General features: G+C 51.9%; 3 protein-coding genes across 26 annotated transcripts; all 3 read right to left on the bottom strand.

Annotated features, from left to right (window-relative positions):
• Positions 1–11744: 11744 nt before the first annotated feature.
• Positions 11745–27759, bottom strand: USP11 (ubiquitin specific peptidase 11). Of its 7 annotated transcripts, none has more exons than XM_044389377.3 (22): positions 26726–26858; positions 24322–24377; positions 19844–19953; positions 19537–19667; positions 19154–19271; positions 18648–18793; positions 18465–18526; positions 18240–18339; positions 17697–17870; positions 17442–17600; positions 16978–17202; positions 16759–16842; positions 16557–16651; positions 15405–15611; positions 14685–14737; positions 14253–14510; positions 14109–14179; positions 13719–13831; positions 12824–12973; positions 12631–12746; positions 12356–12444; positions 11745–12267 (listed from the first exon to the last, which is right to left on the bottom strand). In XM_044389377.3, exons 1-22 carry the CDS (start codon positions 26798–26800, stop codon positions 12130–12132), a joined length of 2730 nt encoding a protein of 909 aa, XP_044245312.1. In that variant the 5' UTR covers positions 26801–26858; the 3' UTR covers positions 11745–12129. The 7 variants fall into 7 exon arrangements, with proteins under 7 accessions (XP_044245312.1, XP_048069438.1, XP_026369243.2 ...); XM_048213481.2 differs by having other exon boundaries at positions 14268–14510; XM_026513458.4 differs by lacking the exons at positions 24322–24377; positions 26726–26858 and adding an exon at positions 27425–27759 and having other exon boundaries at positions 14268–14510.
• A 1374-nt stretch (positions 27760–29133) lies between these two features.
• On the bottom strand, positions 29134–43215 carry CDK16 (cyclin dependent kinase 16). Of its 14 annotated transcripts, none has more exons than XM_057311119.1 (17): positions 42364–42762; positions 39129–39212; positions 37727–37934; positions 36988–37121; positions 36761–36886; positions 36608–36664; positions 36397–36511; positions 35619–35713; positions 35467–35529; positions 35092–35215; positions 34774–34894; positions 34568–34665; positions 34382–34487; positions 34254–34317; positions 34000–34090; positions 31811–31888; positions 29134–29639 (listed from the first exon to the last, which is right to left on the bottom strand). In XM_057311119.1, the coding sequence occupies exons 2-17, from the start codon at positions 39132–39134 to the stop codon at positions 29524–29526; spliced, it is 1602 nt and encodes a 533-aa protein (XP_057167102.1). In that variant the 5' UTR covers positions 39135–39212; positions 42364–42762; the 3' UTR covers positions 29134–29523. The 14 variants fall into 14 exon arrangements, with proteins under 14 accessions (XP_057167102.1, XP_044245319.1, XP_044245314.3 ...); XM_057311125.1 differs by lacking the exon at positions 29134–29639 and adding an exon at positions 30415–31725 and having other exon boundaries at positions 34254–34296; positions 42364–42761; XM_044389384.3 differs by lacking the exon at positions 39129–39212.
• A 3325-nt stretch (positions 43216–46540) lies between these two features.
• On the bottom strand, positions 46541–68591 carry UBA1 (ubiquitin like modifier activating enzyme 1). Of its 5 annotated transcripts, none has more exons than XM_048213479.1 (27): positions 65275–65327; positions 60754–60876; positions 60487–60603; positions 60292–60350; positions 60010–60178; positions 59784–59918; positions 58680–58786; positions 58333–58423; positions 58090–58222; positions 57515–57612; positions 57294–57440; positions 56971–57147; positions 56743–56847; positions 56575–56655; positions 56062–56217; positions 53957–54122; positions 53595–53791; positions 51686–51750; positions 51249–51444; positions 50478–50552; positions 50170–50359; positions 48602–48690; positions 48220–48312; positions 47898–48089; positions 47187–47288; positions 46980–47080; positions 46541–46861 (listed from the first exon to the last, which is right to left on the bottom strand). In XM_048213479.1, the coding sequence occupies exons 3-27, from the start codon at positions 60601–60603 to the stop codon at positions 46726–46728; spliced, it is 3177 nt and encodes a 1058-aa protein (XP_048069436.1). In that variant the 5' UTR covers positions 60754–60876; positions 65275–65327; the 3' UTR covers positions 46541–46725. The 5 variants fall into 5 exon arrangements, with proteins under 5 accessions (XP_048069436.1, XP_026369240.1, XP_026369241.1 ...); XM_026513455.4 differs by having other exon boundaries at positions 65088–65296; XM_026513456.4 differs by lacking the exons at positions 60754–60876; positions 65275–65327 and adding an exon at positions 68434–68591.
• Positions 68592–68950: the final 359 nt, after the last annotated feature.

Below are 68950 nucleotides of genomic sequence, written 5' to 3'. Positions count from 1 at the left end.
CTGAAAAGATTCCCCCAGCCTCACTTCAATGCCAAGTGTTCTAAGGTCTAGGCAGCACTTGAAAAGTAGCCCCAGGGGCACCTGGGGGGCTCAGTCAGTGAAGCGTCTGCCTTCTGCTCAGGTCATGATCCCAGGGTCCTGGGATCGAGTCCCACGTTGGGCTCCCCTGCTCAGCGGGGAATCTGCTTCTCTGTCTCCCTCTTTCCCCTCCCCCTCCCCTCATGCGCTGTCTCTGGTTTTCTCGTTCTCAAATAAATAAATAAATAAATAGATCTTTAAAAAAAGAAAAGAAAAGAAAAGTAGCCTCAGCCTGGCTGCCATGGTTGAAGGACAGGGTCAATGCAGAAAGGCATTATATTACTGGGAAAGGTTTGGGGGGGGGGGGGAAGTAGATAATAAAATCATTTTTGGAGGGTGCCTGGGTCGCTCAATCGGTTAAGTGTCTGCCTTCAGCTCAGGTCATGATCCCAGGGTCCTGGGATCAAGGCCCTCTTTGGGCTCACTGCTAAGCAGGGAGCCTGCTTCTCCCTCTGCCTGCTGCTCCCCCTGCTTGTGCTCTCTCTCTCTCTCAAACAAATAAACAAATAAATAAAATCTTTAAAAAAAAAAAAGTAGTTCTCTAGAATTTGAGTCTGGTCCTGCTCTGTTTATAAGGTGAAGGGAAAGATGGAATTAAAAAATAAATAAATAAATAAAAATAAAATCTTTGTTATTTTCTGAAGTCATCACCTGTTGGTTCCCGAAAAGGTTAAAATGAATCATCTCTCTTCCTGCATGTCCTCCACCCACCTCCTCCACAGCTCTTATGATTCCGGAGCAGAAACAATAGTCAATAATCACTGTGGTCACAAGTAACTGATGACCACGAATGCATGATCACGAGCATAAAATCATTTATATTTTAAAATACGCATTACAAAATGAGTAAAATATGCATACACATGGCCAATGCAGGTTACCATGGAGACAGTCAGCTATCCTGTTCCCAGTTTTACTGTTTATCATTGCTCCGGAATGCATCCACCATAGCTATATTCTTCCTAGAACACACGCACACGCACACACACACACGCACACACACGGACGCACATGCACACATGCACACACACACGCGCACACACGCACGCACACGGATGCACACGCACACATGCACACACACGGATGCACGCACACGCACACGCACACGCACACACACACACACACACACAGAGGCTGAGCACAGTCAAATGACGCAGACCTACAAAATTTAGGTTACATTGTTCTTTCATCTGTGCTCTTGGAACCCTGAACACTCAGAGAGCAGCAAGAGCTCTGTGTTTAGAGCTTCACCCAACGCACTGTGTTTACAGCCGCAGAGAATGAGGGCAAAGCCAGGGACGGGAGTTAGGAGCAGCCTTCCAAGTAGACCTAGAGTTAGAAGGCATGGCGGAGACCTCTGGAAAATGGTAACTTCCAGCAAAGGAGGCACCCTACGGCGTTGCAGAACGAGGTCTATCGTAAATAAAGCACCCTTTTGAGGACATTACTGAGCTCTGAAATGTGAATTATTCCTTTGTCTCATATCTTATCATCTAATAAGGCTTTAAAAGGGCAAATATCACTTGTTGATGCTATCCTTTCAGTGAAATTAAAATTTTAAATTTTAAAAATTGTACTTCCAAAATAGAGATATTACTCTTGATTTCTTGGGAATACTTATCACAGAAGGGGCTGGCTCATAAAATTCCAACTTTAGGGGCACCTGGGTGGCTAAGTCATTAAGCGTCTGCCTTCAGCTCAGGTCATGATTCCAGGGTCCTGGGATCGAGCCCCTCATCAGGCTCCCTGCTCAGCCGGGAGTCTGCTTCTCCCTCTCCCCCTTTTACTTAAAAAAGTAAAATAAAATAAAATTCCAACTTTAGGGGCACCTGGCTGACCCAGTTAAGCATCTATCTCAGGCTCAGGCCATGATCTCAGGGTCCTGGGATGAAGTCCTGCGTCCTTGGGCTCCCTGCTCAGTGGGGAGTCTGCTTCTCCCTCTGCCTCTGCCGTTCCCCCTGCTCATGCATTCTCCCACTCTCTCTGAAATAAAGAAATAAATATTTATTTATTAAACAGTGAGAGAGGGAACACAATCAGGGGAGGAGGAAGAGGGAGAAGCAGGCCCCCCGCTGAGCAGGGAGCCCAATGCGGGGCTCAATCCCAGGACCCTGGGATCGTGATCTGAGCCAAAGGCAGACGCCCAATGACTGAGCCAGCCGGGCGCCCCAAGGAATAAAATATTTTTTAAAAATCCCAACTTTATAAAAACACAGGCTTCCCACAAATTCTACTTCAGGAAACTGTTGGAAGAAATGCAGGTGAGGGGATAAAGAGGAGTGTTAGGAGGATACAATGGGAAAAAGAAGAAACATGACAGCATTCCAATAAAAATTAAGAGGTCTGTTCTTCCTCCAAAAAGATCTTGGTGTGTGAGGTGATGGGTGTTCACTAAATGCATTGTGGTGATCGTTTCACAGTATACATAAATTGTATTGTGCTGGAAACTGAAAACTAATACAATGTTATATGTCAATTATATCTCAATAAAACAGGAAAAACCAAAAAATATTTTTATTTTTTAGTTATTTTTTTTAAAGATTTTATTTATTTATTTGACAGAGAGAGACAGCCAGCGAGAGAGGGAACACAGGCAGGGGGAGTGGGAGAGGAAGAAGCAGGCTCCCAGCGGAGGAGCCGGACGCGGGGCTTGATCCCAGGACTCCAGGATCACGCCCTGAGCCAAAGGCAGATGCTTAACAACTGAGCCACCCAGGCGCCCCAATTTTTTAGTTATTTTTAACTAAAAAACATAAAGATTTGGGGAGAACACATGCCTGCTGTGGGATCAGCATTCACTTCCCCTGCGGACTCACACCTCTTTCTCAGAGATTGAGGGCCTCAGATGAAGTCAACAAGCAGTACTTACACCGAATACATTTCCTCGTCACTGATTTAATTCAGTAAAACCCAATAAAAGTCACCTGCTTGATGTGTCTGACTCTGTGGGGTGGTTCCCGGACCTAAATTGCCAACAAAACAATTTCTGTTGCTTTTCAGCTGAGTTGTTTTTTTAAGATTTTATTTATTTATTTGAGAGAGAGAATGAGTGGTGGGGAGAGCAGAGTGAGAGAGAAGGAGAGAGAAGCAGACTCTCCACTGAAGACGGAGCCCGATGCGGGGCTCGATCCCAGGACCCTGGGACCATGACCTGAACCCAAGGCAGCTGCTTAACCGACTGAGCCACCCAGGCGCCCCGAGTTTGCTTGTTTTTGTTTTTTTTTTTTTAAGTATTCTCGACACTCAACATGGGGCTCAAACTCACAACTCCAAGACCAGGAGTCACATGCTTTACCAACGGAGCCGGCCAGGCGCCCCTTCTGTCAAGTTTTAATATCAGAAAAGATGTAAGCTTTTGGCTATGATTGATTATATTATAAACTCTTCCTTTTCCAAAAACAGAAAATAATCTTTTTTTCTTTTACTTTGGCTGAGGGGTGGCTGGCTGGCTCAGTCTGAAGAGCATGTGACTCTTGATCTCTGGGTCGTGAGTTCAAACCCCACGCTGGGTGTAGAGATCACGTAAATAAATAAATAAATAAATAAATAAATAAATAAATAACAAAAGATCACTTCAGCTGAATACAACAGCACAATCTGAAGCTTTCAGTATCTCTGTGCCGTGTGAAAAACAGAGAAGCAGCCCTGTGCTGTTCCATGATGGGAGTTCACTAAACATGCTGAAGATAAGGATGGAGACAGGGAGGAATTACGTTGCAGCAGTCAGCGCAGGTGATGTTCTCTCTGAGTAGGCAACAAAATAGCCTCCTCTTCTGATCCTGGGGCGCCTGGGTGGCTCAGTCTCTAAGCGTCTGCCTTCGGCCCAGATCATGATCCCGGGGTCCTGGGTGGAGCCCCGCATTGGGCTCCCTGCTCAGCGGGGAGCCTGCTTCTCCCTCTCCTTCTACTGCTCCCCCTGCTTGTGCGCTCTCACTCTGTCAAATAAATAACTAAAATCTTAAAAACAAAACAAAGAGCTACACAAAGAGCTGAAATTTCGTGGGGTGGGGGGTAGGGTGGAATTCCTAGAGAAGGCCGGCTTTGTTAAACCACTAATTTTCGGGTCGCCTGGGTGGCTCAGTCGGTGAAGCGTCTGCCTTCAGCTCAAGTCATGATCTGGGGTCCTGGGCTCGAGCCCCGCATCCGGCTCCCTGCTCAGCGGAGAGCCTGCTTCTCCCTCTGCCTGCTGCTCCCCCTACTTGTGCTCTGTCTCTTTTTCATATAAATCAATTAAATCTTTAAAAAATAATAAGCCGTTGATTTTCAAACCTCATGCCAGAACCACTAAGAACTACCATCCCAGAGACGTCCCTCCCCTGACCATCCTAAGATGCAGAGCCTTTCACAAACTAGAACTGGCATTAATCCCACCACGGCAGGGTGCAAAGGGGTAAAACTAAGGAATGAGACGATCTAAAATTATGAAGTAATCTGTAAACAGTTGGCCCTCCCAACATGGCAGACTCCTTCAAGTTATACGACTGCATTTCCTTTTTGTTTTTAAAAGCTTATGCGTGATCAAAATCAGTAGGAGGACTGAAAGGACTTCCTTTTTCTTTAAACAAAACTGCTCTTTAGCGCACGTTAGAAGGAACAGAGTAGTGGAAAGAGTGGGGCTTCAGACAGAAGACCTGGCTAAAAGATACCACTTGTTTGCTCCATGACCCTGGGCAAGGGCAGACTGCCGAGACCCAGCAGCCGCTCCATCATCTGTTAACACGGCGACAATAACACCGAATTCCATAGTGTTATCACGAGGGCAAATGAGAATATAGCTGCGATTCCTGAGGTCCCATCTGCATTGTTGTATTTATGACAGAGCAGGACAGTTCTTAATCATTTATTCGAGTATTTTTGTTTCCAGGATAGGTTCAAAACCAGATTTCATTTTGAAACACGTATTTTACCTTCACTGAAAGTCAGAGCCCTGTTCTGCACGTCCCAAAAAGAAAGGGCTGGCTGAAAGCCAAGGGCAGGAGCTTGGAAAGAGGCAGGAATGTTTCCAAATGGATACAAAATCTGCTGCTTTCAGCACAGTCTCCTTTTGGAAAGAGGAGGGATCCTGTCTACCCCTCCCCCATTTCCAACTGGGCACAGAAAAGCCTATTGACTGAGGGAGAGAGGGAGGGGGCGAGGGAAGGAGAGCAGCCCCTCGGAGAGTATAACTGCTGGAGCAAACCCAAACCAAAATTTTGCTGGGATCTCGAATGGAAAGAATCAAGATTCCAGAGCTGCTCAGAGATTGGGACACCGATCTTCCATGGCAGTGGGGAAAGGAAAAAAAAAGGATGGTCCCTTGAAACCCTGTTTTCAGACATTGTTCATTCCTAACACCAAACACCTATATTCACAATGAAGTTTTCTTCTGTGGTGCTTTTCTATTTCATAGAGTAGCTAACGTCGGCAGCGACCCGCTCAATGGGTGGCTGGCAAAACGCACGTGGGCCGTGACCACCTGTTCATCACGTTCTCTGGAAACTGTAACCGTCAGCCTTATTCATGTGCTCTTCAGTTTTTCTACTTTTCTGTCCTTCTTTCTTGCTTTCTTCTGCCTTCCATATTTCTTTTTAACTTCCAGATTGCTTTCTCTCCTATCTCCTTACTGCACTGAAAGAATGTACAACTTTTAGAAGGTGGTATAAGAAAATGTTTTTAGAGATTTTATTTTTTTGAGAGAGAGAGCACAAGCAGGGGGAGCAGCAGGCAGAGAGAGAGGGAAAAGCAGGCTGCCCCTTGAGCAGGGAGCCCCATGAGGGGCTCCATCTCAAGACCCTGGGATCATGACCTGAGCTGAAGGCAGACGCTTAACTGACTGAGCCACCCAGGCGCCCCAAAATGTTTTTAAAGTATAGATACTTGGGGCGCCTGGGTGGCTCAGTCGGTTGAGCGTCTGCCTTCAACTCAGGTCATGGTCTTGGAGTCCTGGGATCGAGTCCCGCATCGGGCTCCTTGCTCAGTGGGGAGTCTGCTTCTCCCTCTGCCCCCCCACTCATGCTCTCTCTCTTTCACTCAATCTCTTTCTCAAATAAATTTAAAAAATCTTTAAAAAAAACAACTGCATTAAAAAAATAAAATACAGATACTCATGTTTACATCCATTTTTGTCCAGTTATTAAGGAAACTTTCTTCAAGACAAGGATGATGATAGCACAAAAATCTATAAGCATTTCACAAATGTATCACTTTTTTTATTCAATGAATTTAAAGAACCCAAGAGTGTTAAAAGTAATAAATCAATGTATGTGAGGTTTTTTACAGTCCATATTTCTGTCTTTCAGTACCTGAGAGTGCAAATATATCGAGACAAAAAGTTGGAATAATTAATGGGCTAAGCCTTCCTCTCAAGAGGTGAGAGAACGGACAGCTAAGGCAATTTAACAAAGCTGAGGAGAAGTACTTCTGCTTCCAGCCACAGTGGAGCAACAGGGGCGAGACTTATCTTCCTGCCCGAAACAACAATAGAACCAGACAAAACACATGCAACAATAGTTTCCAAAATAAGGGTCATTAGGAAATGAAGGACAGTGGTCCCTGAGAGATAGGAAACACTTGAGAGGAGCCCTATGAATTCCTCAGCTTCGTGCCTCGAGGGATTGTCCAGGCCATGGCGTAGGGAGGGGCACCGAGGCAGAGCCCAGCACACCCCTCAACTCAAGGAGACAGAGCAGAGAGTCCATGGAGACCGCCAGCATGGCTAGAGTCCACAGGACCGCGTAGCCAAGAGGCGATCGAGGCACAAAGGACCCTGGAGATCTGCAGTGGGTCCTCCTGCAACAGTCCACAGAGTACCCATCAGAGCATGTGTGTGAGGAAACTGCCTGGGACGGGGAAAGAGCCATCCGAAAGGATTATAGGGAACAATGCGGAGCATTCACACAGGGTGGGGGACAGAGGCTAATCTAACCAGCAAGACTGGAAACACTCATAATTCACAAGTCATGGGCTAGAGGACTCAGTAGTGGGGAATAATTAGCCTTAGAACAAACACTTCTTTGGAACTGCCTAACAAGTCATAAAAGCAAGACCTGAAAGGATCAAACTGTTTCTAAGAAAATCAGATGCATCACAGAACAAAGATCCAGGAGATTTATAGGAAGACAAAAATATCCAGCAACTAGTAAGATTAAAATTCACCATGTCTGGGATCCAACCAAAGATTACCAGAAATGTCTTTGCGGGGAGATGTGACCCCATAAGAAGGAGAATCATTAATGAATCAAAACCGACTTAGAATTGACCCTGAGAAATTATCAGAGGTCATTAATGGTTATTAGCATGACCGTATGCCATATGTTCAAAAAGTTAAATAGAGACATTGGGGATATAAAAGGGACCCAAACTGGGCAGCTACAATGCCCTAGTTGAAAAATATACTAGATGGGATTAACAGCACATTAGGCATTGCAGAAAAAAATATTAGTCACCTCGAAGGCACAGCCATAGAAACTACTGAAAATGAACACATAGGGGCTCCTGACTGGCTCAGTGGGGGGAGCATGCAATTCTTGATCCCAGGGTCATGAGTTTGAGCCCCACGTGGGGTGGAGAGATTACGTAAACAAACAAACAAATAAGATATTCTATAAAAAAGAAAAGAAAATGAAACACATAGAGTAAAAAGAATTAAAAAAATGAAAAGTGCATCAGTGAGCTGTGGGACAACGTCAAGGAGCTGGAGTATGAGTTACTCCATATGAGTAGCTGGAGTCCATGAAGGAGAAGAGAGAGGGGAACGTCAGAAAAAAACATTTGAAGAAATACTGGCCAAAATGTTTCCAAATTTGACGAACAGTAGAAACCCAAGGGATCCAAGAATCTCAAAGAAACCCACACACAAGAAACATGAAGAAACTACAAAGACATTTCTGGTAATCTTTGGTCGGATCCTAGACATTGTAAGGCGTATTATAATGAAATCGCTCAACAGGAGTGCTAAAAAGAAAATATTCACAGCAGCCAGGGGCCGAAAAGGCCATGCTAGGGTACACAAGCACAGAGATAAGGGTGACAGCAAATTTCTCATTGGACAACAATGCAGGCAAGAAGACAGTGGAGTAACATCTTTATTTAAAAAATTTTTTTAAAGATTTTATTTATTTATTTGAGAGAGAGAGAGAGCATGAGCAGGGCAGGGAGGAGGCAGAGGGTGAGGGAGAAGCAGACTCCCTGCTGAGCAGGGAGCCCGATGTGGGGCTGGATCCCAGGACCCTGAGACCATGACCCGAGCTGAAGGCAGACACTTAATGGTCTAAGCCACCCAGGTGTCCCTGGAGTAACATCTTTAAAGTACTGAAAGAACTAGAAACCGTGTACCTAGAATTCTATACCCATGAAAATATTTCAAAAAATAAGGTGAAACAAAGACATTTTCAGACATTCCAAAACTAAGAGAATTCATCGCCCGCAGATGTACGCTGTAAGAGATGTTAAAGGATGCCCTTTGGGCAGAAGGCAAGTGACACCAGATGGAAATCAGGACGTACACAAAGGAATGAAGAGCAGGAGTGAAGAGAAAATGGTAACCACTGTATGGCATGTTGAATATATGCGATTCCTTTTTTTATTATTTAAATCTCTTCAAAGCAATCGACTGTTTAAAGAAAAAAAAACCCAGGGGCGCCTGGGTGGCTCAGTCGTTAAGCATCTGCCTTCGGGCTCAGGGCGTGATCCCAGGGTGCTGGGATCGAGCCCCGCATCGGGCTCCTCCGCTGGGAGCCTGCTTCTCCCTCTCCCACTCCCCCTGCCTGTGTTCCCTCTCTCGCTGGCTGTCTCTCTCTGTCAAATAAATAAATAAAATCTTAAAAAAAAAAAAAGAAAAAACCCCAATGTATCTTGGGGTTTACAACATATGGAAAAGTGAAACGCATGACAACGACAACTTAAAGGCTGAGCAGGGAGAGATGGAAGCATGCTATCCGAGAGTTCTATATGCGAAGTGCAATCTATCACCCGAAGTTAAAGATGTCTGCTACAAACCCCAAAGCAAACGAAACCAAGAGTTATAGCTGATAAGTCAACAAAAGAGCTAAAGTGGAATCATTAAAAAAAAAAACCTAATCCAAAATAACGCAGAAAGAGAGGGAAAAGGAGAAGAGGGAATAGGATACATAGAACACCAACAGCCAAATAGAGATTCAACTTATAGTTAAATATGTCAACAATCGCATTAACTGACTGATCTAAGCAGCCCAATTACAACACAGATACTGTTGGATCGATTTAAAGATCCAACTTAAGTGTGTTAAGAAACACACTTACAGCATAATACGCAAGGGGAGTGGCATCAGCAAAACGGCAGACTAGGAAGCGCCAAGCTCTCACGCCTCAGCAGAAACATCAAAAACCAAACAGCAAGCGGAAGTGCCAGAACAAAGCGCGCCAGAGCCCTGCAGAAGAGCTCTACAGCAACGGAGCAAGCATCCATTCAAGAGAAAGCCGTCTTCAAAGTCGTAGGAAAGTTTTGGGCATTCTTACCCACCCTCACCCGACCCTCTCCCTGGCACGGTGGCAGCCATGGTCTCGAAGTGGCAGCCCGGTTCCCAGTTCCCTCCCTCGAACCGAGGGGACAGAACAGACTTTATTTGTACATGATCGGGTATGTGATCTCTACCCGTCCACCTCGCTCTATGGTCCCTTCTGGATTGATTGTTCATCATTCTGTTTCCCTCCATTTGTTTGAAACAGACACCTTTCCCATTCTTTAGCTGGCTGCCTGTAGTTTATCAAAACAGTATTAGTCTTACAAGAAGATGCATTCCTTGGTACACTTTAACCTCTACCCATAATATATTTTATTTACTTATTTTAAGCAAGCTCTATGCCCCACGAGGGGCTTGAACTCACAACCCCAAGATCAAGAGTCACGCACTCTACCGACTGAGCCAGCCAGGTGCCCATGCTTGAACCTCTATCCAGTTCAACCACTCCTCCTCGGCTACGTGTAATGCATTGCTCAACTCATCCGTTTCTTCAATTTGTCATTACCTATCTCAGGCCTATCACTTCTACTTGGTTCTTTTTCAACTCGTTTTCTTTTTAAAACTTTTACATTTCTTGTTCACTTGCTATCGTCTTTATCTCCATGACCAGAGTCAGCACAACTGTTTCACACTGATGTCTGAGAATTCTAATGTGAGGCATTTCTGTGATTGATTCTTACAATTTTCTTCTGATTCTTATGCGTGTTGTCATTTTTTTAAAGTTTGTATTTATTTGAGAGAGAGAGAGAGAATGAGCAGTGGGGAGGGGCAGAGGGAGAGAGAGAGAGAGAGAGAGAGAAGCAGACTCCCCACTGAGCAGGGAGCCCCAATGTGGGGCTTGATTCCAGGACCCAGAGATCATGACCTGAGCCAAAGGCAGCCGCTTAACCGACGGAGCCAGCCAGGAGCCCCACGTGTTGTCATTTCAAGACCTTTTTGGTTAAATCAGGGAAGTCATTTTAAATGGGTTCCCTTTAAGAGGTCTTCGTCCAGGACCGATGATGCAGAGGTAATGAGGTCTTTCTGTACTTAAAGCCCATCCTGAACCAGCTCTTGATGCCTGCTTCCTCATCTGCAAAATGGGGTCAAAGCGTTCAAATCATATGGTGTTTGTGAGGATTAAATGACCGTTTTGAGTTCCTGGATCCAGTCCTACCTGAAACAGTGTTTATTTTCACCTACGTCAGTTTGAGCTGGGTTCCTCGAAGCGACTTCCTCCCTTCTTGCCGTGGTCAACGGCGTGCCTGGGAGGTCTGCGTGTGGTAATGCTGGGCCGAATGCCCCTCAGAGTGGGGCTTGCCTGCCAGGGGGATGTGGAGGCCCTTCCCTTGGGAATGTTCCCTCAACAACCACCATGCAAGAGTCCCTTCCCCAGTGCGAGGGGCTGGGGGCTTGTTTACACCCACGTCCCACATCTGTCCACCTCGCAGCGGCTCCCATGGGAGCCGTTTCTTAGAGGAGGTGGCCGGCGCCTATGGGAGGGGTCAGGTGGGAGACGCTCAGTGTTTAAATGGTGTCTTACACCCGTACACACTATGCCGTTCCCATTCTGGGGTAGGCGTTCCATCTCCCTCTTCCCTGGGATGAGGCTGGAGGGACCCTGCCCGGTGGGGGAATGGGGAGGAACGGGAGGCTAAAGTGTAGGGACAACAGAGACCCAACACGTCTGTCCTGTCAGGCTGGCTGGTTTGCGTCAGCTACCCCCTCCGCAGTTCTCCTCAGAGGACACTGCTGGCAGTCTGGGAGGTGATCTGGTTAGTCCCTTTGTGTCCAGAAACCACACATTTGCCCACAGGGATGCCCGTGTGTTTCAGAAAGGTCAAAGGCCCCCTCCGGGAACCAACACCAGTGTAAGTGAAGAGGTGTGCTGATCTGACAGAACTGGGGCAATTACTTGATCTCTGTACCTCAGTTTACCCATCTGAAACTGGAGATGACAACTCCCACATGAGACCGTTGTGAGGATTATGAGTCAGTGTGTAAAATGCTCTGGAACACCCCGGGCACACGGTTAGTGCTGAGAATCGTGTCTGGCGTTCAGATGGTGCTAAAAACTCCCCCAATGGCGCTCGACAAGCACGCGGCGCAGCACTCGTCACACACCGGGCACTCAGTGAGCGCACATACGCACACAGGCACCCCACCGGCGCGCAGGAACGACGTGGGGAAAAAAGCCACACCGCCAAGGAACACACTGTCACTTTATATATACACAGCGGAGGGTACAGGGGCTCGATAAGAAAATACACTCTGTGTCCAGGTGCACCCCACCACCACCCCCTCAGAACAGCCCAGGCTGAGGACAGAGGGAAGGGGACAACCATAAATAGAGAATAGAAGGGAAGGTTAATGCTCTAAGGGGCAAACACAGGCGGGGAACACACTGCCGGGAGGAGACACAACCTCTTCTTCCCCGGGAGAGAGCAATATAGCGGCACAGGAAAACAGTAGCCACGACTAAGCCTGTGATGCCTGGCACGGGGGCGCCTAACACGGGTAAGAGGGCAGGGGGTGGGTATGGGAAGGAAGAGAGCAGAGATGGCTTCCTTCCCTGCGGCAGGGCCGGGGCCCCTCAGTTTACATCCATGAACTCAGAGTTGGGTGGGGAACCACAGGCAGGGGATGCTGGGGGGTCAGATAAGCCAGGCTGGGGCTGCAGGCGACGCGCCACATCCTGGCGTTGGTAGAAGAGAACATAGGCCGCCTTGGACTGCAGGGAGAGGACAGGAGTCAGTGTGGACCGGCTGGCTGCGGGGTGGGGGTCGGGAGAAGGGGAGCAGGGAGGAGGGAGATCCCACCTCAATCTGGTTCTCAGTTACAGGTGAGACGCTGTTGTCATCGAAGTAGTGCCACTGGCCACTGTCCTTGTTGCAGGCAAATGTCGTGTCTGCGAGAGAGGGGTGCTGTCCACACCGACTCCCCTGCCTCCCAGAGCTTCCCAAATTCCCTCCCACTCCGCCCACCACGATGACCTCGCCACTGGCTCACTCATCTCAGTCACACACGGGATATCCTGCCCCCTGCCACCACCCCCCCCGACCCCGGGCCAGCCCTGCCACAGCCTGGCACATACAGTGTCCGTCACGCAGGCCCCCATAATGGTTGGAAACCGCGATGAGATCGTATTTGTACAGCTCTGGCGCGGACTCGTTCTGCGGCTTGATGACAAACTCGGAGAAGTCCAGGTCCCTGCGGGGCAGGACAGGGTTACTCCCCGCGCACCCCTTCCCCGCCGCCTCCCTCCCTGCTCTGGCCCCAGCGCGGACCGGATGGGGAACTCCACAAGGGTGTCCAGCTTCTCGCGGGAGAACTTGGTGTAGGAGAAGCGCTTCAGGTGGATGATGAGCGTCTCGGGCAGCGTCCACAGGTCCAGCTTCTTGGTGGCCAGCTGCTGCTGCTTGCAGGTGGGGCAGTACCTGCACACGAGAGCCGAGTCGGCAGGCGCGCTCGCCGGGCACCCACCGCGCGCTCGGTTCCGCGGGGCCCCAGCCATCCTCAGAGCGGCTCGGCTCCCCTCACGTGTGAAAATCCTGTCGTTCGTCGGGTACTAGCACGCTCTCACACGGACGTGTGTTTTGCTCTGGTTTCTGGTCCATGTGTTAGAGCCTGCCTCTGTCCCTCCACTTCTCCATTTGACCCACTCGCTCACTCGCCTGCTACTTACTGCACCCGCCCCCCCACCATTATAATCAGCGAGAAGAGACACAGCAGAAACTGAAGTCTTCACCCTCAAGGGTTTACTCTAAAGGAAAAAAACAATGATGCAAACGGGGATCTAGGACAGGCCACCAAGTGGTATTACTGAGCTAGGAAGAAGTCATGCTGGGCTGGAGAGAGCCAGCCTGGGGAGGGAACGGAGGAACGGATGGCTTGGCGGGAGTGGCTCCTAACAGGGCGCTAAGAGAAGATCTCTGATAAGCTGACGTTTGGTAAGAGACCTGAGCAAAATGAAGGGAGTCCAGTCCTGCAGATAACCGGACCGAAAGGAGGGACAGACAGGCAAAGGCTCTCAGGTGGGACTAAGCCTGGGTGTTGGTGGCCAGAGTGGCAGGAAGGGTCCGAGTGAGGCGCAGACGAGGGACATTTATTTACACGTAGAAGGGATCTGGGCAGGTCGTCCCACCCAACTACACCCCCAGAGACCCTACTCTGGTCCCTCACCAGGGATTTTCCTTCTCCAGAGTCTCGACAGTGGTGAAGAGCTCAATGCATTCCTGCAGCCGCACCGGAGCCTTCTTTAGCACGTACCCGACGCAGTCGTGCTTCACGTAGCCCTAGGCCAGGGTGCACATGGGCGGCAGTGAGGATGGCTTGTGCGAGGGAGCGAGGCAGAAGACACGTGCCCCATGCCAAAGGGCGTGCACTCCAAAGCTAGGAATCTGAGGCCCTGGGAGCTCTGTGGTCATGGCTTGGAGGAGGTGGGAGGGGCAGGGGGTGAAGGGTTGCGGGCAGGGGGGCAGGTGTGTGTGTGTGTGTGTGTGTGTGTGTGTGTGTGTGTGTGTGTGTGTGGCGGTGGGGGAGGGGCGCAAAAGCAACCGGGATCTCGTTTACCTCCGCCTCCACCTCGTCATAGTAACGCTTCTTCATCTCTGGCTCCCAGTCGATGGCAATGTACGGCTGGGCTGGGGGCGAGGGAGGTGGTCATGGGCCCTGCTGCCAAGGAAACCCCCCTCCCGCCTCCCAACCCTGGCTCACAGCTGAAGGAGACACCATGGGTATCCTCGTTGAAGGTCGAGCGGTCGCTGGTCCCGTTGGAGTTCACTGTCTGCAGGGTGAAGAGGTGCTTGCGCCGCGCCCTCTGGGGCCAGTGAGATGGTCCAGGGGAGTTGTCCACGGGGGCCCGGCTCCCGCCTGCGACTCCGGAGCTAGGCCCCGCCTGCTCCGGCCCAGAATTTTGGGAGCTGCCCCCAGCCACATGTCCAGGCTTGGGGATGTTGTCCTTATCCTCCATGTCTGTTAGGACAGGGGAGGGCAGCAGACACGGGTCTGTGTGAGCCCCAAGCAGCTGAGCAGCAATGCGCATCCAGGCGGACCGCCCCCCCGCCCCCCCCCCGCCCCTCCCTTGGGCCCTGGAGCAGCTGTACAGACTGTCATCCTTGTGGATCCTCTCTCCTTCCTCCTCCTCACCTTTCTCATCCCCGTCATCTTCGTCGTCCGAGCTAGGTCTGGTCACGTAGCGCCTGCCGAGAGAGCACGGGAGGCTCTTGGGGGGGCACAAAGGCAGAGACACCAGGGCCCAGGATTCTACTTTGCTTCTGATGGGAAACCCTCAGCAAACCCCCACACAAGCAGTCGCTCATGCTGAGCCTGGAAGGTCTCAGGAGAGGACCCAGAAACGCATGAAAAGTTGGCTCGACAAGGTAGGGTCTCGTGAGCCGTGGCTGAGAGTATGGACCTTAAGTACGACGAGCCACTTTAAATCAGGGCAGGCCTCTGAGCAATGGGCCTGTTAGTGCAACATGAGGGCAAGAGTACGCCAGAGAGCACACTGCTCTGTCTGCCTCGCTGAGGACTCTGGATTTTCGGTACAATGGAAGTCTCTTAGTAAAAATCCAAATAACCATGCCTCACCAAGGAGAGGGTCATCAAGGACTACACAAAGTTGTGTGTATTTTGTCCATTTTGTTGACCCCTGTTATCCCCAACACCCAGGAGAGGCAGTGGCAAAGCCAGAGGTTCAGACCAGGAAAAAAAACAAAAACAAAAACAAACCCTCCAAGTTTCTCTCTGGCCACGTTAAGCTTGGCTGTCTTTTGGAAGTGGAAGGGGGGTGGCAACAAGCAGCTCGACACCCAGGTCTGAGTTCAGACTCCACCTTCCCCTCTTGCCCCCCAAAGGCAGACTCACGAGAGGCGGTAGAGCAGGATGTGATAGAGGGCGTCCCAGGAGAGCCGGTCACGGGGCACCGACACGAGGAGAGGGTGCCCAAAGAGCATCAGGCCATAGTAGGAGTTGTTGTAGTCCCGGGCTGGGGTGCGCTCCCGCAGGTAGATAGGAAGCACGACGTCCTCCCTGGAGTTCTCGCCAATAGTAGACCTGCCTGACACCTCGTATCTGTGGGGGCGGGTCGCACCTCATCAGGGCACGCCAGAGGGACTCGGGGACTCTGCCCCAGTGGCTCCACCCACTCACCCCTCACGGCCTGAAAATAGTTTTTTGAAAGGTTTAAGAGCCACCCCGTGTTTTGTGCTTTACAGACTGGTAGACGGTAGAACGTTTTGTTTGCGTGATGTTTTACAAAGCACTCTGGTGGTAAGAAAGCGCTGAGCACGGCAACACAAAGTTTTGGAGACAAAGGGATTTAAAACCATTTTCTTTTGGAAAACCCTCCTTGGTTTAAAAAGACCTTCTCTACTCAAGATGCACTTTCTGTTTTATTTTTATTTTTTATTATTTTTTTTATTAAAGACTTATTTGAGAGAGCAAGAGACAGCGGGAGAGAGAGCAAGAGAGAGCGAGCCAGTACACAAGGGCAAGTAGGGGGAGGGGCAGAGGGAAGGAATCTCAAGCAGACGCCCTGCTGAGCACAGAGCCCGACGCGGGGCTCCATCTCACAACCCTGAGATCAGGACCGGAGCCCAAATCAAATGCTTAACCGACTGAGCCACCCAGGAGCCCCTGTACTTTCTGGTACCCAAAGATTTCAAATCTGTTCTGAATACCCTTATGTTCAGAAAATATCTTAGTGTTCCCTCTTTCGAAAATCCCTTTTGGTTTTTGAGGACTGCAACGGGAGTAAGGAACGAGGATCGAGCACCTGGGAGACAGGAGGTACTCAGTGACTGCTGAGTAAAATGAGGAAGAAACAAGAAGGAGAACACCCAAGGGCACCCTGTGTAAGGACGTCTTGCCCACTCCACTGACAGCCCCAAGCCCCCTGCCCTACTAAGGCCCATGGCCGAAGCCCTGCACAAGGGAGGTGCCTTGTCAGTCAGGCCGAAGCTGGTTAAGGGGAGGAGATTCCTGAGGAACCCCTACGTCCCCTGGTCCCTCACTCACATGAAAATATCGTCTCGGTCCAAGATGCTGCTCAGAGACTCCTCTAGCTGGTAGATCTTATAGAAGCGGTGACTGAAGACATCAGCCACCATCATCTGGGAACGAAAGGCAGAGAGGAGGCTGGTCAGTCTGCAAGGTCTCCCCGGGGCCCTCTGCCTCCCTGCCCCTAAATCCCACCCGCCCTGTGCCTGCAGAGCCTCACCCTCTCAGGCGACATGCCAGTGTGCTTGGCCAGAGCCACACACAGATCCGAGATCTTGCCTTTCTTGGGGACCACGAGCCGATGCTGAGGGAGACACGGGATCCACAGAAGAGCAGAAGGGCGTGTGGTGAGTCAGTGTGGGCAACATGAAGGTGTGGCAGAGCAATCACACTCCGACGACATCCCTTGTTGCGTTCCCGCGTCCCCACGACCCCGTACCTGCTCCGGCTTGCGGCGAGGGTCCATGGAGACAAAGAAGACCTCCATGACCCTCTTGTGGCTGACAGGCAGTGGCACGCTGAGGTAGCAGAAGGGGTCGAAGGTCACAGACACGTTGCCACAATCAGGGCACACCAGCGTGGACTTGAAGAGACCGTGGAAAGTGTCCACAATCACAGAATCGTTCCGACGTTTGTGGTTCTGCCAGGCCTCCTGAGCGACCTCCTGTGGACAGTGTCATGGTGGGTGACAAGGCTTGCCCGGGGCAGGGGGAACCACAGTCTGGGGTGGATGTGCATGGAGGCTGGGCCCATGATCTGTTTGGGGTTTATTTGGGCAGGAGACTGGGTGAGGAGGTCAGGTGGGGCGTGGGGTACCCCAGAGAGGCCAGAGGATCCCTGAAGCAGAGGCCCTGGTGGTTTTAATGGAGCTCTCAGCATAGGGGTCTCTGAAGAAGTGCCCACCTGATCTGGCCGCCCAGCAGCATCACACAGCTCCACATACTCCTTCTTCTTGACACGATTGAGGTCCTCGTGCAGCCCATCCAGGAGGAACGACAGCAGCTCCTGTGAGTCATGCTGCTGGTAGCCCAGAAACTGGGACGCAAAGTGGCCGACCTTGGTCTGACAAGATGGGCAGGGCGGTCAGAACGAGAGGGAGCTGCGCCGGCGGGGGGGGGGGGGGTGCGTGGGTGGGGGCAGCCCGGGCCTGAGTCACACCTTGAACACATGAGGCACGATGGACCGGTGGTGGCCGGACCAGGCCTGCTTCACCAGGTCAGCATAGGCCTCCGCAATCTCACCCTTCATGCCCAGCGGGTTGCAGAAGTTGAGCTCCTCCAGGTAGCGGTTCTTGAGGAAGTACTCAGTGAGCTGCGGCACATTACTGAGGCACTGCAGGAGGCAGAGCCCAGCCAAGTGAGGCAGAGGAGAGGCGAGAGGGGTGACCACGGTGGAGACAGAGAGAAGGAAGCAAAGAGGAAGGACAGAGAAGGGGGGCAAGAAGGTGGGGGAGAAAAGGCGGCAGCATTTCGAGAAAAGGAAGAATGTGGTGACAAAGGACAGAAGAATCCAGAAAACAGGGGCAAGTGGAAGGAGATGGTACTAATGTTTCAGGGAGGACCGTGGGCACATCAAGTCCGACCTGTGGGGCCCCAGCTTCCAACCTGACCCCATGCCCTGCAATGCCCCCCCCCCCCACCAATGCTCGTCACTTGAAGCCCACCCCTGCGGCTGTGCCAGACACAGCTCTACCCGCCCAACCTGCAGGGCCGAGTTCATGAAGCACGTGTTGCCCAGGTTGGTGAGACCACAGATGCCTGGCTGGCCCTGGAACTCCTCATCCTCCTCCAACGCAGTGTTCCTAGGGCGGAGGGGAAGCTCTTGTCAGCTGAAGGCCAATGACGTGCAGGTGAAATGGGCTCACGAACTCAGTTATCCTGCCTACTGGGGGGACCCCACTCTGGGCCAGACACTCTAGGGGCTTACACGGCCTGTGGCTGGGCACTGGGCCACGTGCCATCCTTGTTTCGGGTCTCCATGATGACCACCTGGGTCGAGGAAGAGAGAGAAAAGCAGGAAAGGCACTCATGGAGGGCCTGTAGGCACCTCACCGTCACTCCCCCAACCCGAGAGCAGTGTGGTGGGCAGGAGGGTCCTCCCCACCCTCACCTGCCCACTCTTGAGGGCAGCGTCGAGCACTGTGACGCGGGTGTTGCACAATCTCTCAAAAGAGCCCTCTGCGTTCTTGATCCACAGGCGTGTCTCTTCCTGGGGGCTCACCAGAAACTGCTCTCGGGCGGTGCGCAGAACGAGATCTGTGGAAGGTGGCGGAGCACACTCAAGCCTTCCTGAGACTCTGAACGATTGACCCCTCTCAGCAGCAGCCCCGACTCATCCTCACAGACTCTGCACTCGGTCTGAGCGATCTCGCCCACTCGGGGCCCGAGGCCCCCAGCAAGGCTCCTCTGCTGTACCATCGAAGCCGCTGGCGTGCAGCTCGCGTACCCTCAGGACTCCAGGGCACCCCCTCAGCGCCTCTGCCCAACTCGACCAGTGCCTTGCAGGTCCTCCCAAGTCTGACCAATGCCTTCTCGGTCGGCCACAGCCAAACCCCAGGCATTCTCGGGTCACGGAGCTGTGGGAAGGCCAACCCACTCTGTGACCCTCAGACTCACCGACAGAATCTGTATGGCTGAATTGAGCAGTGTGAGGTGTGTCCATATCACTGTGCCGGACAAGCAGCAGTTCTACTGGGTACACTTCGACCTTCTGGACGCTGGGCAGCTCCACAACCTGGAAGGTGGAGGGGTGCGTACATGGGCATACCCACATAGCACAGACACACACACACAGGCGCGACAACCTCTGAGACCAGAGCGGCACGCACACAGACGAACACACACCCGGGACACACTGAGATACTTGAGGGAAGAGGAGTGCAGACAAAGTGTATCTACACCGTGTACACACCGGTCCAGACCCATCCGGGGTCTACAAGGCCTTTCTCCTACCCCATCCCCCAAGAATCTACCCTGAGCACCCTCCCCATCTGTTGTACCTTGCGTTCAATGGGTGGCTGGCCATGCTCTAGACCATACCAGTCGACCAGGCAATGCCAAGCAGCGGCTGGGAGCAGAACATAGTCCTCACCTTCCACCAGACCCTTCTTGAGGCGCCAGTTTACCTGGTCTGCCGGGGGCAGAGGATGGCGGCAAAGGAAGAATCAGGGAAGGAAAGTGGTAAGTCACTCTGGCCATCTCACCAATGACATAGCTCAGTAAAGAGGCTTATGATCGTTTGTTTTAAGGACAGAGGGGACAGGAACTCCAGGGCTTGGCTGGGGTGGAGAGGGAGAGGCCTGGTACCTTCAAAGAGGTCAGCATTATTGATGCAGCCAGGGAAGGTGCCGGAGTCCTGGTCTCCTCCCTGCACGTACACTTCCCACTGTTTGTACCAGTGCTGCTCCACGAGGAACCTGCACCAGACAGGTAATAAGGGTGTCACGTGGTTACCTGGAGTTAGTGGTACCATTTCCCATGGTTATTAGACTAAAAGGATCAACACACTGCAAGTTAACATGACAAATTTCACGTACACTAAAACTAATCCCACATTGTATGTCAATTATATCTCAAAAAAAGGGGAAATCTCTCCCAGAATTCAATATGAAGAAAAAGCTTCATCATCATATAAAAATAATTAGAAGCAAAATTTATTTAGCGAAATTCAGGTTTGAATAGATTACCTAATTTCTTAAGACACTAAAAGAGATGGGATTAAAACCAGAAAATGGCAAAACCCCAAACAAAACAAACCACAAACCCACACCCATAGTGCCAGGATGAGGTTTTATTATAGAACAAAGAATCAGGCTGAAAATTATCCGTTGTTTACAGCCAATGTTATAAAGGTTTGGTCGTTCATTAAGTGTGCAGTGTTTGTAAAGGATATATAAATATAAGAGTAAGAAATGAATTATTAAATTCTGGAAACCTACTCAGAAACCGAGAAGAATTTAAAATGCTAAAAGAGGGGTGCCTGGGTAGCGCAGTCGTTGAGCGTCAGGGCGTGATCCCGGCGTTCCGGGATCGGGTCCCACATCGGGCTCCTCTGCTGGGAGCCTGCTTCTTCCTCTCCCACTCCCCCTGCTTGTGTTCCCTCTCTCGCTGGCTGTCTGTCACATAAATAAATAAAATCTTTAAAAAATCAAATAAAATAAAATGCTAAAAGAATCATAAGGTTTTCCTTCAAAGACTGCATCTCACCATTTTTCGTCATTTTTGTGTTGAGGATTTATTTTGGCTTTATAATAGATCTCTGAGCTTATGGTTACTAGCTTGTTTTTTTTTTTAAGATTTTATTTATTTATTTGAGAGAGAGACAGAGATAGTGAGAGAGAGCAAGAGCAGGGAGGAAAAGGAGGAACAGGTTCTCCGCTGAGCAAAGAGCCCGATGAAGCGGGGCTCGATCCCAGGACCCCAGGATCATGACTTGAGCAGAAGGCAGACGTTTAATTGAGCCACCCAGGCATCCCTCTTTTTTTTTTTTTTAACTGTGGCAAAAAGCATGTACTGTAAAATTTGCCATCTGAACCATTTTATTTTTTTTTAACCATTTTAAAACGTACAGCTTGACCAGCTCTCTTTTAAAAGAGAAACTTTTATATGCACGATACCTAGGATAAATATTTAGGACTGCTGAAGCCTGCCTCTGTAAAGTGTCACGAGCAATTCTCGAGTCTGGAAAAGACCTGACATAGAGTAAAAATGCTAAATGAATGTTAGCAGTTACTGTCTGAATCCCAGGACTTGGGCCTCAAAGCTCACATAACACACAGACGCACAACCCTGGTCCCACCCTCACTCACACATCTGCTCTGCTATGGGATTTTCTGACACATAAGACCCTGTCCCAAACAGTTAACCACCTCAAACAAACACTTTTTAAAATATTACTCTCACGCTGTAGTGATTAGTGTTCCAGCAATTTAACCCTATCAACGGGATTCTTTAAAATGGCAACTTTTCCTGTATTCATAAAAGGATGAGGGCGGTGGGGGGATGGAGGGCTAGAAAACCCCGCAATAGTGACGGGTCACCCGGCTAAGCACACATTTCAGTGGGGTTTCGTCGTTTGTTTTTGCTGCACTGAGCCCCCTGCACGTCACTCATGCCAGAACACACACCCTCCCTGCCCCAGTGGCGCATGCCACAAATCGCCCATCACTCTTCTTGAATGCGCCATCACTGACCCCTACCCCTCCGCCACTCATACCTGCAAACCCACCCCTCACCCCCCGTGGCTTTCACTGTCTCCACTGACAGTCTATGAGGTTCATTTCTTCCCTAAAGCTCCTTTAGGGTTACTGGGACTTTCAATGCAAGGGGAGGCACTGCTCAACTTTTTTTTTCTAGAGCAGATTTTTAGGGGCGCCCGGGTGGCTCAGTTGTTAAGCATCTGCCTTTGGCTCAGGTCATGAACCCAGGGTTCTGGGATCGAGCCCCCTGCATCGGGCTCCCTGCTCAGTGGGAAGCCTGCTTCTCCCTCTCCCACTCCCCCTGCTTGTGTTCCCTCTCTCACGGTCTCTGTCAAATAAATAAATCAAATCTTTTTTAAAAAAGCAGATTTTTAAGGAAAATTAACATTAAAATCATTCTGTAGCATACACCTGAAACTAATGTAACACTGTATATCAACTACACCTTCAATTAAAAAAACAAAATCACTCTGCAGAGGCAAGCAAAACCCCCCATACCTGGCTACAACCTGAATTTCTAAAGTCTTCACAGGAGCCCGAAGTTTTACACCAATTTTCACAGAATAAGACTACCAGATTTCTTCAATTCAAGGACACTTTAAAAATGTTTAACATCTCTGAAATTGGGATGTCTCATAATCTGTCAGCCCAGATGGCAGTCATGACAGTTGTCATTGTCTGATAGGGAAGCACCCACATTGTTAGATTTGATTTGGGAGGATGCGATCACAAATGGTCTCTTTTAAATTTAAATTTTAATTTTCCAATTTCTTCCTGCTAGTATATAGAAATACAACACATCGTGCTAAAATCACTTATGTTTGTGTTTCCTCAAATTTGTTCAAACGCTTATGAAATATGTGCTTATGGAAAAAAATTACTAAACTATGTTTTTTGTCCTCTGGTTTTCTCTCGTGTCTGAAGAAAACTGGTTATATTGATTAAGATAACAATATACATTAACAGGTCAATTATACTAGATACAATAATCAGAGAGACAGAGAAATATAAATATAAATGAAGAGATAGGATTTCCTATTTGTTTATTAAAAGCTTTGTTAGCTTATTCAGATGGTAAATTTAATATTATGGTGTTCTAAGTTTATGGTTTATATATCCGTATAAGCCTAAAGAGATGTACACAGAGGTACATAAATGAATCCTTTACTATAAATTGTTGCATCAGTAATGTACCCAAAGGAGGAAAATTAGAATTTGGACCTTTTCTGTAAAATGTCATTATTTTGTGAGTAGATTATAAGATCCTTTTTTTTTTTTAAATCACCAAATTATTAACTCTTGGTGTTTTCTGACATCAAAGAAGTTAGGCTTCTAATCACCTTTGTTATTTATCACTGCGTTTTTACAAAGTTGACTCTAAGTATTTTTTTGTCCTTACTTCAATTCATATCTTTTTTTCCCTAGCAACTATTCTTCATTTGTCTTTCTCCAATTCAGAAGAATAATACTGTTAAAATGTTCTTTTATAGCTAAACTACGTCTGGGAGATAACACAAAGATTTGCTCCTCTGCCCTATAAAAGGAATGGCAATACGCAAAATTAGGTTTAATTAAAATTCTCCAAATTTCAATGAACTTAAAATTTTTATAAAAGCTCTTTCATTTTCCAAACTTAATATTTTCTTTAAATTTTATTAAGTTTTTAATTTTTAAAAAGATTTTATTTATTTATTTGACACAGAGAGAGGGATCACAAGCAGGGGAAATGGGAGAGGGAGAAGCAGGCTTCCCGCTGAGTAGGGAGCCTGACCAACGCAGGGCGGGGGCTGGATCCCAGGACCCTGGAATCATGACCTGAGCCGAAGGCAGCCGCTTAACGACTGAACTACCCAGGCGCCCCTAAGTTTTTAATTATAATTCCAGTATAGTTAACACAGAGTTAGTTTCAGGTGAGAAATATAGTGATCAACAATTCTATACATTACTCAGTGCTCATCGTGGTAAGTGTAGTCTTTAACAAACTTAGTATTTTTTTAAAATGACACATCAAAAAGCAAGTTTATCTTCCTAGCTTAATTACATTAATTATAATTAAAATTGCAAATATCTTTCAATAACTGCATATTTTTCAAGCTAAAAAGCATACCCATGTTCAAGCAACAAGACTGGTGCAATTACTATCTACCAAAAGATTTCCCAGTCCAGGACTCTAAACTCACAAACCCTCTCCCCCTGGTTCACAAGCACTAGGGGGACCGACTCAATGACAAGGGAATAGCTAGAGGCCTACTGTTCATTTCAGCCTTTCATTAGATCCAGAAGTCAAGGCATATCCACCTTATTTGGGCTATAGCAGCAATCACCAAGCAAACATGTGAAAATTGATGTAGTTCTAGCGTCTTCATTACACTTAGTGGTCCCCTGTGCTATGCAGACTTCTCCATTGACAGAAAAGCCTCAACATTTCTAGGCCAGTCCTTAACCTCTCATGGAACACTGTCACTTTCCCTTCACACATCACTATCCACTCTGCAACACTGAACCCAGCCACACTCCTTCCTTTACCTGAACAAAGAACCCCTTGCCTGCTTACCTGTTAGGAAACTACCCACACCCTGCACGAACCTTCTAGAGACTTCTTCCACTCTCCCTGATTTAATTATGGTTGTAGATGGTTCATCCTTAAAAAGAAAAACTGGAATTTGCCAAGGAAGCTATACCATCATAGATTTGAATTTACTCTTAAAATATAAGCTTCTCCTAGAAATTAAATCAGTTCAGATGGACAAATTACTTGCCCTTGCCCAGATCTGCCAGCTGACAAAAAGAAGGTGCAAAACATTAATATTGATATTAGATACATGATTTGGGGATTTTAGTCCATGACTTCGAAATGCTTCGAAAACACAAATTTCCTGACCACTGCAGCAAACCTGTATAAAATGAAAAGCAAATTAAAGAACCTTGAGATGCTTTGCTCTCACCTAAGTAGACAACAAGCATTTTAAAAATGGAGTTAAAGAAAAACGCTTCAGGGTATCAGCCACAATTGCACAGATAAACTGGCTTCAGTACTGAACCAACATTGGGGGCGTAATTTTTTTTTTTATTGACAGAACATCATTTTAAAAATTCACATAAAAGTAACCATTTTCAAGTGAGCAGTTCGGTGGCATTTAATACATTCACAGTGTTGTGCAACCACGACCTCTACCTAGTTCCAAACCATTTCCAACACCCCAAAAGGAAATCCGTACCCGTGGGGTAATTTTAAAGGGTGTTGTCACGAGGCGGCTGTAAAGGCAGGATGCGGCAGGAACGGAAGCCCCCAACCCTGTCTGAACACATCCAAATGAACTATAAAAAACGTTCCAGTTATTGTTGTTTATTTTCAGGATGGAATGAGGTTTTTCCTTGCTGGAGAGCTACAGCGCAACAGTTAAAAAAAAAAAAAGATTTTGTATTCCCCATTTGGGGAATCTCAATTTGTCTCTGTACTCTCCAGTTAACAGGGATACATGTATTTCACTAGCATTGTGATTAGAGAACTCTAAAATGAGCAAACCTCACTCTGAAAAGCCCTCAGGCGAGAGCATGCCCGCGGTGTTTGAGGAACAGCAAGAGTCCAATATGGCCGGATGGAGAGAGTTGAGGGGGGGCGGCGGTGGTAATCAGATGCGAGATCAGAGAAGCAATCAGAGCCGGGGACCAGCCTTGCTAGTCATTGTAAGAATTTTAGCATTTACACTGTACAAGATGGGAACCTGTTAAAACGTTTTGAGGAATGGATGGACATAAATACGTTTTTAAAAGAATTGCTGTGTACAGAAAGAGAAAAATAGTACCTTTATAGTGGAGAAACAGGGCAGATACCGCCTTCACCAAATGCTCAAGGCTAACGTCACCAATGACGTCATGTGGATACCGTGTACCACCAGATATGATGCGAAGAGCACACAGTACGCATCTAGTATGATTTCACATATATCCTCCATTAAATGAAAGCTTAGACCACAAATACTATTTAGGGATGCATACAGAAGTGGAAAAACGTTAACAAATTGAAAAATTCAGGATAATAGTGGCGCAGAGAGAGGGATTTTCATCCGAGAGGGGCACAGAATTTCTTAAGCTAACGGTCTGAATCTTAACCTGAATGTGAATTCACAAATTTTTGTTTTATTATTCTTTAATTTTCTTTACTTTGAAATAGACTCAGAAAAATTGCAAAAATAATATAAAGAATTCCCGTATACCCTTCATCCAGATTCCCCAAATTTAACATTTTAGCCATTTGCCCGATCGTTTCTTTAAACACATCTTTATATACGCTATTTTTCCAACCACTTGCGAGTGAGCGGCTTACACGATGGTTCTTTATCCGTAAAATTTTCGGTATGTATTCCCTTAAAAAAAAGGTACTCTCTTTCATAACCACAATAACAATTATCCAAAGCAAGAGATGATCACTACTAATATCTAAGCTGCAAGTCTGTCAAATTTCAACAATTTCCCTATCAACATCTTTTACAGTAAAAAAGAGAAAATCAATTTTATGAGAAAAAACCCTGATTTTTAAAAACAATTTATTTTTTTTCTGCTCCAGGATCCAATCCAGGATCACACATTGCATTTAGTTATCATGACTCTTTAAATCCCATTAATTCCTTCAATCTGGAACAGTTCTTCATCTTTTGTCTTTCACGACCTTGAAATTTTTGAAGAGCACAGGCCGTTTATTTTTTACAGAATGTCCATCAACCTGGGCTACGTAAACATTTTATGCAATCTTTTTAGGACTTACGTATATCACAATTTAAAAAATGAGATGCAACACAGCGAGAAATAAAATAAACCCAGAAACAGTACATTTCAAGCACTGGTTAGCCAAGAAATCAGTAAAACAAGCCGATTTATCAAGATACGCATTGACATTTTCTTAAATAGCTATTTCTCCTGATTACAAAAACAAAACAGTACTAAAACAGAAAACAAACGTAACATCGAAGGCCCCTCCCGTGCCAATCACCTGCACTTTCTCCCGTCCTGGGAAGAAGGCCTCGGCCAGAGGCAAAAACCTCGCCGCGTCACAAACTTTGCTCATTCGCAGGCGCCATTTTCTGCTTCACAGGCACCACCTCCCCTCTGCAGTCTTTCCTCGGCCTCAGGACACGCCCCTCGGCTCACGTCACAAGCCTCGTTCCCAGGCGCCAGCTCCCTCCACTACGCAGGCTCCGATTCCCTCCCTCCCTCCCGCCCACAGCCCTACGGCTCGGATTCCGTTCTTCTGCCTGACGTCATCCGCTCTGCCTAGCTCTCAGGAGCCAAGCAACCGCAGGCCGCCCCTGCCGCCAGATGCTACTTAACGCCACGCAGACCACGCCCCTCGGGCTCTGCCGCCAAGACCGCCCCTTCCCAGGTTCCGAGTTCCACAACGCAGGCCCGGCCCCACCCCCATGGCCGTTTCTTCTCAGGCCCCGCCCCCCGCCTCTCCACAACAAACCCTCTCCTGTTCTCAGGCCTCGGGCGCCACCACACACGCCCCGCCTCTTTCTCAGACAAGGCGATCCACTCACAAGCACTTCCCCGCCCCTCCCCTCCTCAGTCCCGCAGGCCACTCCCCCGCCCCCACGGCAGTTCTTCGGACCTCGGCCGCCACGTCTCCCACCGTCGCCAACGCCCCCACTGTGTCCCTTCAGTCGAGGCTCTGCTCGCAGCCCTGCCTCACCAGCTTTCGCCGGCCCGCAGTGGACGCTCTCGCCCACTCTCGCCGTTCTCGATCTGGCGCCGCTGGCTCTCAAGGCCCGGCACCGCTTCGCGTTGTGGCTCTCGGTCCTCGGCCGCAGCCGCCACATTCGCTGCGACCGCCGCCATCACCGTTCGCCCTCCTCTCTCAGCTACTGCAGCTGGAGATATAGGAAGAGGCCCCCTCAACGGCCACTTCCGGATTCTGGTCCCGGAAACGGAAACAGAGCCCCCCAAACAGCCAGGGGGCAACTGCCATCTTGGAAAGGGACCCCACGCTCGGACGCGTGGAGGGGCTAGGCGGGCATCGGACTGTGGGCGGTGATCTCTGCGGCCCATGGGCGGGGTAAAACCTACAGTTGGGAACTAAGAAAGACAAAGGTGCCTTGTCGGATTTTAACGCCATGTTGAGTCTAGGCAGAAGGTGGTGTGGAAAAGTGGAGGCGGAGGTCCCCGATACGGACGAGGACATTTTGGGGAATGCTCAGGGACAAAAAGGTTACGGGCTTTCTCGGTCCCGTGCTCCGGTAGGGAACCGCGGCCCCTGCCCTGAGAGTTTTTGTTAGCCTGATGAGAATGCCCTACCTTCATTGCATTGCTCTTCTCGGCCATCCAAACCTGGTACGAAAGGTCACCACCCAGGCCTGCGGGCCGCTTCCCTGCCTGAACTAGATTTACTCTCTTGACAAACGTGTTGAAGGCAAGTCAGCCTCAGGCCCAGCGTATTTGTTGGCGTTATAGCAATGATAACTAATAATAGTTGGCCCTGCTTAAGTGCTTTATTGCACGTAAATAGTAGCCTTAGGCAGCAGATAAATATCACTGTCACCTATAGACTTCAATGGGGCAAGCTGAGGACCAGAAACGTTAATTCATTTTGCCCCAGCTAGTAAATGGCTGAGCTGTGGTTCGAACTCAGAGCTGTGACCTTAAGCACCAGGCCATAGATTCCCAAACTGTGGTTCGAGGGTTCCTACTGGTTCAGGAGACCTTCTCAGGAGGGTTCACAAAGTCAAAACTATTTCCACAATACTTTGTCATTGTCATTCTCTCTTGCATGTGGTGGAATATTCCGAGGCTACATCAGCAAAAGCTCTTTAGATGTCCTCAATTTTTAATATAAGGGGATCGTGACCAGAAAGTTTAGAACCATTGCACCAGGCCAGGGGTTCTCAACCTAGGCACAATGGACATTTCCCTGTTGTGGGAAGCATTGTAGGATATTTAGCTGCATCCCTGCCCTTTACCCACTGGATAGCAAGTTATCATCCCCTAATCATCTCGTTCCCGGAAGTTGTCTCTATAGACATTGCCAGTGTTCACTGGTTGAGAACCACTGCACTAGGCTCTGCCATCCTTTTCTGCTGGGGCTTCCAGCCCTACCTCTTGTTGATAACTTGGATATTTCACTCTCTGGCTCCCTGTATCTACCTGCCTGTTGGCTTCCCCGACCTGACCATCCTACATACTCCCTAAGACACAGGCTCATGATTCTGGCTCTGGTTCGGTGACCTCCTTATCACCACCACCCATCCCCACAAGCGAGACCACAGCTTGCCTTCCCATAGCTCTAAGCTCATGCACACAGCTCCCCGGGCCTGGAGTGTCCAGAATACCCTCTCCCTGCACAATTTCAAACACCCATCCACTGGATATCATAATTTCTATTTTCAGTTAACCTCTATAGAGCAGGGATTGTGTCTTTATTACTGCGATTCCATCCCCTAGCCCAGACCTGGCACAGCTGAGGGTTTACAACTCGGTTGTGTAAACTCTGAGGGAGAAGCGAACAGCCCTTTCACCCCAGGGTCTCTATAATGGCACAGTTGGGTCTGGCACGGGGCAAGCAGCTGCTCTTCAAGCGCAGCTGAATCCTGTCATATTCTCTGAATTGCCTCTTCTCATTGCCCCTCTGCAGACTCCCCCTCCCCATTTACTGGGTAGCCTGTCCTTCCTACAATTCAACAAGAGGCCTCCCTCCCCAGGCCTAGACTGTTTGGTTCCTTACCTTCCAAAGGCCCACCTCTGCACACACCAATGACCCTACCACTTCCCAGAGCAGTTGTATGAATTCTAGTCCTTTTAAGTCTGGCCTGGCAATCCTGCCTCCTTTTGCAAGGTCCTCATTTTCCCAGCCTCCCTTCCTGCCAGAGGAATGGCACTGGAAGTCCGTTGAGTTGTTTGTGGAAGGTTCAGGCCTGTTATAAGGAAATAAGACAGGAAGGATGTCCTGTTTTCCCTGCTTGTTTCCCCATCTCAGGGAACATGGCAGCCATCATGCAATCGTAAGGCTGCAGGCTGAGATATCACCAAAGTGCTTACAGGGGCACCGTGGAATGATTAGAGGTCCTTGGGCCACCACCGCTGGACTTCAGTAACCAGCCTTAAGTTAGGCTTATTACCTGCAGTAGCCATTGCGTCCTTCTCAGTTATCTCACCCACGCCCATGGTTTGTTACTTCCTGGACACCAATAATCCAAACTTCCAGTTCCATCCATTGATGGCCCCACTCCTGAATTTGACCCATTAAAGGATTCCCCTACCTACTCAGTGGTCCAAAATTTACCCTCCTCTCATACTCCAACTGGCCTGCCTCATGGTGTCCAGTTCTGACATGTGGTCATACTGGGCCTCTCCTCCCTACCTCCTGGTCTTATGGGGCCTTCCCAAGTGTCTTGCAAACAAACAGCCCCTCCACATACACCCATCTCCACCATCTGGCTTCGCCATATTCTTGGGTGAATCTTCTCTCTGCTTCTTAGTTCATCCTCTATTCAGCCTGCCCTACCTGCTTCAACTCAATGTTCTACTATTGGCATGTGCAACCCCCCAGATGCCTTTCATAGTCATGCCATGTCCCTAGCCTATCTTAGTGCTCTCCTAGACAATGGGAACCAGTTACGAATTCTCCAAGGTCCCAGGACTCACCTTGGATTGAGCCCACCCCCACCCCTGCAGGGACTTGCAATCAGGTTTTTCACTTTAGACTTTTTTAATATTTCATACAGCGATTATGGTGCATTCAGGAACCCAACCCCCCAAACCCCACTAGGAGGGCCCCCACCCCAGCCCTCCCACCCCATTTGAGGGCCCCAGGTTTAGAGTGGAGGATGGGGAGGTAACCACCCATCTGGGACTGACCCCAGAGACTGTCCCTGCCCTGCCTCACCCTCCCCAGGGGTTTGGGGATAACGCCTGGGCATGGACCCCCATGCACCCCTCTGCCCCTGCTTGTGCACATATACACACTATGGCTCCTTGAAGAGTTGGTCAGTTCCTGGCAGGGCCCTACTCAACAGCACCGAGTGGGACAGGGGCAGGAGGGTTGGGCTAAGGAGACCCTGAGAAGGAAGGAGGCCCCAGCTATGGGACTGCAGGAGGGAAAGAGTGGGGGCCCCCCACCTCGTCCACCTCCCAGAGTCTCCGGTAGTCCCCAGGTCCCCCTGCAGCCGGGGACGGCAGGCGGGGGGGGGGGGGGGGGGTTAGGAAGGCGAATGGTGGAGGCATGCTTTCCTTTAGCCGACCCGGGTCTGGTGATGGTCAGGGTTCCAAATAGGGACTGTGTCCCTGCCTTGGAAAGGCTGGGAGCGGGGCTTCATTGCACAAAATACTGTGGGAGGGCCACACGCAGGGGGTGGGGCCCAGCCAGTCTGTGTACAGAGATATTGCATTTAAAAAATGAAAACCTCATTTAAAATAATTAAAAAACAACAATGAATGAAACAAACAAAAAAAGGCCCACACAACATGAGGCAGGTGGGGCAGGCAGGAAAGCAGGCAGGGAAAGCCTCAGACCCAAGGCATTGCCACATCTTGTTTGAGTCGAGATCCCCAGCCTGGGCTAGCTCCGGACCCCTGGCTGGCCGTGGGGTAGTGGTCCTGGGGGAGGATATGACGGGGAGGGGGGATAGGCCTGGCCTCAGTGTGGGAGGCTGGCACGGCCATGCTGTCCGCCGGCAACTACCGAGACAGAGAGAGACAGACAAACAAGACAAGACAAGACAAACCAGGCAAAGGAGCGATGAGAGCTTTGTTAGCACCCAGCAGACAGGCCAATGGGTGGGTTGACAGGCCAATGGTCGGGTGTTCGGACAGGCAGCAGGGGACATGTGGGTAGGCGAGCATGAGTCAGGCAGGTAGGCAGGCAGCAAGCAAGGAGGATGCAGTTGGGGGCTGCCCTGTGAGGGGAGTGGCATCCCTCCAGCTGCTGCCTGCTGGGGCCTCGGTCTGTGGCTTAGAACTCAGCTTAGAACTCGGTGTCCACCACGCGGAAAGCTGGCCTGCCTGCAGGGGAAAGCAGAGCGGATGGCTGTTGGTGGATAAGCAGGTAGGTGGCTGGGGCAGTGAAGAGGGCAAGGGCCACACCTACCTGAGTCAGGCATTGATGAAGACCGAAGGCTGGCCTCCTTTTGCAGCTGGATCTCCTTTAGTGCAAATATGGAAGTAGCTGTGGGTGGAAGAGAAACAGTGGGAAATGACCCACAGGGCCATCCAGGATCACCTCCCACATGGCCCCATTGGGGAATTACAAAAAGTTGCCTTTTCTTTGAGGGGCCTGACTTTCACCTATCAAATAATCCTTACACACAAACCAGCTACAACGAGGGAATATGGAACATGGACTATTACACGACACCAGGAATTCAGTAATTTTGTCAAGTGTGATAATGGTATTGCAGTCTAGGTGATGAATGGTATTTGGGATTTGATTTAGTTTAATCCGGTGGGGAGATACAGCAAGCAGGCCAATTTTTTTAAGGTATGATGATATTGTTTTTAAGAAATATTTTAGAGATACATGCTGACATTTATAGATGAATGATATATCTGGGATCTGATTCAAAATAATCAGAGGGAGTACAGATAAAACCAGATTGGCCACAAGTTGATCACCTGATGGAGTACTTGGGGACTCATACTATTTGGTCTAACATATAAATACACATAATTGTACCTATTTTTTTAAAGAAAGATCTTATTGGGGTGGGCGCCTGGGTGGCTCATCTGGTTAAGTGTCTGCCTTCGGCTCAGGGGTCCTGCATCAAGCCCCACGTGGGCTCTCTGCTCAGCAAGGAGCCTACTTCTCCCTCTCCCTCCTGCTCCCCCTGCTTGTCCGCGCTGTGTCAAATAAATAAAATCTTTAAAAAAAAATCTTATTGAGAGAGAGACAGAGAGAGGCATATGGGGAGGGGCAGAGAGGGACAGGGAGAGACAAGCAGACTTCACACCGAGACCAATGCAAGGCTCGAACTCATGACACGACACTGAGATCATGACCTGAGCTGAAACCAAGAGTCAGATGCTTAACCAACTGAGCCACCCATGTGCCCTTATTTTTTTAAAGTAATCTCTACACCCAATATGGGACTCGAACTCACAACCCCAGCATCAAGAGTCATAGCTCCACTGACTGAACCACCAGGCGTCCCCAAATATATATCGTTTTTAAGTATCCATATTAAAAAGTTTTTAAAAATCAGGCATAAAGGGGCGCCTGGGTAGTGCAGTCAGTTGAGCGTCAGACTCTTGGTTTTGGCTCAGCGTCCTGAAATTGAGCCCCACATCAGGCTCTGCACTCAGCGTGGAGTCTGCTTAAGACTCTCTGTCCCTCTACTTCTGCCCCTCCCCACTGCATACACTCTAAAACAAATAAAGGGTGCCTGGGTGGCTCAGTCAGTTAAGTGTCCAACTCTTGGTTTTGGCTCAGGTCATGATCTCAGGGTCCTGGGATCAAGCCCCATGTCAGGCTCCATGCTCAGCTGGGAGTCTGCTTGAGGACTTCTCTCCCTATCCCTCTGCCCCTCCCCACCAACTCACACTCTCTCTAAAATAAAGAAATCTTTTTAAAAAAATCAGGTATAAAAAGAGAGCACCCTGTGTGATTACATTTCTATATACTACAAGGATGGGGAAAACTTGTGCTGTTAGAAGTCCAACTAGTGGTAACCCTTGGGAAGGGGCTAGGAATAACTAAAGGAAACAAGAGGGCACCTTCGGGGGTGCTTCTCACATCTTCTTTTCTTTTTTTTAAAGATTTTATTTGTCAGAGAGAGAAAGAGCAAGAGAGCGAGAGAGAGACCGCACACATAAGCAGGGGGAGCAGCAGGGAGAGGGAGAAGCAGACTCCCTGGTGAGCAGGGAGCCCTATACAGGACTCGATCCCAGGACCCTGGGATCATGACCTGAGCCAAAGGCAGACGCTTAACAGACTGAGCCACCCAGGAATCCCTCACATCCTATTTTTTGACCTGTTTGCCTGTCACATGGGTATGTTTAGTTTGCGAAAGTTCATTGTGCTGTATACTTATGATCTGTGCATTTCTTCGTATATATTTTATAAGAAAATGTTTACTAAAAAAGGGAAAGTGATGTTGCATCTATTTTTATGACTGTTTGAAAATTCCCATGAAAGGTAAAAAGGAACCAAAAACCAAATAATTTTTGTAATAAACACATCACATGTCTGAACAAGGGTGTGCCCCCTTAGAGATGACATAGCCAGAGCCCTGCACAACCTGCCCAGTGTCCTATTCTCCACCCCCCACCAGCTTCACTCACTGTCAGGAAGTTTATGGATCCGATCCCCCAGACTGAGGAAGAATGGATGTTTCATGGCGTCCTCTGCGGAGATCCGATTGCGACCTTCAAACTGAGGGGAGGGCAGGGGCGGCGGCGGCAGTGGTGGCGTATTGAACACCTTCAACAGTAGGCCTCTCTTCCTCCCCACCCCAGACTGTACCCCTGGAGCTCCCCCGTTTCCCCACACCTAGAATCCCCTAACCCCCAAGGCTGGCCCAGGAAGGTGGACTCACCTGCAGCAGCTTGGTGAGGAGGTCAGCCCCATCGCTGTCAAGTCTACAGCAAGGACAAGGGGACCTGCTTTAAATTGAGTTTGGGCACTCTTGCCCCTAACACCCACCCACCCACCCACCAGACTCACCGGGGTGCATGGCTCAAAAGGGCCTCGGCTCGATACTTGGGGTAGTTGTATGTCTTGAACTCTTCGTTGGACAGAATGCCTGGCCACGTCTCCTCAGTTGGGGTTCCTGGTGGGGAAGAGTTACCCTAAGCACCCACAGGGCATCTCTAAATGTCCCCACAGCTCCTAGGGCTCATTCCCCCTCACCCAAGATGCGGAAGATGAAGTGCAGCTGTTCCTCCACTGTGGAGCCTGGGAAGAGGGGCCGGCCTGTGGCCATCTCATAGAAGATGCAGCCCACACCCCTAGGCAGGGAGGGCACAGTGAACAGGGAGGCGGTTGGCTGGTTGGCCATTGTGACCAAGCCACCCCCTTCACCACATGGCTCCTGCCACACTTCCACCTGTCCTCACCACATGTCAATCTGGGTAGAGTAGTCCGTGGACCCAAGCAGAATGTCGGGGGGCCGGTACCACAGTGTCACCACCTCATTGGAGTAGGTCTTCGTTGGAATTGACTTAGCTCGGGCCAGGCCTGGGAGGTTGAGAGAAGGGGCAGCTGGAATTGAGGGGGTCCCAGGCAGTCTGGGGGAGAGCACAGTTGGGACTGAGGGAGTCTTAAGCAAAGCCTGGAGAAGCTGAAGGGCACTGAGATTAGGTGGTCATGAGGAAGGGGGAGTATAAGAGGGTAAGGCTGGGGCATCACTGGGAAGAAGGGGGAGGCCAGGGTACCAAAGTCTGCCAGCTTCAGCTCTCCTCTCTCGTTGATGAGCAGGTTTTGGGGCTTGAGGTCTCGGTGTAGCACCTTCTGCCGGTGGCAGTAGGCCAGGCCACGGAGCAGCTGGAACAGGAACAGCTAGGGACCCAGGAAGGGCAGGTGGAGGTCAAAGGGTATCCAGCAGCCTGACCCCCAGCAGACACTGCTCCCCTCCCAAACACAGACACTGAGCCCAGAGCCTTATCTCACGAAAGAGGGCAGGGTCCCAATGCCCTCCAAGGGCTCCCAGCAAAAAAGCCAAACGGGAAAAGTCTGTTTCTGGGAGATTTGTGGGGTGGAGTGGGTGAGTGGGGGCCCCCGTGTGCCCCTGCTTCCTGCCCCACACCCACTTTCACGTTGTGCATGTTGATCACGTTCCCACAGTCATCCAGGTACTGTTTCAGGTCCTTGTCCTGAAGAGAGAAGAGGAGATAGAGGAGAGAAGAGGAGATAGTGGCCATCTCCCCGCCTCCCCCCAGGACCCACTGCCACCCAATCTTACCAGGTACTCAAAGACAAGGGTGAGGGACTTCTCCGTGTGGATGATGTCATGTAGCGTGACGATGTTGGCATGTTTGAGGTCCTTGAGCAGGGACACTGCAGGAAGCATAGGAGTGAGATGGGGGAGTCAGGACCCCACCCTCAGGATAGAGGATAGATGAGGACCAGACAGGGATGAGCCCACAGTTTCTTTCTTTCCCCATGCACTCTGGGGTGGTGGCTCACAGCCACTGGCTCTAGCCCACCCAATGCCAGGAAGGTGTGTCCCTATGTTCCGGATGTGGAAACTAAAGCTCAGAGAAGAGTATGGAGCAAGAACCTGTGATTGCAGCCCCAGGCTTATGTGACATTAGATTTTCACAACCTGTTCTTGATTTATGGAAAGGGGTTTTGCTTCAACCCACAGTAGAGAGGCCCACAGCTTTGTGTGAAATTGAGTTTGCACATAAAATTTCTATGCAATTCAAATTCATTCTGTGTGACAGTCTGACTAGAAACTGTCATGTCAAGGAAACTGGTGAGCACTTTCGTGGGTGCTCTCAGAACCAAAGCAAGCACCCTGCTTTCTAATTCCTTGGCCTCTTCTCCAAATGGGAACAGATTCCTGGTTACCCTGATTATTATCTAGGTATCTGCATGATGGGCACTTTCTCATGAAGCCCAGAGTGTCAGAAGGGAAGTCTCAAAACCCCCAGTCCCTGTTCTCACTATGGAGCGTGTGTGTATGTGCCATGGGGAGAGCCCGGGAAGCCTGGGACAGCCTTCCTAGGTGTTTGTACCTTCCCGGATGGCGGTGCAGGGTGCCCCCTCTTCGTGTTCCAGTCTGATCTCCTTGAGTGCCACAAGGTTGTCTGTGAGCTTGCTTTTGCCTTTGTAGACGGTGGCATAGGTACCCTGGGGTGTGAGGAAGAGTGATGGGAGGGGAGCTGGAGGCTGCAGAAAGTTCTCACAGACCCCATCCCCACCACAGGCCTCATGATTGTCTCTCACCTCACCCAGCTTGTCCAGCTTAATGTAGGTCTCCAGTTTCCCAAAGCCAATCTCAGACTGTGGGGTAAAGGGGCAGGTTGAAGCAGGCTCATGAGAGGGGACTAGGGAAGAGAGAAGTGGGAGGAGGAGAGGACAGAAACAGAAGACGCTCACCAGGCTGACACGGCGGAGGCGGCGGCTGAGGGGCTTGTCGAAGATAGGGCTATTGAGGGTCAGCTTCTCAAGGTAGCCCTCAGGCAGCCGGATGTCGGCTGGTAGTGACAGGCGCTTGTTGATGTCCTAGCAGGCAAGAGAGGGGGGAAACAGGACCATGAGCTCCACCTCCCCTGGCTTAACCCTCTTTTCTAGCCCCACCACCAGCCAGACAGGGGGTTAAGCACCTCAGTGGAGATCTTGCGTGGGGGATGGTTGCGCATGCGCACCCTCACTGGCGACTGCACCTCATCCGAGGACGTGGCTGAAGCCTGGTCACTTTCCCCATCAGACCCCATCTTCAAGTCCTCATGTACAATCTCTGGCAGTGAGGACAGGGGGGAGGAGGGCAGACCAGTTGAGGTCTGGAGCCCCAGGAACCCCCTCCCCAGCATAACACATTCCTTCACCACACATGTACACACAAGCCCCCAGAGCAGCCTGGAGTCCCTCAGGAAGAGAGTGGCAAGGCCCAGGGAGGTTCAGTCAGGCTGGGACGGGTTGAAAAGGGGTGGAGGGGCAATAGTCACCTAGTGGAGCACCCCATTCCAGGGGTGAGCTGAGACTGGTGCTGGCCCAGGGCCAGGAGGCAGGCAGCGGCAGAGTAGCCAAAAGCCCTGGGAAGGCGGGCCCAGGGCAGGCAGGCACCCGTAGGCCTGAGGGGGCCACAGCAGAGTGCAGGAGAAGGGCAAAGGGAAGGTTGGGGCAGCTGCAGCAGGCAGGGCACTCTTCCTCCCCCTGAGGCCTGGGCACAAAGCCAAGGAAAGGGACACAGATGGGCAGATAGAGAGAGGGTGTTGAGAGGATGGCAGGGAGGGGAGAAAAAATGGAGAAAGGAAAACAGAAATAACACAAGTCTAGGGGAACTCGGCTGGGAGGCAGCACCTGGGGACCAGTCTTGGGGGCAAGAGCAGTCAGTAGACCTACCTGGTGCAGAGCTGAGTGGGCCCCGTCCAGAGCGAGGTTCCCCAGGAGCGGCACGAGTGGGTACCTCTCCAAGGTCACTGCCACCGCCACCCCCACTCTCATCCAGGCCTATCTGTTCAGGGGCACCATTGGTCTTGTCCACACCTCGGCCCCCTCGGAGTGTCATCGACAGCTGCCGCTTGATCTTCTTCATCCGATCCATGGCGACCTGAGCAGGAGGGATAGATGGGAATGGGTCCCACGTTAGCACTCGCCTGGCCACCATGGGCCCCCTAAAGCCCAAGACAACTTAGTGAGGCACACTGACATGAACTTGTGTCAGTTCCCACCCAACCACTGCGGAGGCCTGGAGCCACTCGGGATTCCCGGAAACCTGGCACAGATGGGGACCCTTGTCAGTGCCTGCCCACCTACAGCCAGTCCCTGGGGACCCTAGTCCTAAGTAGCGCACCTGGGTGTTGAGGCCTGGGTGGCTGGCTGAGGGCAAAGGCCCAACTGGTGGACTGTCGGCATCTATGGGGGCAGCCTCACTGCGGGAACAAAGGCCTCTACAGCAGGCATTCTCAGGTGCAGCGGTGGTGATGGTCCCAGCTGTGGGTGGGGCGAGGGGCTCGCCCAGGACCGAGGGGCCGCCAATACGGCCCCAGGCTCGCCCATAGAATGGCATGTTCCACTGGCACCAGCCCCACATCACCCCCAACTGCCAAGGCAGAATGTTCCCCACAACCACAAGGACCCGCCCGCCTTCCCCAGCAACCATTGTCACAGTGAGTGGACTACCCCACTGGTCTACTCAAGTGAGGGGTGCACAGAGAGGGGAGTCCTGCCCAGACCCAACCACTGGGTAGGTTGGGGGGGGGGATCTCAAGAGATGCCAGCTGTCCTGAGGGCTGCTGGAAAGTTTCAATCAGGTTGGGACCCTATGGGTCCCACTCAAGATTTTTATAAGCCAGGCCTACCCTCATTTCTCCTCTACTTGAGAGTGCACATCTCCCTTATCACCCCCCAAAAATGTCTCAGTGCTCAAGGGTGGCCCACAAGGTCTTACCCTTTTCACCCCTTATTATCTCTCTGGCCTCACCTTCCCCTCAACCATTGCTGGTGGCTGATCTGCAACCACACCCAGCAGTCCCACCTCAGGACCTTTGCACTGGCCGTTCCTGGTACGTGGAATACCCTTCCCCCATATTTCAAAATAGCTCACTCCCTCACCCCCTTCGGACCCTTGCTCAAATATCACCTTTTTCATGGATAAACCCTCCACAAAAAACCCTATTTAAAATCTCAACCACACTGAGCTCCCCCTCACTTTGCCAAATTATCCCCCCAGCTCTTATCACCTCCTCAGAAATGATACCATCTACTTATTGGTTTCTATATTCTTAACTGTCTGTCTCCTCACCGCCATAACTAGAAGATCAGCTCCGCCAGGGTAGATTTCTGTCTGTTTAGGTCACGGCTATATCCTGAGGACCTGGAACAGTGACTGACACAGAGTAGATGCTCAAAAAGTGCTTATGGCAGAAATTAATGAATCAGGGGGCTGAGGGCCTAACACCAATCTCTACCAGGATGGACAGGGTAAGTCTGCTACTCGTGAACAACTCCAGAAAAGGTGGCCCAGGGACACTGGCATCGGCAGGAAGATGACCTAGATGGGGCTGCTGGAAGGAACAGGGCCACCAAAAGGCTTAGGCTGGCCTTCTTCTGCTTCCTCCTGGGCTCCAGGCCAGCAAGGAGGGGGAAAGACCTGGCCTAGGAACCATCTGGACTCACAGCAGGGCCTAAGATGGCCCTGGGCCCAAGGGAAGTGGAGCTAGATAGGAGGTGGGAGGATGAGGCTGGGGCTGGATTCGAGGAGAGAAGTGGGTCATCTGTTACCTTGAAATCAGGTGCTTACCCCACTGGTCCCTACACCCTGGTTCTACTTACCTGGCCTCACCACTCCCAGGAGGAGTAGAGGGGCCAGCCTAGCAGAAAGACCCCAGTAAAGAGGATGAGGTCCATTCAGAGAACCCAGGATAACAACAAAAATCCTGACCCAGTAGTCCAAACACAGGACCTGAAGCTGAAGAAGAAGCATGGTCAGCCCCAAAGGCAGTCTTGCATCCATGGTACGAATACCCAGTCGGCTCTGCCTGTTGTGGCAGGGAATGGGGCATCTGGGGGGCGGTAAGTAGGGCTGGATGGAAGATGAGGAGGGAGCCAGAAGGAGCCAGGGTCCATGACCTCTAACTGGAAACTCCAAGGGCTGGACATGTTCCAGAGTTCAGTTTTTTGGGGATTTTAGGAAGACAGGATACAAAATCTGTGTATCACGCAACATTCCCAGCAGGGGTGCCCTGGGCAGACCTTTGTGAACAGAGACACTTGAACATTAATATGCAATAAAACTTTTAAATATTATTATTTCCATTTTCTGAGCTTTTTAGATTTCAGAATCGGGAAGGAGGGAACAAGAAACTGGATACACAACTGCACTCAAAAAAAGGGCATATGTCCTTCCTGACCCCCGAGGACATACACCCATCCTCAGAATACTCTCACACCAAGGGCACTCATCACCTCACACCACACTGTCCACTGAGGACACAGTCATCACACTCTAGTCATCACAATCATCACACAACTCCCACCAAGGACACACCCTCCTCATCCTGTCCAGACCCCCATAAGCACACACTGGCCCCTCAAGAAGGCCTCTCTGCATTTTAACTACCAGTACCTGCAATTTCCCCATTTATTTCTAATCCCCATCAGCATAGGAAGCCCCAACAGAGCAGAGAACTCTGTTTGCACAGGCTCGGGCCCCTCTAAGTTAACTCTCACCACCACATTCTTAGGCGCCTCCCAGGCCCAGCTGCCTATCAGCTTCTCCAAAGCACTCATCCCTATTAACACGCTGTTCCCCGTGCATGATTCTGACCCCTATTAACATGCACTTGGGACCCTCTGCAGCTGACCCAAATTAGCACTCACTGGACCTTCACACTGCCCTGAATCTAATTAACACAAAGTGAAACTTGCCAATCCCTGACCTGACTGTTTTTGCCCACGCTCAGACCCTTCCACAGCTATAACCACCGTTAAACCCATATTCTGGTCCTCTCACTACCCTGTCCCCACCACCTCCCATCAGAGCAAGCTGGACCTTCACTTCACCCTGACCTCTATCAGCACACACTGGGCCTCGCACACTGCCTCCCCATTAGCACACCCTGAACCCTTACTCAGCCCCATTCCCCAGGGACACACAAACACAGTGTTCTATAATGGCCTGACCCTCATTAGCGCACACAGGTCTTCATTCAGCCTGGAGCCCCATTAGCACACACTTCAGCCTTCCATGGTTCTGAATCCACTTTATCACACCTAGACCTTCACGTATTCCTGTCCTTTCTCTCTGCTTCAACTCCTCCACACCTATAATGCCTGTTGGTTCACACCTGAATCCCTTCACAACCCTGATCCTCCTTACCGCACCCCCTGGAACCTCAACACACCCCAGTCCCCCGTGGACACAAGCACACACTGTCTTCACAATGTTCTGACGCTCACTAGCATTTTCCAGACCCCATACTGCTCTGACTCTTCCCCCCAATGGCACACATTTAAGCACCTCCAAGGCTTTAAACCCACACCAATGGTCACTAGAGTTTCATATATAACTGTCCCTTGTCGCATCCTGGAGTCTCACATCCCCTGTCCTCATGGACATGGACACACACACACACACACTGACCTCACACCATCTTGATCCTTAATATACTGAACCTCTTACGGTGCTAAGACATTTCCCTCACCACTGTGCCCTCCCACCCCATATAACTCCTGGTACCCAGCAGCACAGGCTCAGGTCTTCCACCACTCTGTCTCCATCAGCATATCCTGGGCCTCACTCTACCCAGACCTTTATTAACACATACATGTACCCTCTACACCTAAGACCCCCATTAGCACACTCTCAACACTCCAGTTCTTCCACTACCCTGACCTCCATGAGCACTCTCTGGACCCCCGCACGCTGCAGTCCCTCACGGACAAATACACACTATTAACACCAACCTGACGCTCCGTACCACACACAGGGTTTCAGAGCCCTGATCCTATTAGCATACCTTCTGCTATCTCTACCACCTTATTCCCCATTAACACACACGGGGTCTCTCCACATCTATAACCCCGTTTGCATACCTCAGCATTCCTCTGACATGCTCTCCCCTATCACACACCGTCCGGGCCCTTCACTGCCTCGCCCGCCCGTTAGCACACGCTGGGCCTCAAGCCCTACACAGCGGTAAGACTTATTATCACATGCTCCGACCCCTCCACAGCTCAGGCCTTTAGCAAACCTCGAGCCTTTCACCACCCACTTCCACAACCTCTGGTCCTTTGATCACCCTGCTCCCCATTAGCACCCACAGGACTGCCCATCCCGTTTCCAGACCCGGCCCAGGGCGGGGCCAAGGTCAGGGAGGCCCCGAATGACCCCCGCCCCGGTGCACTCTGGGAAATTCGCTGGGGGAGGGGGCACATGCCAGCGGTGCAGCCCAGACCCCTGGGCACCGCCCGGGGTCTGGGTTGGTTCTGCAAGAGGAAGGGCAGCCCCCCACCCCACGTCTCGGGGACGCGCTCACCGGCGGGGGCGCGCGAGCAACCTCAGCGCCGCGGGGCCGGCGCGGCGGCGCCTGGGGCGGCGGCCCGGGCTGAGGCCGCGCGACCTCCTTCTCCTCCTGTTCGCCGCAGGCGCCCGTCCCAGTAGTCTTCGGCCATGGCTGCTGGGCCCGGGCCGCCGCCGGCTGAGGAGGAGGAGGCGGCGGCGGCGGCGGCGGTTGAGGCGGCGGCGGCGTCCCGCTCAGCCGGCCATGAGCTTGGCCGCTGCGGGCGATGCCCCCGGGCTCGCTGGTGCCCACTCGAATCCGAGAGCTCACGGCGGCTCGCGGCTCAGAGCCGACTGCTTGCGGAGACGCGGCGGATCCCAGGGCCGAACACCCAACGGCCCAACCGCCGCGCGCGCCGCGCTCCGCGCATGCGCACGCACGCGCCGAAAAGGCTGAAGTGGGAAGGAGGGGACTCACCTCGGACTGCATGTACCAAAAGACCCGTCCGCAGCGGGAGGGGGCGCGGCCATTGCGCGCCCACCGGGGAATGTGGCGCCAGCCCTGGAACGGCGCCAGGGGGAAGTGTAGAGGTTGCTTAGTACTCAGTTCCGATCTTGCTAGAAGTTTGCTAGCGCCGAAGTGGGCAGCAGCCAGTAACCAGCGTGCCGGTCACCACTCGGTCCCCCTACGTGGTCTCGCTTGGTACATCCCCATGGTGGCAAACGGGACTTTTGCAAGGAGGAAAAAGACAGATGAAGCAGTCAGTCTGAGTCCCTTGAGGTGCCTCAGAAGGCAGGAATTTTAAAGGTTCGCGAGAAGATGACTTTTCTAGGAGAGGCGGCCTGGAGAATCATTGGCCTTTACCACCTTAGATAGGACAGAGTCTAGCCCCGCCCAGCTCCCCCCCCTCCGCTAGCTCATTCCCACTGTGAACGTGTGCGGCCCCGCCCTTTGAGGTTGTCGCCCAGCCAATCGGATTTGCCCCCTGGGGTGAGGCAGCGCAAGAATGAAGGGCGTGGCTGAGCTGAAGAGGCGTGATTTCACTGCCCCCCGAACCACGCCTCTGCCGGGTTTTCATTGGCTTTCAGCACTGGGGGTGGGCTCTTCTTTTTGTTCTGAGCGCCTCTTTCACTATAGGCCGAATATTCCGCAAGATGATTGGTCAAAAGAGGGTTCAATCGTCTTTCGTCCCGCCTCTAACCCCTCCCATTCCCCCCCCCTTCAGCAAGACTCACGGGGTGGAGCCTAGGCTGAGAAAAGAGGAAAGGCGGACCTTTAGAGGGGAGGGTGCATTACTGCGCATGCTCGGGACTTCAGGTCGGAAGCAGACCTCTTTTTCTGCCTCACGCGAGCCTTTGCGTTTGCACCCTGAATTGGGTTTTCTTGCCTGCCACCTCTCATCTACGTCTTGCCTGCCAGAGCCCCGCCCGTGGCTCTCCCCAGGTCTGCGGTTTTCGGTTTTATTTATTGCGCGCCTGTTGTGTGTCAAGCACTGCCAGCACCCCTAATTCCTCACTCTATGCCTGGAAAACTCCTACCCTATCAACAAGCCCAGCTCAAATGGCGGCAGCTTTTGGCAGGCCTTCTGGGACATCTTTACACTGCACCCCAGTCCAAAGCCAACTTCCCCGCCTCTTCTGGGCTTCCTTTTATGGCAGCCTTGATCACACCGGTTAGAGTTTTAAGTAAAGTTCATACTAGCGAGGATTTACCAGCGCATGATGGGAGTGGAAATACTTGACAAAGACAGAAGTCCACCGCGGGCTAGACCATCAGGTCCATCACTTCTCTGACCTCATTCTCATTTCCTACCTTTCTTCCTCTCACTCCACTCCAGATGCATTTGTTCCCTTCAAGCTGTTTCTGAATAAAGCAGGGCCAATCCAGCTTCGGGGACTTTGCACTTGCTGTTCCCTTTGCCTGGAATATTCTTCTAGATACCCACATACTTCATCCCTTCACGTGCTTTCAAGTCCTTGCTTCAATGTCACCTTCATGAAGGCTTCCCTGAATACCCTATTTAAAAATGCCTACCTGCACCCCCATCATTCGAGACCCCCAGACCTGGCCCTGCAGACCTTTTGAATGACACCAGTCAACTTCTTACAATTTACTTGTGTTTGTCTATTCTGGGTCTCACCCTAGCAGAACATAAGCCCCCGTCAACACACACCCACACACACCCCTCAAGGCGGGGATTCTTTTTTTTTTTTTTTTTTTTGATCCATTGCTGTCTCCAATGCCTAGAATATTGTGTCTGGCCCATAGCAAGCACTCCATAAACATTGTGGCAAATGTTTGATGGCAAATGGCTCTAGGCCAAGACAAGAGACAACTGTGTACCACCATTTCCTTTGTGCCTGCCCGGTGCAGGGGGCTCAGTGAAGTGACCTGAACCCTGCCCACTGAACTGTGGACTTCTATCTTCTTGGTGTTACAGTGGTAGCCAAACAGGACAGAAAATGACACGTGTGGGGGTAACTAAGATACAACCAGGATTCAGGGGTTCCAGCTGAAGCTGTTCTTTTTTTTTTTTTAAAGATTTTATTTATTTATTCGACAGAGATAGAGACAGCCAGCGAGAGAGGGAACACAAGCAGGGGGAGTGGGAGAGGAAGAAGCAGGCTCATAGCGGAGGAGCCTGATGTGGGGCTCGATCCCATAACGCCGGGATCACGCCCTGAGCCGAAGGCAGACGCTTAACCGCTGTGCCACCCAGGCGCCCCTGAAGCTGTTCTTGATAAAGAAGTGCTTCAGGTACAATGAGGTAGGAAGGTGATCCAGGAGCTGGGGTGGTGAACAAAGGGACAAGTGTCTGGAGAATCAAGAGCTATAATGGGGGAGATAGTGGACAAGGAGCTGGGATAGTAGAGAAGGGGAGCAGAAGTTTGTGTTCAAGTCTCAGATGGTAGCAACAGTGGACAAAGGTGTGGAGTGTTTGGCGTGCTCTTGAGCAGCAATGGAAAAAGTATCTCTGGCAGGAAAACCTCTCCACTTGACCCAAACAGTTAGCATCACCACTAAATAGGTGCCAGAGGTAAAGCACTTCAGTCCCCAACGTCCTGGAGGGGAATAAAGAGGAAGTATGGGAGGATGAGGTCACCCAAGCAGAGTAGGCCAAGGGAAAAAAAAATCATGAGAGGGAGGTGGACAAGGGCGTACACTGTGCCTGGGGTCTGAAGCTGGCCCAGGAGGCAGCAGATGTGGGGGCAGGCTGTGACAAGTGTCAGGCCAGGTTCAGGGATAGGTTGTGCTATTCCCAGTACCCAGGTTTGAATGAAGGCATGAAGGGGTCTGTTTCCAAGTGGGAGAGAGAAGTTGGCTTCTGGCTGTGTGAGGGAGAGGTAGGAGCGGCATCCCCAGGCACCAGGTAGCCAGTCTGATTGGTGCTTTGAACTGTCTGGAGCGCTCAGTCCAGACCAAGGAGACGTGGCAGACACCGGGGCCGAAGGAGCATGGGCAGCTCTGCAGTCCTGGGCGAGTGAGCTGCAGTGAGCCTGCTCTAATCAAAACCCCACAGCTGGCTCTCTTCTCAAAGGTAGGAGGCCTGGGGACAAGCAGACCAGGCCTGAGGGGGAGCAGGGTGGAGTGGGAAAGGGATTTTTCCTCCACAGATGTTCTCAACCAAATATTTTCATTAAAAACTGCAAAGTCTGCATAGTCACAGATATTCCTCAGTCCAACAGAGTTGTTTAGGCCCCCCCTGCAGCTGAGAAGTTGAACAAGGGCACCACAGGCATTCCTGGTGCTGCGAACCATGATGGTAAAGATTTGTCCAGGGGCTCAGTGCTTTAAACCAGATGGGAAGGGGTCTGTCCCAAGGACATAAGCCATGCCGACCAAGCCCTGGCTGATGGGTCGAAGTTAACTTTCTTCTTCACGGAAGCAACAAAGTTAGAGAAGTGACAGGACTTGCTCAAACACAACTCCCTACTACCTCTCAAAATCAACATGACAGGCAGTCAGGAGCTGGAGCTGGACAAGGTAGGATTTGAACCCGGCTCAAATACAGTCAAATGGATCCAGGTACCTGTACCCTATGCCTCCATCTCCTCCCAAGTGGGGAGGGTGGCAGGAAGAAGTGGCGATTCCCACATTTTCTCTGCCCAGGTAACTGGCAGCTGGCGTGGGGCTGAGCCTTTTGGGCTACCACCTGAACCGGACAGCTCCGGAAGTCCCTTCCTTCCCTGGAATCAGCAGCGCATGCCACATCTGGGTTAATAATTCTTTATTAGGATTCAGGTTCCAAACAAGGTAGAAAGCAGCGGCAAGAGGGGTGCAGGGAGGGGGATGAGGAGGGAACACCAGGCATGGCTAGCGGGGCCACTGCCAGAGGCCCGATGGGAGCCCTGGGGTGGGGGTGGGGGGCTGGGGCCAGCCTACGGGCGTGGACGGGGGTCAGCGGATGGTGTATCGTACATAGGGGACCTCGACGTCCTCGCCGCTCTCGTCGTTGCAGCACAGCTCAAGCACCAGCGCCCGCACATGGCGGCCCAGCTTTCGCTTCGACACACGGCTTACGATCTCTGTCATCCTGGGGGGGCGGGGGAGCAGAAAGTCAGGGAGGCAAAAAGCGAGGGAGAAGGGTGGGGAGGTGCGGGCAGCGAACTGAGGTGGAACAGCTACAAGTGGAGCCCCCTGCCCCAACTCACGGCTGATCCAACCGTTCCTTGAGCTTGGCGGCTGGCATGAAGAAGGAATAGAGCATGGACACACCCTGGGACAGCATGGTGATCTCCAATTTATGCTCTGTCTGGGGGGGTGGAGGGGGACAGCAGTGTCATGGGGGTGGACGGCCCAGCGAGCCTCGCCTGCACACTCTGCCTGCAGGTGGCATGACAGTGAGGGAGGGGCCTCACCTTAAAGTAGTCCAGGAACTGTTTGAGCGTCATCTCCTCACCGTTAGGCTGCAGCCCCTGGACCTCAAAGCGATCCCACAACGTCCACTCCTGGTTATAGTACTGCAGGACAAGGAGTGGGCTGCTCTAATCAAAACCCCACAGCTGGCTGCGGGCCACCGCAGGGTCCAGCCCCAGGAAGTCCTATCCTCGCCCCCCGCCCCGCCCACCACCACTCAGGCTAACACGTTAAGTCAGACTGCAAGCCTCTTTTGTCAAAAACATGTGGCTTCCGTGGCACCCTGGGCACTGACACCCTTCAGTGACCAATGGCCAACATGGCATGGTCACTGGGATCCTGTTCTGTTCTCATCTCCTACCCCCTCATCCTCTTTCTCACTCTGCTCTAAAGACTTACTCTTCCTCAAACATGCCAGGCATGCTCCTACCTCCGGACCCCTGGAGAGACTGGTCCCTCTGCCCGGAATGCTCTCCCCCCAGGAGCCTGCATGGTCTACCTCCTCCCCTCCTCCAAGACTGGGCTCACAGGTCACCTTTTCAGCAGGGCCTTTCCTGACCATCCCACATTTAAAGGCCCCAAACCATCCCCTTGCCACCTGGTACTCAAGTCCTCCTTACTCTGCTCTTTTTTGGGCCATGAAAGCAAACTAAAGCCAGCTTTACAGAGAAACATCGGAGCACAAACCTGAAGGCCCTGATAAAGGCCCTTACCTGGTGACGGGGTGCGGCAAGGGGTTCAGAGAAGGCAAAGAAGGGCAGGGCCAAGTTGAGGAAACCATTCTTGTAGGAGTCAAGCTGTCGGTGCCCGTGTACCACTTTATACAACTCCAGACACACAAGGCCAACCACAGCTGCTGTAGTCGTGGCAATGGCTGGGATGATCTTCCCTGCAATCAGCTTGCTCTGTGAGGCAGGAAGGGTCAAGACACATGATAGTTAAGGAAGAAGAGGCTCAGAGCCTGCACAGAATGAACGAACGTGGAGAGCTCAAGCCTGGTGGGCGGGGGCGGAAGCAGGTCCAGACTTCTCTCACCTTGTGCCGGTCCGCAGGGGGAATGTCATAGTTCTCTGCCCGGAGGTTGGATGCAGCCACAATGAAATCCATATGGAAATTGCTGTCATCATCCTTTTATGAGTGGAGGAGGGGGAAGGGGAAGGGCGGGGAGATGAGGAGAGGATCAGAGTCAGAGGAGGAAAAGGATTCCTGGCCCCCGGGGACAGAAGTATCCTCCACTGCAATTACCTGCCGGGCTCTCTCACATCACAAAGGCATGGCTGGGAACATCTATTATGTTCAGGGCCATGTGGCAGGCCCATGATGCAATCCCCATAAAGGCCTGGGGCTGACTCCAGATCCCCACGGACCCGTTCTGTCTAGCCCATCCCCCTGCCTGCCCAGGGCCCCCACCCAGCACCTTCTCAAAGTCGATGGGATACATCTTGAATCCAGGGAGCTTTTCTGGACTGGGCAGTGTGGCCTTGAGCTCCTCGAGACGGCTGTCATCTGCAGGAAGAAAAGGATACCATTGGCCCTTGAGATCCCAGGCCAGTGTCTAAGGTGGAAACAGGAGCTTGGGCGGGGGCAAGGAGGGCCAAAGATGTTTAGGTAGAGACGACTTAAAAAGGAAAACTATCCTGGGAGAGAGGAGGTACAAGGCAGAGAGGCAGAGCAGGACGAGAGAGCAGAAACCTGAAGGAGACAGAAAGGGGGCAGGTATATTAACAGAGAGCTCTCCAGAGACACTAAGGAAGACATCAGGAGGAGGTGGACATGGACAGACCCAGGTGGGAGAGCTGCAGATCTTGGGAAGAATGTCACAGAAAGAGGTGGGGAGACATGGAGAATACGGGTGCGGGGCGCAGATAGGGGGACAGAAAAACATACAGAGGGGATACTGGGGGGGGAACATGCAGACATGAAGATAGAGGAAAGATACAGGAAGGGGAAAGAAGATACGAAGAGCGGAGAATGGGGGCACGAGACATGGAGATGTTATGCATTTCACACATACTTTATAGATACCGTTTATATACATTATACGTATACCTTACATACATTATATAGATCTCATGTACAGTTATGCAGCTACATACACGTATGTACATATGTACGAGAGGAGAAAAATGGAGGAAATGTTGAAGATAGGAAGAAACATACGAGAGGAACACGAGGCAGGCAGAGATTTGGGAAGGGAGATGGGGAGATGACGGAGGAAATGACAGGAGAAAGGAGAAGATCAACGGAGAGGCAGACGGGGAGCATGGAAGGTAAATGCGGGGACAGTGACACAGCTGCAGATGCAGTATCTAGTCTACGGATGGGGAGAGGTACAGAGGGGAAGAGAGAGAAATCCACAGACCGGGGGTCAGCAAACTACGGCTCCGAGCCAAAGTCAGCCCGCCACCAGCTGCATCAATAAAATTTTACTGGAAAACAGCCACACACGTTCATTTACACATTGCATATGCCTGCTTTGTGCTTCAACCGCGACAGGTGATTAGCTGCACACACTCTATGGCCTGCAAAGCCTGAGAGTCACTGTTTGGCCCCTCACCTAATATGCAGCATGAGCTGGAAGAAAGATGGAGAGAGATGGGAGTTGGAGGGGAGAGACATGGAGAGAGAGATAGGGAGGGAGTGCTGAGGAAAGATATATGGAGGGCAATATTAGGGTGAAGAAGCATACAGAGGAACACAGGGGCCAGATGTCAAGGGAGAGACCACTGATGGACATCATACCCCACAGAGATTCTTCCAAGGCAAAACACACAGAAGACCAGAGAGTGGGGAGGACTGAGGGAGACAATTTGGCCCAACCGACCGACCGACCTTCTTCACACTTTAGAAGAAGGGAGGCTCAAAAGAAGGTGTGGGAAGTCTCAGGCCCGGGGTGGCAGAGCAGAACCAGGGGCAGAGCACGGCTGGCCTGGGCAGGGGACAAGGCAGGTGGTGACTCCTGGCCGACTGGCCAAACACCCTCACCAACTGAGGCATTGGCGCTCTGCAGCTCCTGGTCAGAGACGTGAATCTTGACGCCAGACTTGGGGGTAAACTCAGGGACCTGCACAGACCGTAGGAGTGTGGCCACAGCAGCTCGGTCCTGAGAGCCTGTCAGCCCATAGGTCTGGGCAAACAGGTTGGCGGCAGCCATCACGTAGTCCAGATGCAGGGGCTGGGGGAAGGCAGGGCCCAGAAGGGTGAGGACATCAGCTCTCGCCTGATGCGACTCGGCCTCCTTCCCTCCACCCGCCCTCCACCTGACCCAAGGAGACCCCAGGGAAGAGACTTACATTGTTGACATCAAAGGTGAGCGGGTGTGGACAGCGTTTGGGCCCAGACCAGAACGGAGCTCCCGAGCTTGTGAGCTAAAGGAACAGAGAGATTTTTGAGGGGCAGAACCTGAAAGCAGAGGCCTCTCTAACAAGCCTAACTCCTGGCTGGGCACACGCAGGGCACTGGAGTCAGTCACGAAAGACCCAGATCATACGGTCCTGTAGATGGAAGTTCTGACGCCAGGCTGAAGCAGGGACCTCTCTGAGAAAACTACCACCAATTCCTGGGCACTCGCTTTGTGAAAGATACGCAGCCATTTCACAAACTCTTACAGACTTCCAGGCACTGTACTATTAGTAAGTACCAATAAATCCTCACAAAACCCCCCGTGAAGTAGATTACTATTATGTCTACTTCACGTGTGAGAAGACTGAGGTGCAGAGAAAGTTATGTGCCTTGCCCAAGCGCGAATGGAGCTGGGCTGCGAACCCATACGGATTCCTGTGCTCTCAACTACAAACTTTCTCCCCCATAATCCGTATGGCCGTGGGAGTCGAGCAGGGCTCAGAGCACGCCACAGGCAAAGGAAGCGGAAACACAGGTCTCTTGCTCGAAGGCAAGGCAGCGGGAAAAACAGGTCAGACTTAAGCCGTCTTCTGAGAGCCCCGTGCCCTGGAGTACCTGCCACAGCCGGCCTCCTGACGGGGAAGAGCATGTGGGGAGCCCACAGCAAGTTCCTATGTCGGGAAAATGCATCGCGCCAAACGGACCTGGCAAGTGGGCATTACCTGGTCGGGAGGGAAGTTATGCAGCAGCTGCCGGATGTTGTTAGAGTACTGAGTGTGCCAGTGGTGGCAGGCCCAGCTCACACAGTCAGCCCAGGTCTGTGGCCGCTGCAGCACCAGGCTGCGCTGCACGGCCTCCAGCACCTCCAGGGGTTGGGTGCCCGCCAGCCGCAGGGTCCGCTCCACAAACTTGGGGTCTCTATCAGGAATTGGAGGGGGTCAGAGGGGCAGGATTACACAGCGGCCCCAGGAGTGGGCTCCAGGGCCACCCCACTTTCTCCACGGAAAGCTAGTCCTGACTCCCGGCGGTATGAGGGCCGAGGCTTCCTTGCTCCGTGTGCAAAGTGTGCCTGGTGCTGAGTGTCGCTGGTGAAGAAAGCAGGCAGGATGCCTTGACGGGCAGGCAGGGGACAGGCTGAATGGGGCGCTGGGTGACTTACGTGAGGTACTGGTTCACATTTTCCGCCGGCTGCTTGAAGAGGCCTTCAAACTCATCCCGAGCCCACTGAAAGACAGAACAGATGCATGACATGGAGTGACAGCTGACAACTGGGGATTTGTCATTAGAAAGACCATCAGCGAATGCATCCAATTAGAAGAACACCACTGCTCTGAGAAAAGGGAAGACCTCCACCGCTGCTCCCCAATCTTCCCCACTCCCCCACCCTCCGGCACCTCAATTTAAAAACCAACGAACTTTCTGGGTGGTTGTTACACTAGTATATGTGTGAAAAAAAATTATTCTTAAGGATCTGTGTGCCTTACTAGAGATATGTTATATCTCGATTAAAAAAAAATTTAGTTATGTATATTTTACCACAATTTAAAAAGAGAAAAAAAAAAATTCAGACCCAAACCAAAAACGATCACCATACAGGCCCTGGGGCTGAGCAGCAAACAAGACAGATATTCTGTACTCTGAAAATTCCTGAGGACAGTAAATGCATTCACTGGGGAGGGAGTTTGGAGGAGAGGACGTCTAGGTTCAATCCCCAGCTCTGCTACCTAATATCTAGTTTTGTGACTTCAGAAATATACGGCAACGCTTACCTGTGCACCCTCCTTCCTAAAACAGATACTTACTGGTAGTAACCATGTGGTGGGGTTGCAAACAAGAAATGAGCAGTATGTGTCTACCTTAAGTTTCCTAAACCGGCCCCAGATACATAGTAATGCCAAGTGCTTTCCAAACCGTGAGGCCGACACTGCTATCGGCCCCATTTCACAGAGGAGGGGTCAGGCAGGAGAGCTGGAGTCCAAAGTCAAACAGTGAGACCATGGCGGGGACACACATATGAACACGCCCACTCCGGAACTCCATGCAGAAGGGAAAGTGGCCGAGGAAACCGGTTTTTCCCTATTTGGTTCTCACCGCCACACACCTAACTAAACATTCTGAACGGTCTGTTCTTGAAGACTATAGGGTCATTCTCACAGCCCAAGAGTTCTCCTCGGGTCACCCTTAGGTTCTGGTTTGTGGCCCTGGTGTCAGGTGCCTAGGTGTGTTCCCTTGGTAAAAAGTCGGCCTGGTGACAGGCGCGCTGGGCTGTATGCACACCATCACACACACAGGATCGTCCTGAGAAACCAGCTGCTGAAGCCATTTTGAGCAACAGCTGGGGACACCCGAAGAGGAACTAAGCATTAAAGATCTAAGTTACTACAGGAGATAGTAAGAAATTAGCACTGATTTTGTTCCGCACGAAGGTAGGGTTTGGGTTAGACAGCAGCAGGTCTCAGCTGGGAGCAATCCTGCCCCCCAGCCCCGGGGGATATTTGGCAATGGGTGGAGACATTCCGAGTTGTCGCAACTGCGCGAGCACGCTAGTGGCATCTAGTGGGCAGAAGCCAGGGATGCTGCTAAGCACTGGACAGTGCAGAGGATGCCACCCCCCATCAACAAAGAAACGGCTGGCTCCACATGTCCATATGCCAAGGAGGTCAAGAAACCCTGCTACGCAGAGCGTACTTCCCTCGCAGAAGCACGTTACAGTATTAAGGAGTGAGGTGCTGGGATATCCGTGATACATTTCAGCACAAAGAAGGAAAAATACAGCAATCTAAGAAGAAAATGTGTCAAAACGTTAACAACTATTAAATCTAGGTGAGAAATGATATTTGAGCATTCATCATACCCATACCACTCTTTGTATTTCTCTACATGTTCAAAACTTCTCAAAATAAAAGAAAATGAATGAATCACTTTAAAAAACCCAGGCTGCTGGATGGGAAGCGAGGGAGGAAGGTTTTGAGAGAAAGCACATCTTGAACTTAGACTTTTGCCACCCGAGGTGGCCTAGCGGCCAAGAAGGTACCTGCCCCCTCCCCTCTCCCCCCACAGCTGATCACCTGCAGGGTGTGCTCAATGGCGTTGGGGAAGTTCTTCAGGGTGCAGATGGGGATGGACTTCTCAGGCGGATCCTGGCTAGAGCTGTACGACTCTGTCAGGAAGGGGATCACCACCTGCACGTTGCCCTTGGTGCCCAGTGTGCCCGACTCTAGCAGCGGCTTACGGTAGTACACACAGCGGCGGTCCATGTACATGCCTATGGCGGGGGGGAGAGAGACCATGCGTGCGTCAGGAAAGGAACGTCAATAGAGAATGGAAAGATAGACACCCCTGACACACCCACACCCACACCTACACCTACACACGTGCACACACGTGCACCACCTTTGCCCCTGACCACGTCGCCCGCCTCCAAACTCACGGGCATCCACATTGTCGAGGGCATTGGCCACACCATCCAGGTTCTGGAAGAAATCGTCATCGTAGATGCGCTCTGTGTCAGGGCCCACACGGTTTTGGTGGCTTGTCACCCGGATGTGCGGATTCATCTGGCGCACAGCTGCAGCGGCCGTGTCAGACTTTAACTTCTAGGGGGACAAGGGCGGGAGGGGAACATGGGGCTCAGTTATTCATGCATTCACCCAACAACCTCTATAGAACCGTCCTCCTAAACATGGATTTACTTAATGCCTGGGAAGAACCAGGCTCTGAATTCAGAAGGCTCCCGATTTAGGAGACAGTCTGCGACAGCACCACATGACCATGGCTGTGACAGAGGTGGCAGGGGGCTCAGTGGAAAGGGAGCAGTGAACAAATGCAGACCGGAGGCAAGAGGCCAGCCACTCTGCTTCTGTGCCTACCCAACATCTACTGTTCTTTCAGATAACAGCACCCAGGGCTGGGATCTATCCTCTCGAACAAAACAGGATCCTTTCAAAGCCCAGGTCAGGTCGTGAATGTCCCTCCTCTGCTCAAAACCCTCCCCTAGGGGCGCCTGGATGGCACAGCGGTTAGCCGTCTGCCTTAGGCTCAGGGCGTGATCCCGGCGTTATGGGATCGAGCCCCACATCAGGCTCCTCTGCTATGAGCCTGCTTCTTCTTCTCCCACTCCCCCTGCTTGTGTCCCCTCTCTCGCTGGCTGTCTCTATCTCTGTCAAATAAATAAATAAAATCTTAAAAAAAAAAAAAAAAAAAACCCTCCCCTGGCTCCCCCCTCCACAGAAGGGAAAAGGAGTTGGCCCCCACTTCCCCTGGCTCATCTCCTACCCTCCTCCCCGCCATCAGGATCCTGGCCTAGAGCGCTCTGAACCCAGAAAAGGGGGGGGACTCTACTCCCTTCCACCCTCCAGGTCTGCAGAACTGAGCCCTTCCCTAACCACTATAATCAAAACTGCCTACCCATCTTCCGGGCCTGGCCGACTTCCCTTCACTTGCTTTTGTTTGTTTCCTTTGCGCAGCACTTGTCAACATTAACTCCAAACCTCACCGTTAACTCCAAACCTCACAATTACACTATGTTGATTGCTTATGGACTGCCCTCCCTCCTCTAGAATCTTTGTTTCTTTGCTGTACCCCAAGTGCCGAGAGCAGTGCCTAGGCCAATGGCTACCTGGTGACTAAGTCAATGAATGGAAAGGGGAACAGATCCTGGGCAGGCACAAATGGCACTGTCCGCACACGGAAGGCCTCACAGCTCGAGCCATGTATGGCCCAGGCTCCATCTGGCAGGGAAGAGTGAACCCAGCACAAATGTTCTCCTAGGGAAGGCCTGCTGGCAAGGCCGGCCCTTGGTTGGCATCTGGGAACCTGGATTTCGGGAGGGTTCTCACTATGCCTTACCTGGTAAGGGTGGCTCACTGTACCTAGACTGCTCATGCAAAGTGTGGTTTCTGCTGAACTCCTGCTTTCCTTCTGGGAGGCTGGAATTTGGGTAAGTGCCCAGCAGAGGGTGCCTACGTGACCAGCCCACAGTACAAGCCCTAGGCACTGAGTCTCTAATGAGCTTCCCTGGTTGGCAACATTTCACATGTGTTGTCACAACTCGCTACTGGGGGAGTTAAATGCATCCCATGCGACTCCACTGGGAGAGGAGTCTTGGAAGCTTATGCCTGGTCTCCCCCAGAATTTGCCCCGGGCACCTTTTCCCTTTGCTGATTATGCTCTGCATCCTTTTGCTGGAAGAAATCACAGCCGGGAATATGGCTATAAGCCGAGTCCTGTGAGTTCTCCTAGTCAATCACTGAACTTGGGGGTTGTTTGGGGGTCCCCCAACACACTGTCCCAACCGGCACTATTAAGAGGTTAAAGAAAAAAAAAAAGAAAAAGAAAAAAAAAGAGATGAAAAACGGCAGATTCAATGCAAGGATACTCAAGAAACGTTTGCTGAATGAGTGACGCAGAAAAGCTAAGAGAAAGAGCTGAACGAAAAAGGTGGAAAGGCCTCCCTCCTTTCCAGAAAGAATGGAAACAAAAGACAGGAGCAAAGCCAGAGGACAAAATCCCACCCTCTCTCCCCACCCCACTCACCGTGACATCCCAGGGCCGGAACAGAAACTGCCGGTTCAGATTTGACTTCTCAATAGTGTCCATGTCTGTGACAACAATTTCTCCGCCCTCCGCACAGCCCAGCCCAATCATGGCGAAGTTCTTGAGCAGCTCACAGCCAATGGCTCCTGCACCCACCTAGGAGGCAGCCGAGAAGAGAGACAAGAGGCTGGCTGGAGTAACACAGGTGAGTGTGACGGGTACACGTTACTCCTCCCTCCCCTCAAAGACAGCAAGAGGAGGCAAAGTGGGGCTAATGCCACATCCCCAAGTCCCAGAACTACAAGAAATAACCCAGAGCCGTTTGAGGGAAGGCAGCGCCAGAGGGGGGACAGAAACAGAAGGACGCACCAGGCCTTCCTTCGAGATAAAGAACGTGGCAAAAGGCACGCAACAGAGGTACAAGAACCAAAAGACCCTCTCTCGGGAGGCAGGAGACTCCAGAAGAGGTGGCCAGAGGCCTGGGAGGTGCAGGTATCTAAGGGGATCACTCACTAGAAAGTACTTCTGCCTGCCCAACTTCTCTTGCAGGTCGGAGCCAAACACGGCCACCTGCCCATCGTAACGGTTCTGGCGCTGAGGAGTGCGAAGGGAGGAGAGTCAGAGGGGGCCTCACCAGAAATGCCCCCAATGACGTCTTCCCCATGGGCCCCACTCGCATACCGGATGGCACTTGTCCTCCGTGAGGGCCTCTTTGTCCTCAGGGAGACACTCCAGGGCATCAAAGTACAGCCACTGCATGATGGGCATAAACTTCCCAGAGCAGGCCTGGGGATTGGGGAGGAGAGATGAAGCAGTCAGTGGTTAATCGGGGCAGATGGACAATAAGTGATGGAGTCAGGGAGGTGCCTGGCCCACCTCCCGACCCTGCCCTTCTCCACCCACGCTGACCTTCATGACCTCCTGGGCAGCAAGGCCCCCGATGAAAGCGTTTACAGGTGCCAGATCCCCAGCAGCCACATAGGCCAGCTTTCGGATGAGGTCCTCGTCCAGGCTGTCCTGCTGCACTGCTCGCAGCGCTCGTGCATTCACAGCCCGGGCTAAGGTCACCAGCTCTGTCGCATCCTCCTGGTGGGGCAGAAGAAACCAAGAAGGCACATGTCAGGCCACTGTGGGAAGAGGGATGGGGAGGGGAAAATGGGAGGGAGAGTAGACAGGTAGAGGCATAGCGGGCCTTCACTGCCAAGGTCACCTTCCCTGGTTGGCCCACCCACCTCATTGCGGGGCCGAGGGGGCCGGCCATGCTGAGCACAGAACTGGTGTAGGGCCTGGAAGCCAATGTGCAGCTGGGCAGGCCGGGAATACTTGGCAAAGTCCGTCATCACGAAGTCAGGCTCTGCCAGTGAGGCCAGCAAGGATTTCTGTGGGGGGCAGGGCATCAGAGCCTAGAAATGCCCAGAATCACTCTCCACCCACCAACCCCCACCACACTCACAAAGCTGATCTTCTTAGGTACTTTGACCTGACTGACAATGCCTCCACGGATGTAATCGGAGAAGTTGGAGGTGTCACAGATGCTAAAGGTGTAAGGACCTAGGTAGACAGGGAAAGAGTCAGGCTACCCGCCCTCCCTGAAGCCCACAACTCCCCCAACATAAGGGAAAAATCCATGGATTTTCAGGGAGCTCAGTCATCAGGAGCCAAGACCCAGCCCCGGATTCTACTTGGACATCAGAAACCATCTCCCCTCTGCCCAAGACCCAGGCTCAGAACCCACAAGACCCTGTGCTCTTGGACCCAAGTCCACACTAGAAGACATTCTCTGCTCCTTGTCTACATCAGCTCAGACACGAGTGGATCCTCTGATCTACTCTGTTCAATCGCCAGAGACCTTTTCCCCACCAGCACAGATACCAGGGACCTATTCTCCTACAAACAGCTCGAACACGAGACAGTACCTCTACCCCAGGCCCACCAGCTCTGGCTGGACCTCAGAGGGGTATGTCTCTCCTCACTCAGAGCCCAGGGTCATACCTCCTATTGCCCGATTCCTCCACAGCCCTAGCTCACCCAAGACTTTGATCTCCATGGGCTGACTTCCATTGAGTTCAACCATGCCCTGTACTTCTGAAAAGGAGACAAAGTCGCCATTCTCAAACCCGTGTCGGGCCTCATCCAGGCAGGTGACCACACCAGGACTGTCCTGGTTAAAGAAGAAGTGACCCTCAGAGGCAGGTTCGGGGTACCAGGAGCAGAAAGAAGGCCTGCTGCTGCCCATCCACCTGCCAGGACCCCTGAGGCTGGTCTCCTCACCTTGGTGACCATAGAAACCATAGCACTGAGTGGCTGCTCCCCGTTGGAATCTGTGAGGATCATTTCCTCTCCAAAGTCGCAGAAGAGCTGCCTGTAAAGGGAGGCAACAGGGCTGATGCCCCAGAGTCCCATGCGCGTGGGGATCTGCATGTCCCTTGAGATGCAGTGAATACTTGCTGAGCAAATTCAGCCCATCACTACTGGGAATCACATAGCGCTCATGTCACGTGGGGAGAGGTGGACACAAAGAATCCAGAACCCGAGTGGCTGAGGGGCAGGGCGGTGAGAGCTCAGGGGTCTTGGCCCGGGCCTGGCAGGGGTCGGGGAACCAGGGTGGGGGCACTCACCCAAACAGGCCCCTCGTGTCTGCCACCACCAGCTTGATGCCACGGTTGTGACAGAACTCACCGACCCGCAGCTGGTCCTCCAGGGGGGTGTTGGTGAGGACCACCACCTGTGGAGAGGTACAGGCTGAGGGCAAGGGCCCGGCACTGGGGCAAAGGGGAGAGAATAATGGAGGAAGAAGGCTGGTGCCGGGGGACTCAGAAGAGTCCTTAAAGCTTTCAAAGTATCTACCATGGTTCAGTAGATACTCTCACAAGGTATCTACTATGTATCAGATTCAGCCAGGGTGAAACCCAGAGAAGAGAGAAATGCCAGTCCCTCCATCAGGGCAGGCAAGGTAGCTGGCAAGGTAACGAGGCAGCCAGGAGAGTGTGGAGAGGAGCTGACTCATTTACGCACCCACACCCACCGCTGCCTGCCTATAACCCTGCCTTGCCCTGTGAAACACAGAAGTAAACCTCCCTCCGCAGCCAAAGTCTGAGCTCACTCCTACCACACCCACTTGCTCCCAATTCTCCAGACAATGCCTGCTGAAGCGGGTGCCTTGGGACTTCGCTTTCTGTCTGAACACCCACCCTTCCCCACCAGGGCCAGCTCCTACAACTACCTCAGGTTCCGCAGCAGCGGGGCCCCCGCTGGGACGCCCCAGGGCAGAATCTCGGCTCCCACAGCTCCTCTTTCCGGCTCAGAGTTTTTATTTAACAAATAACCAGATGGCCCTTGTCACGTGCCAGCTGCTATTCTAAGCACTCAGCCCTCACAAAAACTCTATGAAGTAGGTATTACTATCGGTCCCAAGTCCACAAACGAGAAAAAAATAAAGCAGAGGAGATCGAGCAACCTGCCTGAGGTCACACTAGTAGGACTGGAGACCCAAGCTAGGGCAGTCTGGCTCCAGCCTGTGCTCACAACCACTACGCTCCATGGGTCTGCCCAGTCACACCCCTGCCCCCGAAAAGGCAGGTCCAGGGTCTAAATCCCACCTGCGTTCCCAACATGAAACCTGGCACGGAGGCTGGCCCATTTACCAGAGAACTAATGAACAAAGCAAAGATGGACTTGGAGAAAACTGGGCAGGAGGCTGGGTGGTGCGCCCCCCAAAGTACCTGAAAGCCACTAAGGAAGTCCTCGACCAGAGGCCCGGTGTAGGCACTGACAGGCACATAGCTGTTGAGCTCGGCAAGGCGGGGCTGGGACACCTCAGCCCGGTTTTTACCGATGTCCTCCTCCCGCAGGTAGAACTGCAAAGGGGAGCCAGGGAGGAAAGGAGTGGTGGCAGAGCCCGGGGGACTGGCACCCCCGCCAGGGAGAAGAAGGGCTGTCAAGAGGTACCTGGGAGGAGAGGTCAGCCCACTGGGCAGTGCCCTGGTCATGCAGGGTGACAGCCTTGACCCCACCAAGGATGATGTTCTTGGCAATCTCCACGCCCAGGCCGCGCAGGCCTGACACCAGGACGCTCGAGGTCTGGAGCCGCTTCATGGCCTCATGGCCCAACACGTACCTGCCAGGTTGGGGGGGGGGTGTGTGTTCCGGGTCAAGGTCTAGCCCTCCAGACCCTGTCCTCCCAGTGCCCCTGCCGCTGCTTGGTCCAACCAAGTAGTAGTCCCCACTTACAGCTGCCGGGAGTAAAGGCCCTCATCTATGTCTGCTTCACTGCCGTTCTTCGCCATTCCCTACGGACAGAGGAGAAGAACAGGTTTGGGGAGATACACAGAGGAGGGCGCGGACAGATGCACGGTGATACGGAAGGCTCTCCCACCTACCACTCCCACCGCCCTGCCTGCCAGGGTCCAGGAAGAAGACACTTACGTTGGTTGGCACCGAGGGCACTTCGGACAACACGGAGTGGGCAGGGGAACAGTTAGAACCCGGCTTTGGATCAGGCCCGGACACGCGACGTTTCTTGGACAGCGGCGAGCTGGACATCTGCAAGGGAAAAGAAGGGTCAGAGGTGAGCCTGGGGCATGTGAGTGTTGCAGCTGGTTAGTGGTGACTGTGGGGGGAAGGGAAGACTTAAGGGCTGGTATCTCCATTTTACAGAAGAGGAGGCAGGTACAGAGAGGTGAGGTGACTTGCCCAGGGTCACACAGCTGTCAGAGCTAAGATCTGAACCCAGGTGGTCTGGCTTGCAATCCATGCTGCTGACCACTAGGCCATTCGCCTTTCTCCCCAGCCCAGCATGAGGGAGAGACTCCAGTCCTGCAGGGTGAGAGGAGTGACATGAAGAATGTCCTTGTGGGAAAGTCAGAGGAGGGTGTAGGCTCAGGTCAGACCCTGCCACTCCTTGACAGACCTCATTTAAGCCCTGTGGGCTCAGTTCCCTCACCTGTGCAATAGGGCTGACAGGGCCACTTACCTACCCCACGGAGTTGCCGAAGTGATGAGAGAGAGCCCAGACCACAGAGCCTGGCACAGAGCAGGTAGGCAACAACAAGCAGCCATTCTCCTCCCCCTTAACCCCGGCGACAGGGGCGCAGGAGGGAAACGCGGCTTAGACTTCCATCAGGGTGGCATGATGGCGGGAGACACCTTGCCAGAGACCCAGTCCCCAGAGGGGCTCAGGGAAGAGAGTTTTCCAAAGCCCACCCCACCCGTCCCCCCAGTTCTGGGAGGGGAAAGGCCCAGGCCAATGAAAGAGGTCACAGGGAGAGAGAAAACACACTTCCCAAGCCCCGGCTGCATGTGGAGCCCCCTAAACAAGTTAAGGATAACGGCAGCTGAACGTTTATTAGGAATCCTCCCTGTGCCAGATGTCATACTAAGCACTTTAGGAGCCTTGCCTCACTTTGTCCTCAGGGCGTCTCCATGACATGTGGACTATCTATCAGTAACATCCCCCAACTCACACTGGAGGAAAAAAATTCACTTGGGGACATTTGGTGGGGACTTGACCCAGACCAGGATCTGCTGACCCAGAAGCCTAGGCTGCCGCCCAGTGTTACCACATTTCATGCCCTCAACGGTCCTGACCCCACAAAGCAGGGCTGAGCACCCTTGCCAGAAAAATGAGAAAACCTGAGCTCCCGAGGTCAAGTTAACCTGCCGAGCATCACACACACTGGGTCCCAGAAACAGAACAATAGAGCCTGTTGTGGGAGTGAAATCTGTGTGTGACTGGATCCACATGCCGGAGACAACAGGACCCTCAATCATTTCCCCTCACTACCAAAGCTCTCCTAAGTCGCTGTCCTCCTACACTGGGCCTTTTCTGACCCTCCCCCCCCCCCCCCGATCACACTGAGCATCCCCACTGTACCTAAAATTCCACCTTGGCACCTGTCACACTCTGACACTAGGCAAGAAGACAGGAGCTCCCTATCATCTACCAAGGGCTCACTGCCTGTCAATCACAGGGTAAAGGGCTTTGTCTAATCCCAACAACGCCCACCAAGATAACCTCATGCCCACATCACAAGTAAGAAAACAAAGGCTCAGAGAACTCAATCACTTGCCCACAGTCACGCAGCTGGTGCGGGCCTGTTTGCCAAATGCCTCCTGGGAGAAGAGTCAGGACCCAGCTCAGGACCCAGCCCTCAGTGAGAGGGGCTAAGGGATGAGGTGTGAGGGAGGAGGACCCAGAAGGCAGGAGGCTGGCTAGGGTCCTGGAGCCAACCAACTTAATGACTGGGAATACAAAGCACTAACCTGGACAAGAAAAAGTTGGTGAATTAGTAGAGACAAAAGCAAATCATAATTTTTCCATTTACTGACTCTCTGACCTAGGGAAGGAATCTCATTTACTGAGCCCCATTTTCTCCAAAAGCAGGGACAAACAGAACTATCCTCAAGGTGCTGCTGGAAAGGTTAAAAAGGTCTACTTCTGTGGACATAAGTAAGCTCCTCCCTGGACACCCACAGTGGCCTCCATTACTTAGTTATCTATTTGCCTTGTCACTGGTTTGCTCTGTCTGGGACACACCGTCTCCCTTGCTTCCTAAATCAGGGACGATCCAGGGCCAGAGAGATCTTTAATATCTGCACTTTTTATCTCCGGATTCCTGTTGCTGCCAGCCAGGGTCTATAAGCAGGTTTTGGGTGACTGTTCCAGAAAAGATTTCAATTGCAGAGATTTGGAACAGCCCAGTCTCAAGGCAAGGAGGAGGACTCTGGGGCAGAAACCCCAGAGAGGAGCTAAAAATTCCCCCACCCCCAGTACAAAATGGATACCCTTTCTCCCTCAACATATGCTCAGGCCCCAATTAGGACGTATATACTATCCATTGTTCAGCAAAGCTGAACTGGGGCTTAGAGAGTTTCAGAACTTGCCTGAGGTCTCCAAACTGGTGATTTTGAAGCCTGAGCATTCTCTCCCACCCAAACCAGAGAAGAAGGTTTGAGGTAGGAGTCCTGGAGCAGGTTTGAGAGGGGGCAGGCACAGGGTCAGGTTATCAGGATGGAGAAGCTAGGGCACAGGATGCTGGGGCCTGTCAAGGCTCCTGGGAGGGATTAACTGAGAAGTCCCTGGGAACATACAAGAGAGGAGTCAGGAGGTAGTTGTTTGAGCCCATGGAGGCTCAGACGGAAATGGAAAAGGGGGTTAGAAGTCATGGGAGGTGGGCAGGGCAGGGCCAGGCCAGGTTGTTAAGACCCATATCTGGGTCTTTGGAAAGGGATCTTTTAGGGAAAGGCCAGGAAATTGCACTAGAGGCCCCCTGAGGCTGCAAAGAGGTAGGAGGGCAGCAGCTGCGCCCCATGGAAGCTACACAGGGAATGGGTGGGGGATTCTGGGGCCCTAAGGAGGCTGCAGGAAGATGCAGGGGTCTGGGGAGAGGTGTGTTTTCCATCAGGAGGATGCTGGGGCCCTAGGGGTCTCTGCAGATGGATGCTGTTGGCACAGAAAAACCTCTGACCAAAATTAACAGGTACTTGTGGGGAGAGAGGTGTCTCTGACACCAATGTCACAGTCCCAGGAGGCTCTAAGGTGAATGCTGAGTCCTAGGGTAGGGTTGGGGAGGAATCTCTAATGGAGCACAAAAGCCTTGTATTGCTCTCTGATTGGTACATGCTAGGTACAGCAGCTGCTCTGACGGAGTGGAAAGGGGAGGCTGAGCCCAGACAGTCCTGGCCCTAAAAAGTTCAGTAAGCAGATACTGGCTAGGTCTCCAAGTAGGGTTGGGTTTCTCTGATCAATTATGTGGAATCCCATGGAGGCTCTGAGAATAGATGCTGAGAAGGAGATTTTCTACTTTGACTGAAGACAACTGGGCCTGTTAGGGGAAGGGACATATGACAATGATGTTGGGGTCCTACGAACCTGAAGGCCTCTAACTGATGCTAGGGACCTTGTAAGACTCTGAGGGCAGATTCTGAGGCCTGATGTGAGGTTAAGGGATCTGTGAGAGAAGCTGCAACCCTGGTTGGCTTTTGAAGGCAGAGGTTGAGTGAAGGGTGGGGTTTGAGGTGAGTCTGACGGAGGGGGCTAGAAGGCAACAGGGTCTGCAAGGGCAGGCGCTGGCCGGGGGGGGGGGATCTGTGATGGAGAATTATGTATCCAAACAGTTCTGCCCTGGCATCTGGTCCTCTGGGAGGCTCTGAGGGAACATCCTGGGAGTTAAGGAGTGTGTGATCAGGGAGCTGCTGAGGCCCACAAGAGGTAGTCTCCAAAGAGAATACTGAGACAGTGAAAAAGGGCATTCCCTTAAAGTACAGGAAGTCTCTAAAAGCAGATACTAGAAATTAAAGGAGTCTCTAAAGGTAAATGTTGAGGAGAACCTCTGATTAGAAATGCTGGGCCCAGAGGGCTTTCTGACGGAAGATGCTAGGGCCAGGTCGGGGTTGAAGATGTGGAGAATGGGTCTCTGACATGGAAGCCAGGCCCAAATAGTCTTTCACGGGGTCTCCTTCCCTTGGAGGCTCTGAGGGTTGATAATGCCTGTGTGAGTTGGGGGAGGAGGGAGAGCGATCTGAAGGAAGCTGCTAGAGAAGACTTAAAGAAACGAAGACCCTCCCCGGGGTCTAGCCCCTCTTAAAAGCTGTGAGAGCAAATACTGAAGGACTAGGAGGGTCTGAAAGCAGATTCTGGGGTAGGGCTTTAATGGCATACATTGGTGGGGGGCTTCGACCAGGAATGTCAATCCCATAAGTCTCTACTGGCGACTGAGGGGCGTTCTGACTTGCGATACAAGGTTCAGGACAAGGTCCCGGTCCCTGACTAGGGATACTGGGCCTGAGTCTCCAAAACCAGATCCTGGGGGGTCTGACCCCAAGGTCAGATTTCGGAGCCGGAGGGCTGGTCCACGATGGGAAACGTCGACCCCGCCCCAAGATCTGTCCCCCTCCCCACAGATCCCTAGTATCCGAGTCACCACCGCCCATCCCGACAACAGCCTGGCCCAGCGCCGACCCAGGCTCCTCTAATGCTTCCCGAAACCCCTGCCCCGGCCAAGGCGCTGAGAAAGGCCGTTTGTTACCAATGCCGGTTCCCCGGGTCGTGCCGCCGCCAACTCCTCTAGGAGCCGAAGCCAAGCCCGGCCGCCACCCTCCTCCTTCTCCTCCTCCTCCTCCCCGCCGCCTGGGCCGCCTAGAATCGCCGCCGCCTGGGCCGCCTTCTCCTCCCCCGGCCGTAGTGGTAGCGCTCTTCCCTACCACCTCCTTCACCTCCGCCGCCGACACAAGATGGCGGCCGCAGAGCCCGAGGCCGGAACAAAACCTTGAGCCCCACCCCCCAGGAACCCGGATGCAGGCAGGCCGCGCCCATTCATGAATCATGTATAATGGTCCCTGCCCGCTGTGACTCATTCGAAGAGGAAGAGCTCCACCTGGTGGCCAAGGTGGCAGCAACTAGGAAAACAGGTAAAAAAAAAAAACAAACCAAAAACCATAGAGGCCACGCCCCATGAAACGTGAATAATGAATACACTGTTGCAGCCAGGCTGCCAAGGAAACTAAGAAAGGACCCCAAGGCTACATTTCCTGATCATGAATTATGCATGAGGCCGGGTGGCTGGTGGACTAACTCCCTGCGACCAAAAAGCCAATGTTAAAACATGGAAGCCACGCCCCGTTGTCATGAATAATTAATAACCTTACAGCCTCCCGGAAGCCAAGGAGACCAAGGCTACATCTTATCATGAATAATGCATGAGGCCCGGTGGGCTGGAACAAAAGGTACAGGTCCACCTATTGCCGCATCTAATACCCTGTAAGCAGGGAAAAAGGGCTACCACAGGGAAAACACACTCCCCCGGCTTATCAATAATGAATGATGATGCTGCAGCAGCTCAACCTGGAAACTCAGAGAGGTCAAGAACGGTCCCACCTAGTTACTTATGAATTATGTATGAGGCTGGATGGACCGAAACACTCAAGACAGCCCTGCCCTGCTAGTAGGGATTATAGGACTCCAGCCAAGGCAGCGCAGCCACGCCTTCCTGTTCATGAATAATGAAAGCCGATGCTGCAGAGCTACAGGGGAAACCCAGGGGAAGTGTAGCTGCCTTCTCCCCACCCGTGACTAACACCAGGGCTGCCTTGGTCCAACCGAATCCAGACTAATATTCCTTTGGCAGGTGCTTCAGTTTCCACAACTGTAAAATGGGGATAGTAATGGAACCCATTTACCTCATAAAGGCAAAATGAGCTATTATGAAAATCAGAGAATATGGATTATGGTGTGAGCTGGCAGTGCTGACACAGGGCGCTGTTAAATTTAAGTATTATATATTATCATAAAAGAACTATGTAAATATATATTTATATTAATATAAAACTAGTTATGGGTGAGGGCGTACTCAGCCACTAGAGAAACCCCCAACTTGGGGCATTATTTAAAAAACAATGTCTTGACCAGACAATGAAATCTTATTCAGGACTAAAAAGAAAAACAAAAAAAACAATACCTTGAGACAACCAACCGCCCAGAAGGAGAATGGAAAATAGAATGCTAAGGCCACCAATGTCCACTGAATAGGTAGGATAGAGGACCAGGTCACCAGAGAAACAACTATATACCAAAGCCTCAGGTACACAATAAGCACCCAATACATTTCTCTCAAATAACAACAGATCATATTAACAGATCGCATATTACAGTGATGTGTCCTTTCCATGCCCTGTGCCGCTGATCTCAGGAATTCAGAGCAGGAAATCGGTTCCTTCCTGGCCTTCAGGTTTTAGTTCAAAGGTGACCTCCTTAGAGAGTTCTTGAACCCTCACAAAAATCATTTCCACCCACTGATGACTAGCTGTGTGACCTGGGGCCAGACACTTCACTTCTCTGGGCCACTGTTTTCCCACCCATAAAATGAGAATAGTAACCTACCTTGTGATGGAGTTGAAATGAGCAAATGGGCAGAAAGGGCTTAGAACAGTGCCAGGCACAAGTGCTATATGACTAACGTTAGTAGTAGTACATGCCATTAAAGTGGTGGCGGCGGGGGGAGACATTGTGGCATTTGACTAAGGCTATAGACTGTGGAACTAGATTGACTGGGTTTGAATCCTGGCTCAGGCACTCACTGACTGTGAGTAACTTTAGGCAAATTACTTAGCCTCCCGGTGGCCCAGTTTCCTCATCTATAAAATGGGATAATAATAACCTACCACCTAGGATTGTTGTGGGGATTAAATGGGCTAATAAAGTGTGAAATGAGTATAAACCCATCTGATTATCATTATGCCCATACCCATTTGCAGGCTCACGGAAAGATTTGCCAAAGATCACACAGCTGGCAAGGATCGATGGGATTTGAACCTAGAGCCTGTGTTGATAATCTGGAATTACTGGGCCATAAGGAATGAACAATGTAGGAGGCCTCGCCCCTTCGCTGGATCTAAGGCTTAAATCCTGGAACCTGTAAGGGAAAGCTAACAGCGGGTCATGCAAATGAAACCATAAAAGCTACACCCCTCATGAATTATGCACAATTACGCCCCTAGAAAGGCCACAGAAAACTCGGGGCGCTACTCACCTTTACGATGAATCAATGAGTTCTAGTTTGCCCGGCGGACTGCAGAACGCCCCTTCAGCACACCCCTCCAGCACGCTGATCCGCCCCCTCGTGAATAATTCACAAGGCGATACTTCGAGCGGACCAGGTGCGAAAGAGGCAAGAGTGGGCTTCCTCAACAGCCCCACCTCCTCATGAATAATGAAAAGAGCCGCGGCCAACGAAGGCCCGGTAGCATGCTGTCCCCTCGGGAAGAGCCTAGCACACTGGGCTCCGGCGTCCCTTCCACAGGCTGGCCTCGGGGTCCCTCTCCCTAAGAACGTGTGGGCTCCGATCTGCCCGGTCGCCTCGCCGCGAGTACCCAAGCGCGGGGGGACCTCATCATAGAACCAGAGAGGTCACAAAGGCCATAGATACATCCACAATGCCACGTCGGTCCCGAACGTTCCCACTGTCACAGGAGCTTTCCTGAAACAAGCTCTCCCAAAATTCCGCCTTGACTTCAGGAACCTCAAACTTCGCCTCTCCCTTTGGGGAGGACCCCCAAATCCTGCCTCATGGACAGAGAACTCATACACGGACCTTAAGGGTCTCCTCAAACATCCCCCTAAACCCTGTCTCCGAGGGGTGTAAAGCCTGCCTCCGAGGGGTATATAAATCCTGCCTCCCAGTGATACTCCCTAAAACAGACTCAAAATCCCATCCCGGTGTCCCCAAATACCACTTCCTAAGGGACCCCTCAATAACAGCCACCCCGAAAAGCCACCCCGGGCCCAGAGCTCCAAATGTGCCCATGAGGGGATCCCCCACATTGAGCCCCTTCCCCCAAATGCTGTCTAGGGTTTGGGGGCACCGTGCTCCAGCTCACCCCCTGCGCCGGGCGGAAGCCTCGCCTTCCTGCTGGAGATGAGCCGAAGCCACGGGGCAACGGAAGAGCAAACCACCTCCGTCGTACAAGAGCCAGAGTTTGCGCGGAGCTCGGAAGCGCGGGGCCTTGAAGGGCCCCCGGTTTGGGACGTACCACAGATGTTTAGCTAGAGGGGCGCCCGCCCCTGCACCCGCGCCGTCGGTGCCCGCGTCGGACCTAGACACCCCTACGGGTTGTGGTACTTCCCGAGCGCGCGAGGCATGCTGGGGGTGGTAGTTCTGTCTGGCCAGTGCCCGGTGCACGTGGTGGGCTACAGCGCCCAGAGTATGGGAAAATGTAAACCTGGGCTGTGGAATTCTGGGAGCTGTGCTCTGGGGGATGGGAAAGGGGAGTGGAACATGGGGTACCTCCAGATGTAAAGGCACACCCATCCTACAGATGGGAAGCCTGAGGCTCAGAGGGCCAAAGGAGTTCATTCATTTGGCATTCATGGAGTTCAAGCTGTGGGCCAGGAGCT

Source organism: Ursus arctos, chromosome X, assembly GCF_023065955.2.
Source record: "Ursus arctos isolate Adak ecotype North America chromosome X, UrsArc2.0, whole genome shotgun sequence".
Classification (NCBI taxonomy): domain Eukaryota; kingdom Metazoa; phylum Chordata; class Mammalia; order Carnivora; family Ursidae; genus Ursus; species Ursus arctos.
This window is presented reverse-complemented; position numbering and strand designations above follow the sequence as displayed.

Coding starts and splice junctions, on each gene's coding strand:
- USP11 (XM_044389376.3), bottom strand. CDS start 27,570: ATGGCGGCGGTCGCAGCGAATGTGGCGGCTGCGGCCGAGGACCGAGAG. Junction 19,954..27,424: donor CTGCGGGCCGGCGAAAGCTG/GTGAGGCAGGGC, acceptor TGTCTGGTGCAG/GTTCCTCGTGGAGCAGCACT. Junction 15,612..16,556: donor GACCGAGACGATATTTTCAT/GTGAGTGAGGGA, acceptor CCGCCCCCACAG/ATACGAGGTGTCAGGCAGGT.
- CDK16 (XM_057311114.1), bottom strand. Junction 37,122..37,726: donor CCCACTCAGCTCTGCACCAG/GTAGGTCTACTG, acceptor CCTCACTGCCAG/AGATTGTACATGAGGACTTG. Junction 35,216..35,466: donor TCAACATGCACAACGTGAAA/GTGGGTGTGGGG, acceptor CTGGGTCCCTAG/CTGTTCCTGTTCCAGCTGCT.
- UBA1 (XM_026513456.4), bottom strand. CDS start 60,603: ATGTCCAGCTCGCCGCTGTCCAAGAAACGTCGCGTGTCCGGGCCTGAT. Junction 48,691..50,169: donor GAGCGCCAATGCCTCAGTTG/GTGAGGGTGTTT, acceptor TTCTTCCTGCAG/ATGACAGCCGTCTCGAGGAG. Junction 47,289..47,897: donor TTGCCGCACCCCGTCACCAG/GTAAGGGCCTTT, acceptor CTTGTCCTGCAG/TACTATAACCAGGAGTGGAC.